Source organism: Bufo bufo, chromosome 1 (assembly GCF_905171765.1).
Source record: "Bufo bufo chromosome 1, aBufBuf1.1, whole genome shotgun sequence".
Taxonomy (NCBI): Eukaryota; Metazoa; Chordata; class Amphibia; order Anura; family Bufonidae; genus Bufo; species Bufo bufo.
The window spans coordinates 429,544,725-429,616,813 of NC_053389.1; the positions used below are offsets into that span (position 1 = coordinate 429,544,725).

The 72,089-nt window shown below is 42.6% G+C and overlaps 1 long non-coding RNA gene across 1 annotated transcript; it reads right to left on the reverse strand.

Moving 5' to 3' along the window:
• Nucleotides 1-20,792: 20,792 nt before the first annotated feature.
• Nucleotides 20,793-37,587, reverse strand: LOC120978468. Its single transcript, XR_005774100.1, has 3 exons — nt 37,577-37,587; nt 32,167-32,171; nt 20,793-20,914 (listed from the first exon to the last, which is right to left on the reverse strand). It is a non-coding gene; the product is annotated as an uncharacterized LOC120978468 (long non-coding RNA).
• Nucleotides 37,588-72,089: the final 34,502 nt, after the last annotated feature.

Here is a 72,089-nt window from a genome sequence, read left to right on the forward strand (position 1 = left end):
AATCGAGACTCATCAGACCAGGCAACATTTTTCCAGTCTTCAACAGTCCAATTTTGGTGAGCTCGTGCAAATTGTAGCCTCTTTTTCCTATTTGTAGTGGGGATGAGTGGTACCCGGTGGGGTCTTCTGCTGTTGTAGCCCATCCACCTCAAGGTTGTGCATGTTGTGGCTTCACAAATGCTTTGCTGCATACCTCGGTTGTAACGAGTGATTATTTCAGTCAACGTTGCTCTTCTATCAGCTTGAATCAGTCGGCCCATTCTCCTCTGACCTCTAGCATCCACAAGGCATTTTTGCCCACAGGACTGCCGCATACTGGATGTTTTTCCCTTTTCACACCATTCTTTGTAAACCCTAGAAATGGTTGTGCGTGAAAATCCCAGTAACTGAGCAGATTGTGAAATACTCAGACCGGCCCGTCTGGCACCAACAACCATGCCACGCTCAAAATTGCTTAAATCACCTTTCTTTCCCATTCTGACATTCAGTTTGGAGTTCAGGAGATTGTCTTGACCAGGACCACACCCCTAAATGCATTGAAGCAACTGCCATGTGATTGGTTGGCTAGATAATTGCATTAATGAGAAATAGAAAAGGTGTTCCTAATAATTCTTTAGGTGAGTGTATATAGGTATTTTTGTTTATACATACATAAACTGCAAACATTATTCAGTATTCCGGTCAAAGTCCCCGACCATTACATACATCCCCCACACAATTTGCATGGGATTCAAGATTTTATATATATATATATATATATATATATATATATATATATATACAGTATATACACTGCTCAAAAAAATAAAGGGAACACTTAAACAACACAATGTAACTCCAAGTCAATCACACTTCTGTGAAATCAAACTGTCCACTTAGGAAGCAACACTGAGTGACAATCAATTTCACATGCTGTTGTGCAAATGGGATAGACAACAGGTGGAAATTATAGGCAATTAGCAAGACACCCCCAATAAAGGAGTGGTTTTGCAGGTGGTGACCACCGACCACTTCTCAGTTCCTATGCTTCCTGGCTGATGTTTTGGTCACTTTTGAATGCTGGCGGTGCTTTCACTCTAGTGGTAGCATGAGACGGAGTCTACAACCCACACAAGTGGCTCAGGTAGTGCAGCTTATCCAGGATGGCACATCAATGCGAGCTGTGGCAAGAAGGTTTGCTGTGTCTGTCAGCGTAGTGTCCAGAGCATGGAGGCGCTACCAGGAGACAGGCCAGTACATCAGGAGACGTGGAGGAGGCCGTAGGAGGGCAACAACCCAGCAGGAGGACCGCTACCTCCGCCTTTGTGCAAGGAGGAACAGGAGGAGCACTGGCAGAGCCCTGCAAAATGACCTCCAGTAGGCCACAAATGTGCATGTGTCTGCTCAAACGGTCAGAAACAGACTCCATGAGGGTGATATGAGGGACCGACGTCCACAGGTGAGGGTTGTGCTTACAGCCCAACACCATGCAGGACGTTTGGCATTTGCCAGAGAACACCAAGATTGGCAAATTCGCCACTGGTGCCCTGTGCTCTTCACAGATGAAAGCAGGTTCACACTGAGCACATGTGACAGACGTGACATAGTCTGGAGACGCCGTGGAGAACGTTCTGCTGCCTGCAACATCCTCTAGCATGACCGGTTTGGCATTGGGTCAGTAATGGTGTGGGGTGGTATTTCTTTGACTGCCTGCACTGAGAAAATGGAACCTCCGTTCGGATTACGAAGCATGGCGCAGTGCTGTATCCTGGCTAAGTACAGCTTGATGGAGTTGTATGACAGCTTGAGGTTGCGATGACAGTGGGCTATGAACGCCAGGGTGTAGGAGATATCGTCCAAGCACTGATAGGATGGGACCTGGAGAAAACTTCATAAACCTTAAAGCCGGCATGGTAGTTCCTGATGGTATTGGAGGAGAGGGAATGTTGTACCAGGTTCCTGCGTGAGAAAGGAGAGACTCTAATCCATCACCAGGGAATGGAAGGCCGGGAGAGGAGACCCCGTGGGATCCGCTCCTGGCAGCACCTGAAAAAAGAGGGGGTTCACACTGTCCTTAATTGCCTCGTCTATAGAGGAATACTGCATGGAGAACTCCTCGGATGGGATAAGCGAGTTGAGGCTGGGAACGGCAGAGGCATGAGGCGCGGACAGGTAGTAGATTAACCGCTTTTTACTTGAAGTTTTTTTAGACACCAGGCCAATGGGGTTAATGCGCCAGGAAGATAATGGTATGGACTCAAGCGGGCCGATGAGGAAACCCTTGTCGACTTCGGATTGGAGCAACTCCTCAACTGCCGCCGGGTCCTCAGAAGCTATAGGCCGACCCAGCTTGTCAACCTGGAGGCGCCCAGTTGGAGACCTGAGGTACCCGGCAGGGACCTATCCTGGATGGGATTGACCAAGTTAGGATACCAGTCCGAGGAATGGAAAATGGACTGGCACCCTGAACAAAACGGGGCCCTGAGACCCGCAAAGTGGCGGCAAAACAGCTCCATATCAATGTTGGCCCAGTTGGTGACAAACTGGAATTGAACCAGGGCAGCAGCCGTCTTAGCCGACCACCGCTCCGGTGGTAGTCATAAAATGACGAGCCACCATACTTGTGCCCCAGGTCGGTGACCAAGTAGAGGTACGCATCTAATTCCTCCCTCCTTCTAGGCTGGGCCGAGTACACAATATTCCTGAACAGGCTAAACGCCAACACAAATTCCGGGATGGTGAGCTTCCTGTTAAGCCTTGCATCCTTGGCCTTCAGGACGAGGGAGACGTCACCACAGTTGATGACCCTGTTCTCAGGGAGATCTTGTGAGGCGATAAGGATGGATGCCAGGTTCACATCCTTCCCAGCCAGGATATCTTTTTTAATACCGTCCGGGATGAAATGGGCCGGGCCACCTGGGGAGTGAAAATACCTAGCGAGGACCCCTGAGGAACAACAGACTCAGCCGGACGGTGGGACGGCCTGGGGGGGGGGGCCGAGATTCCAGCACCGACACCCTGGACTGAGCGTCAGCCACCGCGCAGACCAGGGAGTCAATGGAGGCTTGTAGGTGTGTCAGCGACTTCTGAATGTCCGTGGTCCCTGGCTGGACACCTGACGGACCCGGGGTGGTCATCAATAGTTTGTATAGTTCTGCTTTGCGAGCAGAGGTCGGGTGAGGGATGCCTCTCCTATTAAGTTCAGTGATGAGCCTTGGAATCGTCCAGCTTCTCAGGGACACAGTGCCGGCCTGGCCTGAGACGGACGTTCCAGGGAGTGACATGGTGTCATCCACAACTAAATGGCTAATACCTGTGCTGATGTCTTGGGCCACCTGACCTCGGTCAAATGTCGGGTAAGTGAAACGGTCAAGAATACGTTCCTGGGAGAACAAAACCATAAGAGTCGGAAGGGAGAATAGCTGGGGAGGATGACAGGCCTGGGCGATCCAGGAGACAGAGGTAGGTGCGAGCCTGGGCGATCCAGGAGGCAGAGGCAGGTGCAAGCCTGGGCGATCAAGGAGGCAGAGGTAGGTGCGAGCCTGGGCGATCCAGGAGGCAGAGGCAGGTGCGAGCCTGGGCGATCCAGGAGGCAGAGGCAGGTGCGAGCCTGTGCGATCCAGGAGGCAGAGGCAGGTGCCAGCCTGGGCGATCCAGGAGACAGAGGCAGGTGTGAGCCTGGGCGATCCAGGAGGCAGAGGTAGGTGCGAGCCTGTGCGATCCAGGAGGCAGAGGCAGGTGCGAGCCTGGGCGATCCAGGAGGCAGAGGCAGGTGCGAGCCTGGGCGATCCAGGAGACAGAGGCAGGTGTGAGCCTGGGCGATCCAGGAGACAGAGGCAGGTGTGAGCCTGGGCGATCCAGTTTTATTTATTTTTTTACTTTTTTCTAATTTATTTATATTTTTAATTTATTTATTTTTTACTTTTTTATATATATATATATATATATATATATATTTAATTTTAATTTTTTATTTTTTTTATAAGCCTGGCCGCTTCAGGAGACAGAGGTAGGTATGAGCCCGGGCGAATTAGCGGAAACAGGGAAGCATAGCATACTAATAAATGAACATACACATACCGAACAGTCCTGCTACCACTACGTATCCGTACAGATGACGGCAGGCGAATGGTCAGAGTGCAGTGACCGCGCATGGAGTTTAGGCTGAGGATGTGTGTCTCCCACCCGGGTGAGTCGTACTTGTGGAAACACAGACCAGCGTGCGCCCCATCGTAAGCCTTTGGCATTGTATGACCGGCTCCTAGCAACACAACAAGGCACAGAGGAAGTTTGGGCAGCAATGACATAGTACCAAACCAAGACACCCTCTGTAATTCACAATACGCACGTCCGACTCGATGTTAACACCGATAGAGGTCAATTTCAAAAGGAAAACCGAGCCGAAATATGAGAGACCGTCTCAGCTACATCTAGACGTGTCCTCCAGAACTCATACCGCATGTCACACTACATGGACTCAATATCCTAGCCTACCTCTGCCCGTGTCCTCCTAATCTCCCCATGTCACGCCGCATGGAATCCCTGACATATAATACATCCGCCTGTGTCCCCCAGCCCAAATACTAATTGCCCTAGACTAGATCTACCCGTGTCCTCCAGATCGCATAAATCATGGGGCACATGACATGGGGCACAGTCAACAGTTTAACAGCTTAGTAATGAACCATAACATTAAGCCTTTGGTGGACTAAAGCATTAACCCTTTAGCAGTGGACCAGCGGGTCGCTGCACCGAAAACGCACATAACAATCAGCACCATTACCCTGCCAGACTGTCAGCAGTACACAGACCATCATTCATGGCTGTCTGGCTCATTGAGCTATACCACCGCTACATGTGACCTACAGGTCTTAACAAAACACCTTACATAGACACACATACTAGAGCTACCACAGTGTTTCCCGGCATGCGTTCCACGCTGGAACGCACGCCGACCCTGCAACCGGAAGCAGGGAAAAAACCCTGAGGGCGGATCGATGGGGTCCTGTGGGGGGGGTACCCTGAAGGACGGATCATGCTCGTCTCGAAGCAGCATGGGAGTGGTGGGACACACGGGCCGGGAGCGAGTATCGACGTGCGTTCCACGCTGGAACGCACGCCCACCCCGCGACCGGACGCACCAAAGCCCAGAGGATGGGTCGGGTGAGGCCCTGTGGAGGGGGTGACCTGCAGGCCGGATCTTACCCATCCTGACGCCGCATGAGAGTGGTGAGGCACTCGGATCCGGGAGCAAATATCGACGTGCGTTCCACACTGGAACGCACGCCGACCCCACGAGCCGGAAGCCGGAAGCATGCGACCGCTGCTCGGAGGAGCCCTGTTGAGCGGACGGAACAGCGTGCATTAGTTACCTGTCCTGGGGACGCGAACCAGCGATGTATGGGTGGCGAATGTAGTGGTTGTTTGCAGAGCTCACGACGTGCAAGGGTGTAGCACAAGAGCGAGGCGACTCCTTATCCAGATTATGAACAGAAGCGCCCTGAGGAGCTGAGGGCTGGAGCTTAACAAGGTCAGATGCCCCTCCCACAAATTCAGGCTGACTTTTCAGCCTTCCAACTTGGAAGAAATTAAACAAGAATATAAGAATGACAAGCTGGAAATGAAAAAGCTGCAGCATTGAGTAAATAGGAAGGTGAGTGATATGGAGCAAAAGCACCTTCTCCGATTTCAAAAAATGGACAAACTATTACCAGAGCTCAAAAAGTTGGCCTAGAGGCGTGTTTTATTATTATGTTTGTAATAAATACCTTTTTTCAGTTTGATAATGCGTGCTTTTGTTTTATATAATGTAATGTTAACAGTGTAATTTTATAACTTAGTTGTAAGGCCCCTTTATTCCAGGGTCAAACTCATCTTGATCAGGACAGACAGCAGAACAGACAGCAGTAGGTACATGGTAACACTGTAGTATATGGCCCACACATAACTCAGCAGTGTCAGGACCTACAACAACAAGTATTGGTAATGGTGGAGTATAAGGCCCACACATAAGTCATCAGGGTCAGGACAGACTCCAGCATCAGCAGCAGGTAGATGTTAAGGGTCCAGTAGAAGGCCTACACATAGCTCGGCCTAACTTAGCACGAAGCCAGCAGCAGGTTCGAAGTGTGCAGCAGGAATGTGTTCCCAGGAATGGGCCTCCACCAGATCAGGACAACACCAAAAATAAACAAAGACACCTCTGACAGTATCATGTTGTAAGTGTGCAGCAGGAATGGGCTAACATGAAAAAAAAAATACACTATTTGACTTTCTGAAATTTTTGTTTAAATAAATAATAATTTTTTTAAGCAACAAGAAAAAGAAGTACAAAATTAGCTACACACGACACGTCGTGTTCCTGTCACGCTGGAAAGGATACAAGATACCACAGAAAACCCCAAACAAGTGTCTAGGCCAGAAGCTGGGGATAAAAGGTCACCTCCTTACAAATCCCTACCATCTCTCCTTAAACTACTGTGCCCACGTTCAGACCCTGAAGGTGGGCATAAACGCGCCCCCGTTCCTAAGGCTGGAGATACCCTAAAATCCCTAAGATGGTGACAGGGGAAAAGAGACAGCCTGCTTCCTCAGGACCTGGAGGAGGCAGGCGTCTCCCTAACAGCCTAGACAGAACACCCAAAAGAAAACCAAAATCAACTTATCTTGTCACAGAGCAGAAATGGCAAATCCTTCCTTCCTTCCACAGAGCAAGACTGAAGCTATAACCGGCACGGAACACTGGGAAGAGGCGTGATTTAAACTCCTACAAATGACCCCACCCAGAGCACCTGAAGGGAGGCGGATACAGCTCAACTCCAAAACAAAAACAAAAAACTACACACGTGCTGATAACCTGGCAGACCTCCGCACATAATCTGAGCAGGGCATGATAGTTCCTCCAACTGCTAGAACTTTCAAGATCAGGCACATCGACTCTGTGGCAGATCAATATTTTAAAAAACATTTTAACAATAACAATTAACAACATTTTAATAATAACTGTCCTTTTGGGCTACTTTGTTAGTTTTTCATGGAAATCCACTATTTCCTTCATTATTTGACGGTTCCTCTTATCCATCTTCTGAACCTTCTTCAAAACCTTCCCACAGCAGCTTATGGAGAGCCAATAGCTCCTTTTGATGCTCCTTCTGGAACTTGGCCATTCGTTTATGGCATTTATTGATTACTGTATGTTTAAAATAAAATAAAATATTATTGCAATTTAGTTTAGCAGACAATTACATCAAAATCTAGAAGTTACACATGTTTATGGTCATTATAGTGTTTTTTGGATTAGCAATAGTTCAGATACAGTTTAATGTAATTTTTTTGGGGTAGTTTATATTTTTTAGCTACTTTAGACACTTACGCCACTTGCACATGACCATATGCCCTTCGAGACATATGGTCCATGAGCATACCATATGTCCCGGAGCGGCATACATCGTGCACATGGAAGCGCACAGCAGCAGAGGTTACTATGATACTATCCGCATCGGCCGCCTGTGGAACTATAGTCCTGTGTTCATATGAGTCCCGCGGGTGGCCGATGCGTACAGCATCAATAGTAACCTATGGTTAATATACATTATTGGCATAGTAACCTATGATGCTGCGCACTTCCGTGCGCACATTGTATGCCGCTCTGGGACATATGAATGCTAATGGACCGTATGTCTCAGAGGGCATACGATCGTGTGCAAGGGGTCTTTAGGCTACATGCACACAACCGTTGTGTGTTTTGTATGGCGCGTAAATGGTGTATCTGAAAAACCCGTAAGGCTTCACTGTGCGTTATGCAATTAGCGTAACTGCCCAGACAGCCATTTAAATAGCTGCATATTCTTGGCCGCAAAACGGGCAACAATTGGACAGGAAATACTTTTTCTAGGCACCACATAATTGAGCTACGGATGGGGACAGCACACGGATTTGAGACCGCATCTTTTTTGGCACCATGAAATTGAATGGGTCCATATCCAAGCTGTAAAAACTGCGGCTCGGATGCGGACCTAAACAACAGTCATGCGCCTAATGAAATGGTGAATTTCTGTTTCTGTATAGTAAGGTAGTTTATGTTGACCCCCTCATTGTAGGCACATATAAACAATTACCAACCGGCCAATTTACTAGTAAGCCTCAGAGGGAAGTTACTATTATGTAACAACAAACCCCTGGGCCCCAGGCGTAGTCGCTTGCTAACCGGGGTGCAAAGGCTGCTCAGGTAAACAGGCAGCCATGTTAACTAAGGTCGGCTATAGTTTAGATTTCTTACACATGTGCATTTTAGCTCCAGAGTTGAAGGGGGGTGGGGAGATCATGTGATGCAAGTGAACATCTTATGTATACAGAATTATTTTGATGTGTGCACATATTTACCCTCCTGGTGGGGGGTGTAGACCACCTCTCCCTCCTCCTCTTCTTCTTGACTTGGGTGGTTAGATTCTGGTGAATGAGAAGGTGTAGACCACCTCTCCCTCCTCCGCCTCGACTTCCACCATTGCGCATACATCGGGGGGGGGGGGGGACGGCAGACATCAGGGGGGGAACTGCAGACATCAGGGGGGAACTGCAGACATCAGGGGGGAAACTGCAGACATCAGGGGGGGAACTGCAGACATCAGGGGGTGAAGTGGCCAAGACATTTGCAGAGGGTCCGGCTTGCTCTCCCTCCGACTGCTCCTCCGACTCTTCGTCCATCGACACCTGCACCATGTTCAGAACAGGCTTTTTTGGTTTTCGTTGTTTTGTCGATGGAACGGGAAGCCCTGTAAATAATCACACAATGTTAAGAATTTAGACCAAAAACCCAGAATTTATAACAAAGTAATAGATCAAGAAATTCCGAGATGTATTGATCTGCTTGGGATTATGATTATCCACATTGTGTATTTTCCTCAATTCAGGGTTTTATAATATTCAAAAACAAGTGTTATAGATGGGTAGAACTAGTCGAAGTTACAAGGTACGATGAGGTAACAGGGGATTTGTTAGGAGGATGTGATATAGGGTATTGTGGCTGGGTTATTGACAGTTAGGGGAACTAAACAACAGTTCTGCAATTAGATACGGGGTTATTGGATGGTGTTATGTTGGGTAAGTTACTTTTGGTGGCTGCCAGCGTTATACTGTCTGCCAAGCCACATATTCATGATCTGCAGCCTGCCCGCCCTCCCTCCCTGTTGACTTAGTTGTCACAGTCACTTATTAGGAGGGGGGTTAAACTCGCTTGCCGATAGGTGGTGACTGGTGAGCGGACTTGATTGTTAAATTCTACTGTACATTAAGTAATTGCACTGAAAAATGTATCCCTTTAGGTAACAAGTATAAACGGCTAAAATTAAACCCCCCCCCCATGGCTTACAGCTACTGTAAAAAGAGCAATAAAAGACAAAAAGAGGGCATTTAAAAAATACAAATCTGAGGGGTCAGTTGTAGCGTTTGAAGATTGTAAAAGGGCTTAATAAAATCTGCAAAAAGGAGATAAAATTAGCAAAGATACAAAACGAACAGCAGGTAGCAAAAGAAAGCAAAACACTGTTTTTTAAATATATAAATGCTAAAAAAAAACTGGGTCTGAGCAGGTAGGGACCCTAAATAATGGTAAAGGGGGGTAGTCACTGAAGATAAGGAAAAGGCAGAGTTGTTAGCATAGCATTCATCTGTAGGGCGATTGTAGGGTCAGGTTTTTATCCATTCCCTGTACTCATTTGACCCCATACAAGTTCTGGTTTATGCCTGATGGACATCCTACCTACACACTGGATGTGGTAGGAACTATTGGTTATTTATTTATTTATTTCCACTGATTGGGTGTCGCTGTGTATCCTGTATACATCGCTCATAACTCTGGTTATCATAGGGGTTGAGTACATCTATGAAGTTAACTATTTTAAGTTATTGTGTTCTGAGTTCGTCTTATCATTATTTATTTATTATAGCAGTCACCCCGTGGCTTTTGATTTAGGTTTTACCATTGCCCTCACAGTCGCCTGATATGAACATCATTGAAAATCTGTGGATATACCTTAAAAGAACAGTGCATGCAAGATGGCACAGAAATATCACAGAACTGGAACACTTTTGCAAGAAAGAATGGCTGAAAATCCCTCAAACTAAAATTAAAAGACTTTTGGCTGGCTATAAAACGTGTTTGCAAGTTGTGATACTTGCCAAAGGGGTGCTACTAGGTACCAACCACACATGATGTCCAAAGTTTTGCGATGGGCCCTTTTCCTTTTTTTGTCATTTTGAAACTGTGAAAGATGAAAATGAAAAATTGCTCTTGCTTAAAATACAAAGGGAATGTGTAATCTTTAACTTTATGCCCTTTGTTCATCATTTCATCTTTAACGTGGTACATTGTTCACAGTAACAGTAATTTTGACCAGAGGTGCTTATATTTTTGCATGTCACTATAAATAAATAAATATATCTAAAGTATATACATACAGTACTGGGCAAACATTTTAGGCAGGTGTGGGAAAAATGCTACAAAGAAATAACAGGGGGCTTTAATCAAATTGGTGTAAAGTAGAACTGACTTAGTTGCCCATAGCAACCAATCAGAATCCACCTTTCATTTTTCACAGCTCATTTGGAAAGTGAAAGGTGCTATCTGATTGGTTGCTATGGGCAACTAAGCCAGCTCTACTTTATACCAGTTTGATAAATCTCCCCTAATGTTTTAAAAGATAGAAGTATTATTAATTTGTTTTTATCAATTAACAAAATGCAACGTGAATTAAATATATACAGTAGATAAATTCAATGTTTGGTGTGAACACCATTTACTAGGGATGAGCGAATTGCCTTCGGATGAAACATCCGACGTCGATTCGCATAAAACTTTGTTCTAATACTGTACGGAGCAGGAGCTCCATACAGTATTAGAATGTATTGGCTCCGATGAGCCAAAGTTATTACTTCGCAAAGTCTTGCGAGACTTCACATAATAACTTCATCAATCAATTTCTACTGTAAAAAACTATTTCCTGAACTCGGGTTCAGTTCCAAGTGATACCTGAAGTTATTATGCGAAGTCTTGCGAGACTTTGCGAAGTAATAACTTCGGCTCATCAGAGCCAATACATTTTAATACTGTACGGAGTTTCTGCTCCGTACGGTATTAGAACGAAGTTTTATGCGAATTGACTTCGGATGTTTCATCCGTAGTCGATTCGCTCCTCCATACCATTTACCTTCAAAACAGCATAATTTCTGCTACGTAGACTTGCACACAGTATTTGTAGGAACTCAGGGAGTGTAACAGAAAGTGTATATGGATCACTTAAGCAAATGGCCGGTGTGGCTTTGGGCTAGTTCTAAGGGGCATCATTCTGTTAGTTCTCTGATTTACACCCTTTAAACCCTACAGTATACAGGGGATCCATCAGGCTGCTACCTCTTGGAATAGTCCTGTAGGGATCAGAGACACCGGTACACATGGTCAGGAAGCAGGCAGCCTTCAGAGCAGGCAGAGTTTGGGTGTATCCACAAAACAATCTGAGGTCAGGGGCAGGTAGCATAGGGTTGATATGGTAAATAGGCAGGAGTCAGGGTAAGCAGCAGAGAGTCGGTAAACAGGTAAAGTACATGGGCAGACAAACAGAAAAGGACAACTTAACTAGTAAACTATGAATCTAGGAAACTAAAGCTCAGACACCCTCCCCTAGTTGAAGGTGCCCTAAATACCCCAAGGAGGACAGACATTGGCTGGCAGAGATTGGGGTAATTGAGTACTGACTTTTTAAGAGTACTGGCTTTTTAAGCAGAGAAGAGCTAGCAGGGACTTGCCACCATGATAATGAGTGATGTAGTGTCCATGCCTGACCCGTATAAAAGGGCGGTGGCAGGCACGGTGCTGTGCAATGAAAGGGAGGTTGTTCCAAACATCTTGCAGAACTAACCACAACTTCTGTGGATATTAACTTCCTTAAATCCTTCTGTTTCTTCAAGTAATCCCAGACAGACACATTTATGCTAAACCCAGAGCTCTGTGGAGCTATATGATCACTTCCAGGACTCATTGTTCTTCTTCACACTAGTGAAAATAGTTCTTAATGAGCTGGGCTGTATGTTTAGGGTTGTTGTCCTTTTGTAGAATAGAGATACATTTAAGCTGCTAACTAGAGATGGGAAACTAGAAATTGAGAATACTAGCAGACTCATCTGGTGTGTGCTGGAATCAAGTCCGTGGTTGAGCCCTGTTTGGTGGTGAATGAACGTGGATCTTCGCCGCGAAAAATCTAACCAGCTGCGGAGGATATCGCAGATGAGCTTTTTTTGGTGGAGTGCCGTGTAAGTACAATCTGTGCACTGCAGGGCAAAACAACCATACGGATTTACACTATTGTAATTTTTATTAGTTGCAGGATATCCACAAATAGGACATTTGCAGCCCTCAGTTTTTTTCTCTAAAAGGAGAAGGTGAAAGAAAAAAACTGTTTGTATACTGTCTTTTTATGACACGCGCGGTCCGAACCCCTATATATAATTGACTTAAATGTTTTTTAGAAGAAAAAAAAAGTTCAGTTGCTCAGCGCTTGCAGGGGTGTTTCAGCAAAAGGAGCTGCCTGCCCACTGATCTAGGCTGTCTGTCAGCCTCTCAGCCAATCTGGGCAAGTTCTTCCCTCACTTCATCCAAGTGTCATGTGATCCTCAATCTTCTTCCTCCCTTATGGTTTTCCCCGACAACATCTAGAATAAAATGGAGCTGGGTACCATTTTTAAGTGATTTGTCTGAAATAAATCACAAAACTTTCCAATTCGCTTGGTGGACAATTTTTTGGGGAATTTGTAACAAATTCAATTAGTTTAGAATTTATTTGCTCATCTCTTCTACTAACACTTCTATTTTTGAAACCATTCTTATTTAGCAGTATTTTTCCACACCTGCCTAAAACTTTTGCACAGTACTGTATATAAACTATGTATAAATAAATATATAATTTTTTTTGTTTTGTTTTTTGTTTTTTTCACTCCTTAACATTGAAATTGCAGCACAAGGAAAGCCATAAGGTTATGCAAATCGTGGAAGTAGTAGGTGTTGCTAATATCTGCAGTTGGTCCAATCTGCAGAATGTGGGAGAGGCATAAAAGCCATATTAAAAGCAGTTTTCTAACCGTAATCTGAAAGCTCAAAAATCTGAAAAAGTTGCAGAATGAGTGTATGATGCCTCCTGTCTGTTGACATGCCATTTGCTATTTGTTGCAAACTGAAAAGGACAGAATCCTAGAACTGAGAGACCTTGGTTTATCACTCTGGCGGGTTGCTATGCACTTAGGCTGAGATGTCAGCACTGTTCAACCATCGGATGACAGACAAGAGGTGCACAGAGGTAACCCTCTGTACAGATGGATTGTATAATTAGAAGAATGGTGCATAGCGATCCAATCTGTACTGAAAGTGAAATTAAACATCACTTCCCAAGCCTATAGCAGAAAACAGTGTCTACACAAACCATAATAAGGTGTTTACCTGAGATTAGACCACAAGCCAGATATCCAGCTACAGGTGTTCCATATACTTCACGCCACCACTCTCAAAAGCTATCATGGTGCATAGCTAGATGACAATAGAGGCTGGAATGGAGGTCTATCCTCTTCAATGATGAGTCCTGCTTTTGTCTCCAATGCAATAATAGTTGGAGATTGGTCTGGAGACCATGTGGGCAATGCCATAAAAATGCCTTCACAGGGGAATGTCACACAACTATACTCCGGGTATTAAGGGGTGGCATAATGTAAGATTTCCATACCCTTCTAGCCTTCATTTCAGGTACACTAACAACTCAGCATTATATTGATTTGGTCATGGAACCAGTAGTACAGCCATTTCACCAAAGTGTCACAGGAGCCGTTTTTTTTAAGAGAACAACGCCCGACCGCATGTTACTGGTACTACTGTAAGCAGCCTGTGTGACCTAAGTGTGCTACCATGACCTTCAGCATCTCCAGGCTTGTCTCCTATCGAGCACATCTGGGACTTCATTGGTTGGCAATTGCAAAGGGAGCAACCAGCAGCGAATCTTGATGATTTGCATGCTTCAGTGCATTCAGTGTGACAGCGCATTGCTCAGACAACTATTAATAACCGCATTGATGACATGCCATGGTAAGTGCATGTACTGTATTTCTGCACATGGTGCTCATACTCGATACTGAATAAATCAAGATGTTTTGTATATTTTGTTTCCATTTTTAAATAATTTGCATATCATTAACATGTCTATTGATCCTGTGATTTCTATAATTCCATGACTTTTCCTTCTTGGTGTTGCAGTTTCAATGTTGAGTAGTGTATATTATTTATTAAAGAGAAAAGCTAGATTTTGTGTTTATTATCTTTTTTAACAATTACATTTTTACCTTTATTTAACCTTCCACTAGGGAACTAGAATTGATCATATCATACACTGAAATACTTCTGTATTGCAGTGTATTATGCCCTGAGGCATTGGAGTTGGAGTCAATTTTAAAGTGCAGACATCCACTATACATTGCGGATCACTTGAAGGGGTTAAAAACCATGCAGCACACCAATTTCCAGCCTGATCCTGGGTTTGCCTTCTTTGGTTTTTTCAGGGAATATGAAATATGCACAAGAAGAAATCAAAAGGATGAAACCAAGGGTTAGTCTGGAATTTGCCTATGATTTAGTTTGTTATCCAGATTCCTGCGCTTGGGGCTACTCATTACAACTGCATTTGATCTACTGGTAATCTGACCGTGGCTAGTTTCTTAATTAAGCCCTTGTCTTCTGTTTTGGCACTATCTGACTCACCTGTTTCTGACCTTGCTTGTCTATTACTCTGTATATCCCAATTATGGATGAGCGAATCAACTTCGGATGAAACATTCGGGAAACGAGTTCAGGATTTATTTTTTACAGTAGAAATCAATTTATGAAGTTATTACGCAATCAATTTAGGAAGTAATAACTTTGGCTCATTGGAGCCAATACATTCTAATATTGTACAGAGCGCTAGCTCCGTACAGTATTGAAACTAAGTTTTATGCAAATCGACTTTGGATGTTCCATCCAAAGTCAATTTGCTCACCCTTAATCTCAATCATTCTGGAAAGTCTGTGCAGTGGTCAGGTTTGGGGTGGCCCCAACACTACACTGAGTCCCCTGAACACTGTTGAGGTGTCACCACGTGTTGCTGCTCTTTGGAAGGGATGGTAAGGCGTGGTGCACTCCAATGGGAAATAAGTCCAGAGAGTCAGGTTCTGCAGTAACCAGGGTGCTTCTTTACTGGAGGAATTCAGATGCAAAACAATACAGGCGAGCATGCTCGGCCGAGTACCGTTTCGGCTCGAACATCGCTATGCTCAGCACTTATTGGTACTCGGCCAAATACCACGTGTGCTCGTCGCATTGCTCGTAATTCCCTTCAGTGTAATGCCATAGCCATGTTAGCTATTAGCCTTACTTTGATTGGCTGGCCGGAACACGTGATACCAGTTTATATAGGAGTCGATGTCCCGCGCTCGGATCATTCAGCATCAGGGAGAGCAGACAGTAGGCAGGGACAGATAGTATTTTGCTGTAAATTCACAGATTTAACTCCAAAAAAACTATTGAAAGACCAAACAGTCCTCTTAAGGACTACAGTGTGTGTTTGACAGCAGTGCAGCACCATTTTTTTTTTACCAGGGGTTAAATTCAGCAGTATCAGGGACAGGCGTATTCAGGAACGGACAGATAGTGCAGGGCTGGAAAATCGCTTTTTTAAGTACCCAAAAGCTTTTGAAAGACAGAAAGATTTGATATTAGTTAGAAATACAGAATGCCATCAGATAGCAGTGTGTTTAGCAGAGATTATAAAAAGGGGCTTATTCACTAGAGTGGACAAACCTGATTGTGCATGCAATTAGGGGTGACATGGTGTCATGACACCTTTAAATGCATGTGCAAGTAATGATGCTTATATTTCTTACCTGGTAACAGATGCCTTTGCGATCTGGGTATTTGCTGGTAACAGATGCCTCGTGCGATCTGGACTTGAAGAAATACCTTCTTCTTGATTGGAGAATGGTTCAACTGTTCGCACGTGAGTACCTATAAAAGAAAGGATCGGACAGTTATTATTCAGTTGGTGAGCAGCAAGAGAAAAAACCGGACCTGTAAGAAGAAGTCTCCAGCATGGAAGAATTACTCAAGCAGTTAATTTCCAAAGTAGCATCTTCAGGAGGTGAAGAGTGGCTAAGAAAATGCTTACAAGAAGATGCAGCAGGATCGAACGTACATCCGGATAGGTCCTCTTCTGATTCGGTCAGCGCTGCCTTTTCCCTTAGGAGCGCAGAGCCGACAACGTTTGACGTCATTCCTATGCGACCTCAGAAAGAAGAAGAAGCTCTGCCTCATCCAGTTCCAGCTAAAAGACCCAGGAAAGAAAAGACAAGATATTCACCTTCAAATCAATCGCCAAAACGCAGGATTAAAGTATCAGCTGCGCAACAAGGCTCGAGAGCATCCGACAGACATCGCAAGCGTTTTCAACAGTCTCATCAGCCAACTGTTAAGTCCACTGCCAGATCATCAACGGTCAAGCCGGCGATAGCGACACTAGATTCATCAACTGGTGAGATGAATTACACACAAACACTTAATAGTGACTGTTTTTTACAGGGCACTATACAAGAACAGGGGAATAGCCATATATCAGATGTTATGTTTGATAGGAAAAAGATACAGTTGTTTAAAGACTTTATTTCTTTTCTATCAAAAAACGAATCACATACTAATGCAGAAACGGTATGGTCTATACAAGAAAATGATTCGGTAGTTGAAATGCCTAATTCTTTATCAAACATGGATAACTTTACAAAGGCCGAGGATAGGTTAGGACCTCAGTTAATTACCTATTTAGATAACTGTGCAGGTATTAAAGAAACTTCTTTAAAAGATACTATGCCTTGCCAAATGTCTCCTCTGGGCTTCCATCTATCCCAACAAATCAAAGAAAAAATATGGAGAAGAGAATACGTGGATTCATTCTCTTTACTCCCTTCATCAAAAGATGTAAAAAACGATAAGAAGGAAGAAGATAGGAAACGCAATATACAGAAATCCTTTTTAAATTGGGTACAAGCATTCTGTATTTACGCAGCAGTGTTAGGGGAAAAACAGCCTTTACATTGCTGCGATTTATTTTATTATTTGGATAGTATATTGGAGGCTTTCAGAAATTTTGGAGGCACTGCATGGATTAATTACGACGAATCCTATAGACAAAAATTAGCAGTATATCCTAATTTAGGTTGGGGGACGAAAGACGTGGGCTTATGGCTCAATTTAATGTTACCACAAAGGAATTTTCTTTTTCGTAACCAACAAAATAAAAAAGGATTGTGTTTCGCGTTTAACGAATCCGTATGTCGATGGCAAAGTAATTGCAAATATAAACACGAATGCAGCTTCTGTTCAGGAAATCATTCTGCATCCAAGTGTTTTAAAAAACATGGATTGCCGGGTAGTACCAAATAGAGCAGGTGACTCCTTTAATTCTGCCAAAGCTATTACATTATTTAAAACATTACCCAGACAAACAGAAGGCCCATCTTCTAATTAATGGTTTTTCTAAAGGATTTTATGTACCAACTTTTTTAGGTCCAGGTTGTACTGTAGTAAAAAATGCTAAATCCCTCAATTTAAATAAATTCATTGTTCAAGAAAAAATCGATAAAGAAATTTCAGATAATAGAATTGCTGGTCCTTTTTCTTTTCTCCCTTTTCATAATTTTAGAATTTCTCCACTTGTTCTGGTCCCGAAAAAAGAAAATAATTCTTATCGTCTGATTCACAATCTGTCTTTCCCCAAAGATGGATCTCTGAATGACACGATTAATAAGGAATGGTCTACAGTGCATTATGCATCCTTTGATATGGCTTTAGCTCTGTTACGTAAGGCAGGCAGAAATGCTCAGCTGGCTAAAACAGATATTAAGTCAGCATTTAGACTATTACCTATCAATCCAGATGGTTACAATTCCCTAGGTTTCCATTTTGATGGAAAATGTTATTTTGATAAAGCTCTCGCAATGGGGTTCTCTCTTTCCTGTAATTATTTTGAAGCCTTTTCTACCTTCTTACTATGGATGGTAGAAAAGCATTATAACTCTGGATATACAATTCATTATCTGGATGATTTTTTATTCATAGGCAAGGAAGGAACCGAAGAATGCATTAATCTGCTGAATACTTTCTGGGGAATTGCAGAATATTTTAATATTCCTTTAGCTAAGGAAAAAACTGTATTTCCAACTACTTTTTATTGATTCAGAAAAAATGGAATTTTAAATTCCAGAGGATAATTTATTCGCCACAAGGGTTCAGCTCATTAATATGATATCAGCTAAGAAAACTTCACTCAAGCGATTGCAATCAGTATTAGGTTCTTTGAATTTTATTTCCACAGTTATTCCTATGGGCAGAATTTTTTCTAAAAGACTATACGCTGCCACGGCTGGAGTTAAAAACCCATACGATCACATACGATTATCCTATCAATTGAAAGAGGATATTCGCATGTGGATAAGTTTTCTTGAAAATTCTAACGGTCGAACGGTTTGGCAAGAGGAATTCATGGACTCGGATTCTCTCCATTTATTTACTGACGCAGCTATGTCAGTAGGTTATGGAGCCTGTTATGGTACACATTGGTCTGCCAGTAGTTGGCCAATAGAATGGCAGGAAAAACCATTCATTAAAAATAGAAATTTTTTAGAGCTTGTCCCAGTTTGGATTGCTTTATCTATTTGGAGTGAACATTTTAAAAACAGACAAATATTATTATTTTCGGATAACAAAGGTGTAGTATTTGCCATCTGCACATTCTACTTTTGTTATCGGTTTACTTAGATTAATCGTTTTAACGTGTCTTCAAAATAATATATGGCTTAAAGCTAGATACATTGAAGGTAGGAATAATACTATAGCCGACGCTTTGTTCCGACAGAACATGACACTATTCAGGGACCTCAATCCAGATGCGGACAAAGAAGGAATAGCGTGTCCAACCCATCTATGGGACTTGATGGCGAATTTATAAGCAGGCTCCTACAAAATTCGGTAGCAAACACTACATGGGCTGCATATTCAGTTGCATGGGCTAATTAGCGGCAATTTTGCTCGGTCAATAGTTTGGAGGAAACTGATAATGATTATATGCACTTGTTATTATTTATTCAAAAATTATTTAAGGAAAAAAAAAAGGGGATTATATTCAAAAAATGATTTACGGCATTTCGTTCTTTCAAAAAGCTCTTAATATTCCTCCTTTTTCAAATAATTTTTTATCAAAACAGATCATAAAAGGAGCGAAACGAGTAAAAAGTACTACAATTAGAACAAAACCATTATCTTAAAAATTTTATATTATACTTACCAACAATTTGTTCTTCTCCTTATGAGAATGTTCTATTTAAAGCAGTATTCTTGCTGACTTTTTTCGGATCTTTCCGAATCAGTGAGATAACGGAAGCAAATAGAATTTCGGATGCCCCGCTGCTGCTCAAGGATATATGCCTATATGAAGATAAAATAAAAATATTTATTAAAAAATCTAAAACTGATCAGCTGGGTAAAGGTGATTGGTGCAATTTAAATAAATATCCTTTTCCAGAATTATGCCCTGTCAGAGCTATGAAGGATTGGTTACAAACTAGAAGGGTAATTCCTGGTCCATTATTTATTCACGTTGACAAATCTCCATTAACGAAATTTCAATTTAATTTTGTCTTATCAAAATGTAAGTCTCATTTACAATTAGAGCAAGAAAAAATTTCTGCTCATTCATTTCGTGTAGGGGCAGCCACTTATGCTCATTCTTTAGGACTGAAGGATAACGTAATAAAACGAATTGGAAGGTGGAAATCCAATAGATACCAACTATATATTAGACCTGAATTATTATTTTAATATTTTTCAGATTTAAAGATCGTATGGATCCTAGGAAACCAGCTTATATCTTTGGCACGTGATCGTTCAACGATGCGTTTTAAATCGGATAATTTAGGTTTTGGTAATAAAGTGGTTGTGTTTTGGAGAGGTATTTCTGGTATTAGAATTCAGGAAATTTATTCTTTATGTTGTTCTTTTTCTCTAACTTGGCCTACGCCTGATTTGATTATTCTTCATATAGGTACTGACAACTTGGGCAGAATAAGCACTCATTTATTATTAAAGGATATGCAGGATACATTTTGTAAAATTCAAATATTATTACCATACTCGCAAATAGCGTTCTCAGAAATTATACCCAATTGGGATTGGAATTCATCTCAACTATCCTTTATGGAAAAAATAAGAATCCGAATCAATAGGAATATAGATACATAAGTTGTCTTATAGACATATTGAATTAGAAGGGTTCACTGCAGGATTATATAATATAGAAAAGAATTCATTATCTGATTTAGGATTAGACATTTTTAATGTTGGATTGCAAAATTTGGTGGAGAAAGGCTGCGGTGTTAATTAGCCATCTAGCTCCGCTATTTGGCGGTGTGGGGTAATAGTCACTCTTTGAGTGGACTAGGTGGATTTAATTATTTATGGTGATTAACTGGTTTATCAGATTTAATTCAGTTTATATATTTATTTATTTAAGTAACGTAAGTAACACCGTGGCCAATTTTATCCAACAAATAAAAGAAAGTAAAATAAAATAAAGATGATTAATACTTTCTGAGTGTTGTATTTAATGAAAGTAGGTTGATAGATTGGTTACAATGGAGTTTATGACACCATGGACAAACCTGATCGAGCATGCAATTAGGGGTGACATGGCTTATATTTCTTACCTGGTAACAGATGCTTTTGCGATCTGGGTATTTGCTGGTAACAGATGCCTCGTGCGATCTGGACTTGAAGGAATATCTTCTTCTTGATTGGAGAATGGTTCAACTGTTCGCACGTGAGTACCTATAAAAGAAAGGATCGGACAGTTATTATTCAGTTGGTGAGCAGCAAGAGAAGAAACCACCTCCCCCCATTCCCCTTTTAAATTTATGTCACGGTGTTAGCTTTGGGGTAATAGTCACTCTTTGAGTGGACTAGGTGGATTTAATTATTTATGGTGATTCACTAGAGTTTGTCTGCAAGTGAGATCTACAGAACGCCATCAGAAAGCAGTGTGTTTAGCAGACATTATAAAAAGGGGCTTATTCACTAGAGTTTGTCTGCAAGTGAGATCTACAGTACGCCATCAAAAAGCAGTGTGTTTAGCAGACATTATAAAAAGGGGCTTATTCACTAGAGTTTGTCTGCAAGTGAGATCTACAGTACGCCATCAGAAAGCAGTGCGTTTAGCAGACATTATAAAAAGGGGCTTATTCACTAGAGTTTGTCTGCAAGTGAGATCTACAGAACGCCATCAGAAAGCAGTGTGTTTAGCAGACATTATAAAAAGGGGCTTATTCACTAGAGTTTGTCTGCAAGTGAGATCTACAGAACGTCATCAGAAAGCAGTGTGTTTAGCAGACATTATAAAAAGGGGCTTATTCACTAGAGTGTGCCTGCTAGTGAGATATACACCGCGCCATCAGAGAAAAAAAAATTCTGGGGAAATTAACCTAATTTGTGCCACATCTGTGTGTGTGCGTTCAATCCAATGTTATTTGTATTTGGGACAAATTTAACTTGTTTTGGGCACATCTGTGTGTGAGTTCAATCCACAAACGTTATATACAGTATTCCAGCAGAGAATTATTTGTATTTGGGACAAATTTAACTAGTTTTGGGCACATCTGTGTGTGCGTTCAATCCACATACGTTATATATAGTATCCCAGCAGAGTATTATTTGTATTTGGGACAAATTTAACTAGTTTTGGGCACATCTGTGTGTGCGTTCAATCCACAAACGTTATATACAGTATTCCAGCAGAGAATTATTTGTATTTGGGACAAATTGAACTGTTTTGTACCAAACATACTGTCCATATAGTGTAGCTTTTTGTGACAAATACACTACCACATTTGAAAAGAGTGTCTGTTGCGCCAATCTAAATAATCTGTGCATAATCTAGTGTCCATATTCTGTTCATTACTGGGGCATATTCTGACTCAAATTTTAAATCTGTGTGTCTTACGACAATCTAAATAATCTGGTCCAAATCTAGTGTACATAGCGCGTGGCTCTGTTTCAAATACAGAACCACATGTGAAAACAGTGAATTTTGGCGAAAAGGTAAATATTTGTGCCACATCTACTGTGTGTGCATTTCATACATATCACTAACATATACTGTACTTCATCTGCAGATGGTGTATGGTAGTCTGTGACATTATCTGAGCTACATCCCCTGTGTAAAGTGTGCGCATCCAAAATACCTGTTTTAATTTATTGGCGCGTACACGTACATATCCTACGATACTGTACGTGTGACTTACTTTTAAGCATATATAATATTTAATATTAAGAAGGCTGCCAGTACGAGACGTGGAAGTGGCCGTGATGCTGAGGGTTCACGCAGAGGCTGTGGCCCTGGGCTCAATGAAACTGAGTAAAATAATGTATCTGAGGGCCTTCAGGTGTGCTAACCCTCTAAAACAGTGAAGGCGATGATGAACCTTTTAGAGACTGATTGCCCAAACTGCAACCATAAACACACTTATTTATCGCAAAGTGCCCACACAATCATTTACCCTGAATACTACAGTCCAATATAGTATATCTTCCATGTTCCTTATTATTTAGCTATAATAGCCTGCCTACAGTCAATGTGCTGCCTAAAAAGCATGTTGATATGATGGAGGAGGAGGAGAAGGACGAGAAAAGGAAGATTGAACCATATAACCTTTTTGGTGGTGGCAGAGGTGTATGTGCAGTACATTACAAACAACACATTTAAAGTCCCTTTACATTCAGCTGCTTTGATCTGGTGGAGTAGAGAAGTCAGGGACAATCCATGCCCGGTTCATTTTTATAATAGTCCACCTGTCAGCATTTTCAGTTGACAGGTGCATGCGCTTATCTGTTATTATGGCCCCAGCATCACTAAATACCCGCTGTGACAAAAAGCTGGCGGCAGGGCAGGCCAGCACCTCTGAGGCATAAAGAAGACAAACTGAGGGTGGTCTGGCTATCACCCTGTGTAATGTCTTCCCCCTAGTTCCACCTCTTCCACATGTGAAGCGTCCGCTTTCATCGTTAGCAGTCAGCGTTTCACTAGACACAGAAGTGGTATGGTTAGGCTGATAATAGCGGCATCGCCACTCACCATCTGTGTTTATCCCTCAAAGTTGCGTAAAACCTTACAGAGGTCAGACATACAAGAGCATGTTGCAGCTGGTATTCCACTACTGCCCTCTGCTGCTCACAAAGCCTGGACAACATGTAGAACGTAGAGTTCCTGCGCGTGCTCACGTCACACAATAGTCTGTTAGCTGGCAAATGCAAGCGCTGCAGCAGTGTTGCCAAACCGACATATTGTTATGGTTTGAGTTTGAGTTTCTGACTAGGCTGTAAAATAAAATATGTTATGGTTATTTGGTTATTTATGAGTTCTTAAAAAGTTCATGCCATTGGTTTACCTCCACTCTTGTGTGTTAGGTTTTTAGTTATATTAATGTATTAAGTTTGGGATGTTTATTGTGCATGGTAAATATCTGCTGTATGATTGCCATGTGTGTGAGCTTGCTGAGCTACAAAGCTGCCAACAAGTTATGGCCATTATCAGACACAACCAACCTGGTCCCTTATACCCTGCCACAGCTCTGCGGCGGTGTGCTGTGTCACCCAAGCAAATGAATTTCAGCGAGGCCTGTTGCCGCTTCCCCATGAGAATTCAGAGTTTGCAGTGGAGGAGAAGGTGGAGGCAGAGGAGAAGAAGGGTGGGTTGCAGAAATCCTGATGGAAGTAGTGCCCCGCAATCCTTGGCGTCGGTGGCACCTGTGCCACCCCAGGGTACGACTCGCTACTGGTCTTCACAAGGTTCACCCAGTGTACCGTCACGGAAATGTAGCATCCCTGTCCAAAAGCACTTGTCCGTGTGTCTGTCGTCGTTAAGTGGACCTTCCCATTAATTTCATTGGTCAGGGCACGGGTGGTGTTATGGGACATAATTGAGTTTTTATTGTTTGGTTTGAGTTAGTTTATTAATAGGATGTAAAATATGTTATCGTTATTGTTATTTATGAAATGTTGAGTTCTTATTTTGGTATGGCACAGTTTGCTAATTAAAAATCATTTTTCGTCCTCACTTTCCTCAAAAAAGCCCCAGACAGTGGAACACCTACCCCTTGGAGATTTGCCCAAGGGGGAATAGTTGCGGGCCTGTTTGTTGTGGACCTCTAACCCAAAAAAAAATTTGGGGAAATTGAAAATGGTCATTCTTTCTTGGTAGCCTGTGCTAACTTCTTAGAGGGTCAGATCAGCAGGCCCTTGCTCCGAATATTTTGGAGGGTCACCAGCAGGCCATCAAGAAAGGGTGTAAGAAAGGGTGTAAGAAAGGGTGTATTGGAGTGCCGGTTCGTTGTAATATTTGGCAGCCCTTTCACTTAGTGCATAGGCGTAGGAGTCCCACTATCTGAACTATTGTACCACAATGTGAATGAGCCCCTCCTTTATGTTAAATACAGGCTGTATTGGAGTGCTTCTTCCTTGTAATTTTTGGCAGCACTTGCACTGTATATACAATTGAATATACTGGAAAGAATGTTTCCTAACAATTTTTCTAGTAAAATAGATTTTTTTTTTGGGGGGGGGGGGTTTGTGCGTATTTTTGTCAGTCTGTAAAAGTGGCGTACAACTCGGACAACATAGTTCACAACAGCGACATTGGAGTCCAAGATGCATCCAGACATGTGCAGCGTCCCACTCGGGACACGTGGAACTGCAAATGTATTGCTTCATTGTCATTGCTGTATGGCATGTCATTTTGCATTGCTATATCTGTTGTATCCCTGTTCATAGGCTGGTCAAGTGTGCTTTATACATCCCACCACTAGATGGGGATAGCACCACTCTGGGATATCTAGCCCAACTCAAGTCTAATCTGTGTTCAGTTTTTTGCCAGTTAGTGAGTGTGCAGATCAAGCACAAGTCTGCTCAGAAGTGAAGTCTAGTCCAAGAAGGGAGAGAGTAGAAAAAGGACTTAAACCAAAGGATAATAGCCACTACCCAGGCATCAAAGACCTTTGGGAGTCTAGGTGAAGGATTCTCTAGCCACGGGCAATATCACCAAACTACACTGGATATAAAAGGGACTGGAAGCAAAGTCACTTACCAGTAAGAATTATACTGAACCACAGCCTGAGTCAGGACCTAGCCAAAACCTATTAACAGTGAATCAACAGAATTCCTCTATATACCCAGAGACTGTATTCTGTCTGGATGTTTATGCTGCAACTAAAACCAGCTACAGTAAAAGTTGGGAGATGTATCCTACCACTGTCTACCTCATTCTTCAATACTACCACTACAACTGGTTGTACCACCATAAACGGTACTGGCATCATGACAAATACCACCAAGGGACCCAGACGCCACAAGCACCCTAAACACCGCCATCATCAAGTGCATCTCAACCTCCATCTAGGCTGGTGCTCCCCTACCACAGAGTGTGCCCCGGAAGGTTTCGTGCTGTCTTCCTCATCACTGTGCTGCCGGCCCAGGGAGGCTTTCTGCTAACCGTGAGTAAACCGATAAACTGTATTACTACTCCCCCTCATCGGCCCACCGCGCACCTCACGTGTCACCCCTGTGGTTCTGGCATGTCGTACATGGTCCCCCTGCTGTTCCTGATCGATTTTAGAGGTGTTTCTTTCACTTTCAGACCTTTTCCCATGAAGCAGGCACCATCCCCTCATCAAAGCAGGGGGTGCCTGGTTGTCTCCTATTGACTTCCATTATACTCGGGTGCTCGGCCGAGCGCACGAATATCGCTATGTGTTCAGACTGAGCACTTTGGTGCTTGCTCATCACTAATAGGGCTGGCTTCTGCAGTCTGATCCCTGGCAGAAGAAGGTTTTGATGCTGAGGAAAGGCCTGAGCTATCTGTCCCTCTCTATCTCAGATGGCTGACAGTCACAAGGTCAGTCTGTCTGTTTTTTGTGGTAAACAACATCTGGATTTTTCCCTCCAAAACATGTTCTTCTTCAAATTCCATGGCAGCTGTGGAAAATTACTAGTTTCTTATGACCAGGATATATATCACAACATACATATAAAATGCAGCTACAGTATACAGTTTTAAAAAGTGCAAGTGAAATTAAGTAAGAAGTTTATAACTTTGCATAGGGGAAATAGACAAATGTCTATAAATGTCCAGACTTCAAAGTACCCCCTGCTCCAGGGCACTTATCGTGCTCACACCAGTTTTTTGCTACCTTATACTCCATAACCTGGGTCCCTAGCAGTGAAGTCCATTCTACACTTTTTGGCAGGCTCTTGGCATTACCTAGTGGTAGCCTTAGCTTCCCACTAACTGGAGTGGTTAAGGAAGACTGTTAGTAGTTTCTGAGTTTTCTGTCTGTGGTTCCAGACGGTGACCATATTATTTCCTTACATAATGGTTCTGAAGGACAAAATTGCCTGGTCCTGCTAAATGCATAACTTGGCAACTTTATAATGCTGAATGCCTAACTTGGCATAGCTAGTATTTAAGTACAGTAATAATCCCTTTGGATGTAGTACTTCTATTATAATCCATAATAGGTGCCTATTAAATATTTGACTATAAGAACATTCATAAACAATATATGAAATTTGATTCTTTGACTCTTTTGCCAACAAAACATGTGCTTTTATGTACTTAGAACAGATAATTTGGGAGACACTGAAATGCCAAATTTATTAGAAATGGAAACATTTCATAACCTTCATTGATGAATAGGTCATGTTTAATGTCAGTGGGTGAAGATAAAGGCACATTCTAAGGTATAAATACAATAAGTCTTAGATGTTGCTCAAAACTATCCAAGAAGACTTTGTAAAGTCCTTCTGAACCAACTAAATTGACATCTTCCATCATGAAGGTTGCATTTGCCTTTCTCTTTGTAGCTCTAAGCTGCTACTTTGGTAAGTTATTTTCATAAACTCTAATCAGCGTTCATTCTAACATTGTAAAGTTGAACAACTAATGTGAGCCATGCTTAGTTAAATTTAAACAAAAAAAAGTAAAATCTGATCTGCAATTATAGATAATGTTATGTAATGAAATATAGTTACATCTTTCTCAGATTCCAAAGTTTTACTACTCTAACTATAAAGAACCCTTTCCTGAATTGATGTCAAAAATGTTTTTCCTCCACATTATAATTAAGATGATATATTCAGATATTATGAAAAAAAATTGAAGAAACTAAATTAAACATTTTTTACCATCACTTGAATAGGTTCAGGAGATACAGGCTACACTGCTCATAAGAAAGGTAAGTAGTCTACGGTTTTAAGCAGGCTTATTTAGACCTAATTTACATTCACAATTATGTTGTATTTTTATAAATTTTGTGCCTAAAGCAGGAAAGAAGCCTGAAGAAAGATAGATCATTGATTGCTCTATTTTACATCCATTCTCAAAATACCATATCAAATACATACCGTAAACTAAACCTTTAGACAAGTTGGGCTCAATAGCCTTTAAACTATACTGCTCACTGTGATTGTTAGAACATTTTTAGGCAGGATTTACCGGTAGAGGTTGTTCAATACATTTCCAAGAAGTCTTTGGATATTTCTTCTGAATAACCTAAACTGAACATTTTCCCTCATGAATGTTACCATTACCATACACTTTATACCTCTAAACTGTTACTTTGATAAGTTATTTTCAAAAACTCTTGACAGCATGTTCAATCTAACACTCCTAGTTAAACTTGAATAAAAAAAAGATCTGCACAATTCCGTTAAATGTTATATAATGCAATATAATAAAGTTTATAGAACCAGATATACAAAAATATAGACAACTTGCGTGAACCTTAACCTTTTTATGTTTCACAAGTTCAGGAAATTTAGGCTACGTTGCTTATGAGCAACGGGACGATTATCATTTTTATTTATCCCTCCTGCCTTCCAAGAGACATAATTACTTTTTTTTTCTTTCTAGCCAAATGAGTGCACATTTTTTATGGAACAAGCTGTTAATGGAACCATTTTATTTACCATATCTTCGTGTCAAAATAGTTTTTTCTCCACATTAATAATTAAGATTATATATTCAGATATTATGTAAAAAAATTGAAGAAACTGAATTAAACGTTTTTTACCATCACTTGAATAGGTTCAGGAGATACAGGCTACACTGCTCATAAGAAAGGTAAGTAGTCTACGGTATTAAGCAGGCCTATTTAGATCCAATTTACATTTGCAATTTTGTTGTATTTTTTATAAATTTAGGGCCTAAAGCAGGAAAGAAGCCTGAAGAGAGATCATTGATTGCTCTATTGTACATCCATTCTCAAAATACCATATCAAATACATACTGTAAACTAAACCTTTAGACAAGTTGGGCTCAATAGCCTTTAAAATATACTGCTCACTATGATTGTTAGAAAATTTTTATGCAGGATTTACCGGTAGAGGTTGTTCAATACATTTCCAAGAAGTCTTTGAATATTTCTTCTGAATAACCTAAACTGAACATCTTCCCTCATGAATGTTACCATTACCCTACACTTTATACCTCTAAACTGTTACTTTGATAAGTTATTTTCATAAACTCTTGACAGCATGTTCAATCTAACACTCCTAGTTAAACTTGAATAAAAAAAAGATCTGCACAATTCCGTTAAATGTTATATAATGCAATATACTAAAGTTTATTGAACCAGTTATTATCCAAAAATATAGACAACTTGCGTGAACCCTAGCCTTTTTATATGTTTTACAAGTTCAGGAAATTCAGGCTATGTTGCTTATGAGCAACTGGACGATTATCATTTTTGTTTATCCCTCCTGCCTTCCCAGAGACATAACTACTTTCCTTTTATTTCTAGCCAAATAAGTGCAAATTTTTTATGGAACAAGTTTTTAATGGCACCATTTTATTTACCATATCTTGCATTGCATTTCATCAATGTGGGGTGAAATTGAAAAATAAACATTTAAATTCTGCCATTGGGTTTGTTCTTACAGGGTTCACTGTGCACTAAAAATGACATGCTGACCTTATTCTGAGGGTCAATGTGATCAGTTCTTATTCAATTTTTGGAGGGCAGGGTGATAAAAAAAAAAGGTAAAATTGGTCATATTTTTTGTTACGGCATATTTTTTGTTGACTGTGCATGATAAATATTGTTATATTTTAAAAGTTTGGACATTTTAGGTCATAACTATACCAATTATGTTTATTTTGATTTGAAATTTTAATATTCTTGTGTTTTTTTTTATATCTATATTTGTTAATTTGTAATCCACATTTAGAAGTTCAACATGCGATCCTTTGCTTATATCACTGACGGCTACAGTAATGTATTGGTACTCCATGATTTTGCCAAAGGGAGTCTGACCGGAGTACAGGGGAAGCCCTCTTCCTTTGTTTATCCCCTCAGATGCCATGGTCAGTCATCTCCGATGTTGATTACTATGACTGGATGTCAGCTGTATTACACAGCCAGCAACTTCTGTGTATAAAGCAAGCTCAGTTTTTGGACCCTAGATATATCTTTGAAAGCTCTTTTTTTTAAGAGCAAGCATGAAATCTGAACCATGACCTGTGCCTTTCTCCTAGAATTTATTTATAACAAGTGCACCTTTAACTAAGTGGGACTTAGTAGCTATACTAGATGCAAATATACCACTGTGTGATATATTTTAATTACCTAGTTTCACTCCTAAGCCCTGTTTTAAATTTGGGATGTCAACATTCCAAAAATTTCTTCATTATGGTTTTCTAAATTGTCCGTTAAAAAAAAAAATGTAATTGACCGTAATTTTAGGATAAGTTGTCCAGAGACAAAAAAAATCCAAGTAAGAAACGAATGCATGTTTTGAAGGTCCAAGTATTCTATACTATAGCTATAACTATTTTAAGTGTGAACTGAGCCTCCACTTTAAGTTAAACACTTTTAGAAACTTACTTGGTTTTATATATCAGAAAAGAACATATTTTATGTCCCTTCATGTTAACCATAGGGATTTGTTTTCCCTTCATTTTAATCTAAATAGCAAGGTAATAGATTGAATTATATGCATTTAGATACTTTTGACAAGTGATTTAGTAAGTAGCCTTGGCAATATAAATCCCAGGAACATTAAGGTATGCTAACATTAATATATATATAACATTTTATATTTTTGCAGTTGTACCCACGATCCCAAAAGACTGTCTTCAAAAATTAATTAAGGTAACAATTTAACAGTTAAATGGTCATTGTAGTTTTACACAACTTTGCATAAATTAATAGAACAGGTGAATATAAAAAAAACTTTGTAATATATTATCAGTGAAAAATGCCTTGTTCTCCAGTTTTAGGCTTTCCCCCACCTTTCCAAAACAAACATTACTTTTAAATTCTGTGATAAATTCATCTTGCCCACTCACTTCAGAATCAGATGACAAACTCCCATAGAAGTCTATAGAGATGGAGGGGGTAGGAGGAGTGATCTGCAGAAAGTGATAAACTCACTGCAGCAGCTACAGAACAAATTGGAAATTGTGTAAACTGAAATATGGTATTCAATGGACAACATATACACAGATAGGGCAATTTTTATTACATGGTGAACTTTATATATAAGATTATTTTTACACATACTAAACTACAGAAGTGACTATACTACTATATACTACTTAATTGAAAACATGAGCTTATGTATCGTTTTCCTAGCTGAGCTTTTTAAAATATTTTTAGGTTTCCCCTAATAAGGTTAAAGAACATATAAAAATAGATGTCAAATATAACATAGATAATGCTAGTCTCCCATCAAGCTGAGAAATGTATCGATTTCAGTTTAAAGGGGTATTCCGTTCATAGGAAGTCATGGCATGCTATAGATATGCCATCACATCATGATCTATGAGAGTCCAACCTAATGCTAATCACCTGAAAGAAGGGGCAGAATACCTTTTCCTACACAGAGGTCCCTAAGCTTGACCTCAGCAGCTAATTGTATATCCTAGAGACAGTCACTTCCATTAATGCTGAAATCCTTTTATACCCTGATTCAGACAATTGATGTCCGAATGGCATATTTTTTTGGGCAACTATACATTTAAGCAAATGATTCTGAGACCAGAATAGTGCACTCTGCAAGTTTCCTGGCATAGACAGATGAATTCAACCACTGAATACTTTTATGGGTCCATGTGCTGTCCAAATTGTACCACAGAATGCAGTTAACCAAATTGTGTCATAACGTTGTTCTATGGATAATTTTTGATTAGATTTGGCACAACTAGCTCACCAAGGGGGAGTGGCTTAATGTGAAAGTGCAATCGCTTAGTAGGATATGGGAATGGTCTAAGATTTTGATCCAAAATTGAGCCAAGATTTTGCACATAATTCTGTTGCAAAGTAAGCCAACCCATAGGTAATATATAGTTACAAAAAATTGTCTAGCCATGCACCAATTCTAAATGTTACACATCTTTAGAATACCTGTCAAAGCCGTGTACAGGATTAACAAATCTCCCCTAGTGTAGGCATAGCCAACTATAAAATGTACACACTGAGAACTTCAGTCCTTAACATATTATAATTTGTACATTACAGAATATTTCTTTTATTATTCTAAGATATTAACTGCCACTACTTTTAATAGGTTGATGTCCCAGAAACTCTTTTCAGACTCCAAGAAATGCTTTGCTTGTACATGAAGGCAAAGGTATGTGATATCAACTTCATCTGTTACATATGCAGGCATAGAGTAGGTAACATGTAAAAAAACATTATTATTAATTATTAGTTGGTTGCCTAATAGGCAATGCTTGACAATAAATGCATCAAAAGTGCATTGCTATATTACACAGTTTGATACAAAGATATATGCAAGAACAGCATGACGTTGCTGAGCCTCAGCGAAATCATGTACCATTCTTGCTCATGTGAATGCCAAGATCTTTTGGCTGCAGCAGTGTAATGGCCAAGAGCAGGAGCTACACCAGCTGATTAAAACCATATCTGGCTTCCCCGATCCATTATGACATTTAGGACAGATCAGCGTTTGAATAAATATGCAAATTAGGGTTTGCTTGCACTGAAGGCAGGCACTTCCCACTTGGTGCATACCTTAGCTCCTCCTTAGTGTCTCCACCAGGTAAGATACCAATGAAGTGGAGGCCGAGTGTCTTAAAAAATAGAGTGGAGAAGTTTAAGGGATTGGCCCATCTCACACATTAATGACATATCAGTAGGATATGTCACCAATGTTTGATATGTGTGGGCACCACCTCTGGAACCCACATCTGTCTCTAAAACGGAGTGCATTGGACTGCCAAAAATAGCCAAATGCCAGGTCCTATAGGAGTGAATGGAGCTTTGGCGGCGCTTCCACAGTGTGCTTCCCATTCATTTCTATGGGTCTACCAAAAATAGCTGAGTGCACCCTTCAGCTACTTAAGCCATAATTTGCACATTTCTCATAAATGGGGTAGGAAATGTATGGTTTTATTCAGCCAGGGCAGCCGTATCAGTCATTATACTTGGTTTGGTAGCGTTGATCCTGCTCACAGATGATTTTTATTTGTATATGATGTAAATAGTTAATTTATTTAGAATTATAATGCTTGTTATGGCAAAAAAAAAATTATGAGGAACAATGAAAGTTATATGAATAATGTCATATATGATAATATAGTTTGATATGTTATACAGAATTGTCAAATCTATATTATCCTTATCATTATTTATAATCATTATATTATGACAGTATTATTTTTAACAAAATATTGTTTCTCAATTTTTTTAGAAAACTCACAATGAGGAATTGTACAAGCAGTTCCTGAAGCAAGTACACATATCTCTGGTAAGGTTTTACTGAAAGTTTTTCCTCTTTACTTCATAATGGTTATTATTTTTCACAATAAACCACATTGGATACAATTATGTAACACCTCTCTTTATCTACACTTTTCCAGAAAGATACTACTTGTTCAATTAACCACATCCTGGGCACTCCTGATTTCCTGGTACTTAAACAACAAACAATGTTCATATTTATTTTTAATATTATACTATTAGTAGTATTATTTTTACTAGTGTTTGTTTAAATAAATCTTCAAGTAAGGCTCCATTCACACGTCCACAATTCTGTTCCACATTTTGTAGAACGGAATTGTGGACCCATTCATTTCTATGGGGTCGCACGATGTGCTGCCCGGATCCGGAATTGCGGATCCGCACTTCCGGGTCTGTAATTGCGGACAAGAATAGGCATATTCTATTAGTGCCGGTGATGTGCGGTCCGCAAAATGCCGGTGTCCGTGTTTTGCGGATCCGCGGATTAATGGATCCACAAAACGCACTACGGACATGTGAATGGAGCCTTAATCAGTTCTACCATGTTTTTAGAATATTTATTATAGTACGCTCTATATATATTAACCTTTTACCTACCAGGCCTGAATATTTAAATTCACACTTCCAAAGAAGCCCCAGTTATAGGGGAATAAAGCCTCTGGGTGACATTTTACACTGGCAGAGCTGTTGTGGGTCAGACTCAGTAGCTCTGCTGTGCTTAGAAAATACCTAGTGATAAGCAATCACAAAATCCAATAGAGACCTCTTCCTCTATGCACTGCTTAGCGCTTATTGAGCATTATGTAGCCTGGAAAAGAGAAGGCAAAAGCAGTTAAAATCTTTGTCACAGACTGAAGCAGGAGCCTTAAGGTGACCATCCTTTTGGTGAGGGCTTATCTCCAAGGAGAAAAATTTGATTGGACAAAAAATTAAATTTGCTTAATCTTCCTCTCCCTGACATCATCTGTTAAAGGGGTTCTCTGGGGATTAAGAAAATTAAAATACTTAAATATTACTTTATTATAAATATATTCTCAAATACCTTTCATTAGTTATAATGGTTTGTTTTGTCTAGGGAGCAATCATTAGGAGAAACAAAATGGCCACTGTCCTATTAGTACACACAAAACCTGTCCTAATCACACAGCAGGACAAGTTACTGCACAAAACTGAGGTAAAGAGCTGCCTCATCCTCCTCTCCTACTTGTCAGGGATTATGATCCTGAATACAGTTTAATATGATATTTAGCTGAATGTTTGTGGGAATAGAGTTCATAATGAGACATAAAGTACAGAGAGGACAGACAGGACAGACTGTGGTAATGTGGGGCTGTGGTAATGAGACTGCAAACAAGTGCAGCTACTCATTAGCCACATCTGCTCATGAACTCCATTCCTACAGAGATTCAGCTAAAGATCCTATCAGCTGTATTCAGGGTCATAATCCATGATAAGTAGAGCAGAGCGGAGGATGAGGCAGATTTTTATCTCAGTGTTGTGAGGTAACTTGTCCTGCTGTGTGATTAGACAAAACTAGCCATTATAACTAATGTAAGATATATGGGAATATATTTATAATGAAGTAATATTTAAGTATTTTCATTTTCTTAATTACCGGTATAGTCGGTAGCTGTACATACACATTAGATTGTTGGCCGAACCCACTGTTCTTGATGTGTTCACACAACAATAAAACTAATAAGTCTTGGGGCCTTTGCTTCTGCCATGGCAAATAACATTGCTGCAGATTCGGGAGCTGCACTGCACTATCCACCATCAAAAGATTTTGAGAGGATGTTAGGTATTTAATTATCCCTGCCTTCACAATAACTAAAACAATATTTATTAGCCAACTTTTGTACTATTGTTACTATTGTATGTTTTTTTCAACAGGAACAGCTTGGTGATCAAGTTGGAAAAGTAGCAGAACATTGTGGGATGGAAATTTTGAAGGCAGTGGTAAGATTTTCCTTTAATAGTTTGGTTTACAGATTAAAGTTTATATATATATATATATATATATATATATGGAGAGAGAGAGAGAGAGAGAGAGAGTGAGAAAATAGAGCTAGCATATGGTTAATTATATACTTATTATATATGTATATTAAATGTCATATTTCTCTAAATTGAGACATGTTTTTTGGCAACATAATACATGCAGCATTTAAATTATTATTATTATTATTATTATTATTATTATTATTATTATTATTATTGTCACAGAACAAATCAAAAATAGGCTCAGTAGTGGTGGTCGGCATGTATATTAATAAGAAACCAAATTCCCCTCAGGCAAAATACTACCCCAAATTCACACTTATAAAGTTTACATTTTATTTATTGCTATTTAAAATATTAACGGTCTAGTAAAAAGGAAAAGGAAATCCCCCCAAGAAAACACAGAATTTAAAACTGCTGGTGTGCAGTCACAGAACCTTATGAGTAGTGATGAGTGACGTTTTCAAAAATTTGAGTTTGCAACTTTGCCTAACTTTGTCAAGAAATTCCATTCGTAATTTGTCGCGAATAGCTTTCCATAGCATGGAGCGAGTGTAATTACAGGAAATAGCAATTGCGTTGCCCCTGTCATTTAACCTCTCAGACGCCGCATTCAATGCTGATCGTGGCATCTGAGACTCACGTTCAGGTGCTCAGCGGGTTAATCCAGGGTTAAAAAAAAAATGTATATTCCTCTCATCCACTTGATAGCAGAGAGGCTATCCGCTCATGTCTTGATTGAAGAAAACCCGCCAAAGGACCTGCAGCGAGCATGATGACGTCACCACATGATCACACAGGCCATGCGTGGTGACGTTATCCATTTAAGAATGTATTTGTATATATGGTATGTGATAAAGTCTTTATAGCAGCATATAGAGGTTCAGCAGCAGTAAGGACGCACATAACCTTTATGCACTGTCTTACAGACACCATACACATGGCCTCCGCTGTGAACATGAATGTCTTCCTCTAGAAATGCTTCTTGGGGTGAAAACTTGATGATTTGGCATCCAACACTGCATGTCACATTTTGGTATGCCTAAGGCCTCATGCACGCAACAGTTTTTCGGGTCATTTTGGCATTTTGGCGGCTCGGATGCGGACCCATTCACTTCACATGGAGTGCTGTCCGCATCCGTTGCTCCGTTCCATGGCCCCACTAAAAAAATATAACATGTCCTATTCTTGTCCACGCTTTGCGGACAAGAATAGGCATTTATATTGAAGGCTGTCTGCGCAAGGACGCCAAACGTGTTTTGTGGATCTGCGATTTGTGGACCGCAAAACACACCACGGTCGTGTGTATGAGGCCTATGTATGAAGACATGCACAGGTTTAGTAGGGTCCCATAGATTTCTTTGAATGCTCTAATATGACCCCCTACAATTTATATGCTGTATAGAGACAGTTGTGTACATGAACTTTTTGACATGTATATCAGGACCCATTTGTATAATATAGTATAGTGCTCTTTATAAGGAGGCAGCTATTGTATACTGTACTGCACTATAGTTTATAGTAGACTTCATCATAAAGTAAGAATGTCTCATTCAGATACTATACTATAAATCTAAAATGTTTCCATTGGCTTCCAGGAGGGTCTTAATTTAAGCGATGTTGTGATGGACTTTTTTTGCGATGCGTTGGTAAGTTGTTATTAAATAAATTGCTTTGTGGTGTAAAAAATAAATGACTATATAATATTTTCTTTGCAATCAGGTTCAATATTGTATGTTCTAATTGGCATATATTTTCATAGGGGGAAACACTTAAATCATTGAGCCAAACTCTGGTAAGACATCCATTTATCTCTCTTAAAGGCTGTGGATACATTCTGGGAAATTTTTTATGATTGCATTTTACACATTTCGGGCTAAAAATCTTTTTTTCAATTGGTCTTTAATAAATAACTGCAGTTTTTGTGATATATGCGGTTAAAAAAAATTGTCTAATTAGATGAGTTCCTTCAGTATGCAGCTCATGTTAAGCCTTATTTCTCATCTCCTGCCCCCATAGACACTAATTTGAGCCATATTCTTATTCGTTTGATAAGGGTTTAGCTATAATTAGCGTTTATAAGGTCAGGAAATAAGAGATAGGGCTGTTACACGAGATTTTTGATACAATAATTACCAAATATATTCTGCTTTATGTGATTTTCTTCCAGTAACTTACACTTCAGCTGTCCTAAATATCTTAACAAAATCCCTACTAATTAATATTAATTAGGAGCTCCACCTTTGTCAATGCATTATTTAGCAGTCAACTTCATTCAGAGTGTCAATCTAATGAGCTGAGGATTATATATGTATATATATATATATATATATATATATATATATATATACTAGCAGAAGGACCCTGCTTTGCATGGGTATATTTCATCTATTTAATTTAATGTTTCTGTGTGTCGTTAAAAGATATCCACAGTACCCCCCATAACAGTGACCTCTACAGTACCCGCCCCCTTAACAGTGAACTCCACAGCCCCTCACCCCTTAACACTGACCACTCATAGTGCCCCGCCTCCTTAAAATGGGACCTCCACAGCAGCCCATCCACTTAACTTTGATCTTCACATCAGCCTGCCCCTTTAACAGTGAGTTTCACAGCACCCTACTCCCTTGACATTGACCTCCTCAGGGGCCAGCACCCTTAACAGTGACCTATACAGCACCTTGTTCCTTAACACTGACCTCCATAGGGGACCATCCCCTTATCTGTGACCTCCCCTGTTCCCTGCCCCCTTAACAGAGAGCTCCACAGCACCCGTCCCTTTAACAGTGACTGCCACAGTACCCCTTTCCTGCTCCCTTAACAGTGACCTCACAGTACCCTGCTGCCCCTTTAATAGTGGCCCTGCTGCATTAACAGTGACCTCCACAGTGGCCTGCACCCTTAACAGTAACATCCACAGTGAACGCCCCTTTAACAGTGACCTCCAAAGCAGCTGCCCCTTTAATAGTGGCCCCTTCCCCCTTAACAGTGACCTTCACAGCAATTGCCCCTTTAATAGTGGCACCTGCCCCCTTAACAGTGACCTCCACAGCGCCCTGCCCCTTTAAGGCTAGGGCTACATGACGACATGCGACACAACAGTCGCAAAAAATCCATCCAAGATAGATGCATGTAGCAGTGTAGTTGTGCCATATGTGTTGTGTGACCTATTGTCGTCGTGTAGCCCTAGCCTAAAGCTGACCTACAGCAGTGAAGAAAAATGGCTAGGTTGTTATGGAAACCCAGAGTAAAACTGTGTGCATGTGGAGACTAAGGGCCTAAAAGCTTTTATTGGCTGATAAGGGACATGTGACGGCGTGTATGGCAATTGGGATATGAGTGGAAGACTTGCAGGATTGTATTGGCTAATGCAGCTCATTTTTTGGGAATATCTCAGGAACGGTACGTCCTAGAGAGCTGAGACACGGTCTAAAACCTTCCCGGACACCTGATGTACCTGTGTGCCAAATTTGGTGAAGATCAGTCCAGTCGTTTGGTCGCACATAAAGAACAGACAGACAGACAAACAGACAGGCATTTAGACAGACATAAAGTCATTTTTCTAAATATAAGAGATATATGCCACTGAAAAGTGAGGAATTTGGTTAATATTTGAGAATATTTGATATTATAACTGATGTTAGGACAAACCATTACTAAATCATATTCTTTTTTTCTCTAATCATTCATCATACTGTATGTTATTATGTTTTTAGGCTGGTTTGAATTTGAATGTTGGAGGTGGTGTTGGAGGTATTGTTGGAGGTGGTGTTGGAGGTATTGTTGGAGGTGGTGTTGGAGGACTACCACTAGTAGGATAAGGAGAAAAATCTGAAATGTGAGTTCTAAGAAATGTTTTGTAAGCTTACATTAACCTGTATACCCTGTATGTATTGAACTGGTTAAACAAATGAAGCAGGAATTAGGTGATGCTTTTAAATGTTTATTTATGGAATAGTGCCCCCTACTGTAAATTATATGAATCTTATCAGTCACCTCTGGATGCAATGATCTTATGAAGGCATAACAGGTTGCACAACTCCAAGGTGACTTCTGATATACTTTATAATAGGGAGCCTATCCTTCCTCATAAGGCAAACCTCAACTGCTGCAGAACCTTCTTTTAAGGAGTAAGTTACAGTAGGTATTTTATTGATTGGAATGATTTCAAAGGGAAAGTCTGTAGCATTTGATGTGTTAGGTTATGTAGTTCTGTATCAGTTAAACACATCAAATAATGCACATGACTTCTTTCTAAAGAGATATAGAAAGCACTCCACTTAAGGAAATAATTGGTATCGGGTGAGTGACAGACTGCCCCTTCAGAAAGGAATATATAGCCTATGTAGAGCCACTCATCTCTGTATGTCAGAATTCAAGTTTATGCTACCATTAGTTACTGAAATGTCAATGAAAACTTCTATTATATAATAGAAAGACTATATTTTGTACTCCTTAAAGTGGTATTTCTTTCTTAGCTCCTTGTGCTAAACTGTATCTGTAGCTCCTATTCACTTCTGTGGGCGTTACAAGAACAGCACGTTTCCATAACCACAGTCACCTCTGGCTTCCGCATTGGACTAGTATCCCAATCCCTGCCATTCATTTTTTTATTGTTCCATGACATGAATGTACATTATAGAGCGCATTACATTTATGTTACAATAACCACATGGGATAATTATGTGATTAAGCACACCAAGGTTAGAGCAGCCTATAATACTAGCCATATAACCCAATAAATGTTATGGTCAATAGTACAGCAGCATCTAAGGAGCTTGATAGAGCATATTGTCTCATGCTATTATAACAAGGGAGAAGAAGTTGATGAGTCATCATAGCAGTCCAGGCCCAAAGCTGGCCATACACATTAAAAGTATGTTGGCTGAATGTACTGATTTTGGGCAAGTTGGATTTCAACTGCCAAGTTCTTTTGTTCTCAGGGAATCAGAGATTTCCAGCATAGGTGTAAATAAAGTTCAGCTCTGATTCTTGTGCAACATTTTAGCAGCATCACTAGGTATCTTAAGTGACCCATGGAAGCAGCACTAACATTTTATTGCTAGGATCTTAAAAAAAATCAGGGGCACAAATTCAAAGACATATGTTTTGATACCCCTCCACTTTCCAACAGCAAACCTATAGGGCAACTTTTCTTACATGGCCGGGTTAGATACAGCAGCTCAGCTATATGCATGGTAGTGTAGCTCTATAATGCAGCAACAAATATTGGTCAGGTACCAGATCTACACAATGAAAAGTGATTACAGTAAAGTTTCTTCTATGATTTCAGTTGTTGCCTGTCCAATACTATATAAGGTGTTTGACAGAGCAGAGAGGGTTCTCCAAACGTCATTGTGCTTATTGTACAGTTCTATACATACACTAACTTCCACCAAGGGGATGAAAAGCTTCAATCTACTTGAGCTGTATGTCCTATTATGGACCTCACGTTAGTTATTGTAAGTAGGGGTGGTGATGAAAGTTAATGAACTCCTTTCTGACAGTGGGGGATATCTGGCAGCCTGTGCATTCATAAATCTTTCACTGTCTTCTCAACATCAGCATCTCTTCGCAACAAAAGAGTTCTGTTAGCAGGCTAGCAAACATCAAAGGAAATTAAAAAGGAGATTAAAAAAGTACAATCAGCCTTAATGTTGTTAGGGAGACCTGCAAAGCCCCCTGGGTTATGGGCCAGTTTGCAACTTCAACTGCTAAAGTGCAGCATGTAATCTTTTAGCTTAACGAAGCAGGCACAGGCAGGCGCACACTCCGCTCGGCAAATAGCACATTGTTACAGAGTACCCATGTGTTATGCCACCAGCTATTAAACCCCAGGGGGCACAGGCAGGAGCAGCGATGTATGCTCTTGCCTGTACACAATTCTTTGCGGCCCATTGATACAATGCAGAGTCTGTTCTCTGTACACTGCTGACATAAGTGATGTGATGTGCAAGAATAGTGAATTTAAAAGCTATTTATACCTTTGGAGGCAATTTTTGTTTATGATTGCATTTTATTCATTTTTTGGCTAAAAATCATATTTTCAATTGGCCTATATTAAAAATATTGAGCCGTTCTGTCGCAAAGGGCTAACTGTTTTTCTAGCTGTGTGCATCCCACTTTCACTTTTACTTTGTGCTGGTCATCTAATAACCCTTATCTCTAAACTACAAAGAGTCATAAACACTTATTTAAGCCACATTCTTATCAGTAAGATAAGGATTGAGCTTTAATGAGTGTTTGTAAGGTCAGAGAGCAGAGAAAAGGAGCCCATCAGTTCCCCAAATGACAAAAAAAACTTGCTGTTGCTAGAGCATCTCAGATATGTACACAAAAAAGAATCCCATATTTTTAATAAAGACCAAATGAAAAAATTATTTTTAGCACAAAATAAGTACAATGCAATAATAACAAAACAAAAAAATGCCCCCAAAGGTGTACATAGCTTTTAAAGCGCGGTTGAAATCAAGGCTTTAGGTGGACATTTCTTTAGTAAAAAGTCAAAATCAATTATTAAAGTATATTAGAAAAGTGTTTTTTTAGGGCATTTGGGATTTTCTTTTTTTGTTGTTGAATAAAAGTTTAATTACTCTTAACATAATTCTTACATTGCGCAGCACATATAATGAAAGAAATGCTTAAAACTGTGACAGATTTGATGTTTTTTCTCATTACTCCACATAGAAATATGTAAAAGTTAATCAATAAAATATATATACCCCAATTTAGTAGCAATAAGCAATAAGGATTACAACTCTTCCTGCAAAAAACAAGCCCTCATATGGCTACATTAATGGGGAAATAAGAAAAGTATGGATCTTGGGATGCTGGAACTAAAATAAATCTATATATATATATATATATATATACAGGGTGGGCCATTTATTTGGATACACCTTAATAAAATGGGAATGGTTGGTGATATTAACTTCCTGTTTGTGGCACATTAGTATATGTGAGGGGGGAAACTTTTCAAGATGGGTGGTGACTATGGCGGCCATTTTGAAGTCGGCCATTTTGAATCCAACTTTTGTTTTTTCAATAGGAAGAGAGTCATGTGACACATCAAACTTATTGGGAATTTCACAAGAAAAACAATGGTGTGCTTGGTTTTAACGTACCTTTATTCTTTCATGAGTTATTTACAAGTTTCTCACCACTTATAAAATGTTTTCAATGTGCTGCCCATTGTGTTGGATTGTCAATGCAACCCTCTTCTCCCACTCTTCACACACTGATAGCAACACCGCAGGAGAAATGCTAGCACAGGCTTCCAGTATCCGTAGTTTCAGGTGCTGCACATCTCGTATCATCTGAAGGCAATCGTCTATGCTGTGAAGATACGAGATGTGCAGCACCTGAAACTACGGATACTGGAAGCCTGTGCTAGCATTTCTCCTGCGGTGTTGCTATCAGTGTGTGAGTGGGAGAAGAGGGTTGCATTGACAATCCAAAACAATGGGCAGCACATTGAACACATTTTATAAGTGGTCAGAAACTTGTAAATAACTCATGAAAGAATAAAGTTACGTTAAAACCAAGCACACCATTGTTTTTCTTGTGAAATTCCCAATAAGTTTGATGTGTCACATGACTCTCTTCCTATTGAAAAAACAAAAGTTGGATTCAAAATGGCCGACTTCAAAATGGCCGCCATGGTCACCACCCATCTTGAAAAGTTTCCCCCCTCACATATACTAATGTGCCACAAACAGGAAGTTCATATCACCAACCATTCCCATTTTATTAAGGTGTATCCATATAAATGGCCCACCCTGTATAATAAATCTACATGTTTTGCAAAAATATAAAAACATAAAAACCGATACATATTTGGCATTGCCACAATTGTTCCAGAATGTTGTGTTATTTATACTGCACAACAAATAGTGGATATAAGCAGTTTTTACCCATCTAACCTTCTCTTTTACTTTTTTTTTTTATAGATGCCAGATTTCATCTCAATAATGAAAGAAGAATCAAGAAATCAAATGACATTACATCACTTATAAAGCAAAATTAATTAGTGATTTTGATCTTAATAAATTTAGTATTCATCATAATGTGTCTGACTCCTGCTCTGTATGTTATTTATGGTTTTATCTTATTAGCTGTATAACTAGTACTTTTTAACAGTAAAAGATCTAGTGCCCCAAAAAACATATTTATCAAACTGGTGTAAAGTAGAACTGGCCTAGTTGCCCATAGCAACCGATTAGATTCCACCTTTCAGGAATCTGATTGGTTGCTAGAGGCAACTAAGCCAGTACCACTTTATGCCAGTTTGATAAATCTCCCCCTTTATTCTAATCATACGTAAGAGTTTTCTCTGATTTGGCGGGTGGGCTTGCTCATAACGCCTCAGCCAAAAGGAAGGATGAATCATAGGCACTAGAGATTAAATTGAAATTTCTAATGAATTGGATGGAAAATTGAAATTGAGGTAAAAAAAATTAGACCTGATTCGAAAATTGGCCTGGAAATTGGTATATTACAATCTGAGGTGTCCTTGGACTTTTTTTACTATATCTCTCTCCCTCTCTCTCCCATTTCAACATTCTTTAATGCAAAGACGGGAAATACTGTCAGAGTGACACTGACATATATAGCTATGGGAAAATGCATGGTTGATGTTGTTAACAAACAACCTGTTTAAAAACTCACCACGTTGTCAGATTTATTATGCTTTTTAAAATTAAAAAGTTCTAAGAATTGTCCCTTATTGGGGGCAGAGGTCTACTGGTGTTTAAACACAAACAGTGGTATAAGAAGAAGCAGTGGCTTGTTCTGAAAAAGCAACTAGTCCAAAAATTATGCTTTAATAAGGGCAAAATGTCTGCCCATCTTTTTACACATGATAGTACTGGAAGAAAAAGTGGCTTGTTTTGAACAAGCGGTGCAAAATTGATGTGCTAACAGAGGCAGATTCCTTTCATGTTTATACACATATACAGTAGCACCAGAAGAAGCAGTGGCTTGTTCTAAACAAGTGTCCAAAAATTCTCCCTTTTTTGAGAGCAGCAGAACTACAGTGTAGTTATAGAACCTCATGGACAAAGCAGGAGATGTGCCGCTGTGTAGGGGTCATAGTAATAGCACTTTATTAATGCTGACAGAGAATGTAGGCAATATGTGGCTGTGTAGGGGTAGTAGTAGTAGCTGCAATAGCCATGGAGGCAGCAGCAATACAGTATGGAACCTGATGGATAGGAGATATGCAGCTGTGTATGTGTAAATATGCAGCAGCAATAGAAGCAGTAAAGAATGGAACATAATGGATAGGCGGACAGTGGAAGTGATTGGGTCAGCAATAAATAATCACTGCAAAGGCAGATCTATTTGCCTCAGCCAGAGGTGTGTGAAAATCCTCACTGATACATGCCTTATGCATTTTGACAAATGTGATGTTTTCGATGCTTGAGGAGAACAATTTTCTCTGCCAGAGTTTGACAATTTCACCTGACAGTAAACTGAATGCTGAACAAGACAGTACACTGAGAGAAAACTGGGCCAGTTCTAGCCACTGTTTCACCCTGCCTGCCCAGTGCCCAGATGTCCACTGTGTCAGGAACAGGGCAAGTGCTGGAGAAAGGGCACAGTCCAGGTAGGACTGAACATGGTTATTCAGGTGGTACATATCTCTATGTTGATAACCATCAGCATGGAATGGAACTTGCAAACAGTGCTCCATCATGTTCATCAGACTGAATTGGCCCTATCAGTGCTGCTGTAGCTTCTGCTACTTGTCAGAGCAGAGATAGCGGCAGGTAGATGACTCCGTTGGAGTGGAGAAGGACCTCCTGGTCAGACATGAGGGCGGCAGGCATCTGGCAGATGAAAGCTGTGTACAGATCTTATCCTGATAATTAGAGATGAGCGAATTGAAGTTGACGAAGTGGAATTCGATCCAAATTTCAGGAAAAATTCGATTCGCACTGAATCAAAATTTCCTCACATTTCGTGGTAACTGTAACGGGGTTCCGAAGGTGCACTCGGTCCCCCATTAGCCGCAGACCTGCTGCTTAGCTTCGGGAGCGAGGATCTGTGTTTGACCTCGTTCCCAGGGGGGCTTTACTAGCTGGATGGCTCCCTGCTCCTAAGTCTGCCTTGAGCGCCGAGCTGATCACTCGGTGCTCGACTGGTTGGTCTGTCGGTCATGTGACGCTGGCCACGTCACATGACCCTCACTCCCCAATATAAATACAGGCAGCCTGCTGGCCACAGGTTGCCTGTTAATTTAGGTTCCATCTGTGGTTTTGTCTGACGATCCTCTGCCTGCTCCTTGTGTACTTTGCTGCTCTCCTGGTATTCTGACCCCGGCCTCCTCCTGACGATCCTCTGCTGACTCCTTTGGTACTACACGACTCTCCTGGTATTTATGACCCCGGCTTCTCCTGACAATTCTCTGCTTGCTCCCTTTGTACTTTGTAGCTTTCCTGGTATTGACTCGGTCCGTTCACATTCTGTTGTTTGTCTGTCTGTCTTCCCTGCACTTAGTCCAAGCTAGGGATTGCCGTCCAGTTGTCCCCTGTCATTAGGACTCGCAAGGCCAGTAGGCAGGGCCAGGGGTAAGGGTGGAGTGCAGTGGTCACTTCCCTCCCCCCTGTGTGTATGTGTACGCGACCGTTACAGATTAACAGGCCCAATAACCACTGTATAATGAATCCTCTGGTGACCCTGACATGTCTCTAATCTGACGCATATGGTGCAGGAGTTAGGGGAAAAACTCAGTTCTTTTGAGTTAGGGCAAGGTTCATTCACTCCTCAGGCCTCCAGTCCGCATTTTGAGCCCCAGATTAAGCTCCCAGAACCCTTTTCTGGAGACCGGAAGAAGTTTCTCTCTTTTAAGGAGAATTGCAAACTTTACTTCCGTTTGCGCCTCGTGTCTTCTGGCCCCGAGAGTCAACGCGTGGGCATTATCATTTCCCGACTACAGGGTGATCCCCAGGACTGGGCGTTCTCTTTACCTGCTGGCGCCAAATGTTTATCTTCTGTGGAGGGGTTCTTTCAGGCCCTAGGTACCCTCTATGATGAACCAGACAGGGCTCTAGTAGCTGAGACGGCTCTAAAGGCACTGGTTCAGGGCAATCTACCTGCGGAGGATTATTGCACCCAATTCAGAAGGTGGTGTGTCCCCTCAGGATGGAACGAACCAGCCCTGAAGAGTCAGTTTAGGTCAGGTCTGTCTGATAATTTAAAGGATCTTCTGGTCAGTTATCAACTTCCAGAGACCTTAGAGGAGATGACGACCCTTGTTGTCCGACTTGACCGACGAGTTAGAGAGAGACGACAGAGGCCTATCCCAGAGACAATGCTGAGGTCTCCACCGAGGAACCCATGCAGGTTGGCATGACCCGAGGGAATCTTCGCCGCAGACGTGGAGAATGCTTTTACTGTGGAGATCCTGACCATTGGATCAACCAGTGTCCCAAGAAGGTCCTCTCTGTCAAGGCTCCTAAGGCAAGGCAACCTAAAGACCAGGTACACCCTGAATTTTCTAAATGTAAGCTTTTGGTACCCATTACGATTTCTCTGGGAGTAGATAAATGGCCGGGTAAGGCCTTTATTGATTCTGGCTCAGCGGCTAGCTTTATTGACTCTGAGTATGCTGTAAGATTGGGTATTCCTATGTTTGCCTTACCAACTCCTATCCATGTCATGGCTATTGATGCTACTCCTTTTATTGGTGGTACGGTGAGCTCATGTACCTCGGAGATTTCTCTAACGTGGGTGTGTGCCACTCAGAGAGATGTTCCCTTTTAGTCCTGGAGAACCTACCGGCTGAGGTGGTACTAGGGTTGCCTTGGCTCCGACTACATAACCCCACTATAGATTGGTCCAGTGGGGAGTTGGTGAGATGGGGGCCTAAGTGTGACTCGTGCTTGTCCGTAGTACAGGCTGGGGTCTCTGTAAAGTCTGATACCTTACCCACTGTTGTTAGGGAATATTCTGATGCATTCTCGTCACCAACCCCGGAGGTTATACCCCCCCATAGACCTTATGATTGTACCATATTGTGCCAAGTTTCCTAAGGGGCGAATTTATAATCTTTCTAAGCCCGAACGCAAGGCCATGGAAGATTATATTAAGGAGAGCCTTGGTAAAGGGCATATTAGACCTTCTGTCTCTCCTATGGGGGCGGGGTTTTTCTTCGTTAAGAAAAAAGATGGTGGTCTTAGGCCATGTATCGATTACCGGAGATTAAATAAAATCACTGTCCAGAATAGATACTCCCTCCCATTGATTCCGGATTTATTTAACCAGATTCTGGGGGCAACCTGGTTTTCCAAAATTGACCTGAAAGGGGCATACAATCTGATCCGAATCAAGGAGGGAGACGAATGGAAGACGGCGTTCAATACTCCGGTAGAACACTTTGAATATCAGTTGATGCCTTTTGGACTCAGCAATGCCCCAGCTGTGTTCCAAAACTTCATGAATGACATTCTTAGGGAGTTCTTAGGTAAATTTGTTATTGTCTATCTTGACGACATTTTGATATTCTCTCCTGACTTCGAATTCCATGTGTCTCTTGTTAAAGAAGTATTAGAGGTGTTGAGGGAGAATCAGCTATCCGCTAAGCAAGAGAAATGTGTCTAGGTTTTGCCAATTACCATCGTAAATTTATTATGAATTTTTCCGTAATTGCTAAGAAAGGGGCGGATTTGGAGAATTGGTCTACTGAGGACATTTCTTCATTTGAAAAATTAAAAAAGCCATTCAGTAGTGCTCCCATTCTGATCCAGCCTGATCAGGAGAAACCTTTTATTGTGGAGGTGGATGCGTCCGAGGACGGCGCAGGAGCAGTCCTTTCACTAGGTCCTTCTACCCTCACTAACCTGAGACCATGTGCCTTTTTCTCCTGGAAATTCTCTCCCACGGAGAGAAACTATGACATAGGGAATAGGGAGCTGCTAGTCATTAAATGGGCATTTGAGGAGTCGAGGCATTTTCTGGAGGGGGCAAGGCATTGTGTAACTGTTGTCACTGACCATAAAAACCTTACGTTTCTCTAGTCTGCCAAGAGGTTGAATCCCCGTCAAGCCAGATGGGCTCTGTTTTTTACTCGTTTTGATTTTTCCATTACGTTCAGGCCGGGAAGTAAAAATGTGAAGGCGGACGCATTATTTTGGAGCTTCCATGCTTTTCAACCTACTGAGGTACCACCTGAATCCATCCTACCAGCAAAAATCTTCATAGCAGCTCTTACCCAGGATATCTCGGCTCGCATTAGGTCTGAACAACATCTGGCACCGGTATCCACCAAAACAGATAAGTTGTTTGTTCCCATACAATTTCGTCTCCAGCTGTTGGGTGAGTGTCACGATTCTGCCTTTTGTGGATATCCGGGTGTTGAGGGCACTAAGGATCTGGTTTCTAGATCTTATTGGTGGCCCACTCTAACTAGGGATGTCAAGTCCTATGTGTCAGCCTGTGAGGTTTGTGCCAGGTCCAAGACACCTAGGACTCGCCCTGCTGGTAACTTACGACCCCTACCCATTCCCAGTAGACCCTGGTCCCATATCTCGATGGACTTTATAACTGACCTACCGCCGTCGGAGGGTAAGACTGTAGTTTGGGTAGTGGTCGATAGGTTTAGCAAGATGGTCCATTTCATTCCCCTGTCTAAACTCCCAAATGCCAAAACTCTGGCGTCTATTTTTGTGAAATAAATTGTTCGATTGCATGGTATCCCGGAAAATATTGTTTCTGACAGGGGTGTGCAGTTTGTGTCCAAATTCTGGAGGGCCTTCTGTCAAAAATGTAAAATTTCATTGTCTTTTTCCTCTGCCTACCACCCTGAGAGTAATGGGCAGACGGAACACCTTAATCAGTCTGTGGAACAATTCTTGAGGTTGTATGTTGCTGATGACCAGCAATTATGGGTGAAATTTCTTCCATTGGCTGAATTTGCTTTGAGTAACCATGGTTTCCATCCCCGTTTTCATTCTGGGTCATCCGTCTCCTCCTCTAACCCTGAGGCGGATAGGCTCTCCTCTGAACTGTGCACAGTTTGGGCCTGGGTTCAATTGAACTTAGAAAAGGCTCAAAGTTCTCAGAAACTCAAGGCCAATAGGAGACATTCAAGGGGGGTGAATTTTCAGTTTGGGGATAAGGTATGGTTGTCCTCCAAGAATCTCTCTTTTAAGGTAGATTATAAAAAGTTTGCTCCTCGTTTTATTGGACCATATAAGATCACGGAGGTGATTAACCCGGTATCATTTAGGTTGGAGCTGCCCGAGTCATTCCACATTCATAATGTGTTCCATAAATCTCTACTTGAAAAATATTTTGAACCGGTAGTAACGAATCACATTTTTTCCTAAAATGGCTGCTGCATGTGTGAGGACATGGAGCAAGGAACTCTAGGAAGGCGGGATCACCCATAATGCCATGCATGCAGCCAATCAGCAGCCAGCCAGCCCTGTGATGTCACATCCCTATAAATAGCCTCAGCCATCTTGGATCCTGCCAAGATGGCAGGGAGAGACGTCAGAAGGTGCTAGGGACAGTGCTATTAAAAAATGTATTGTGCTAAAAAAAAAAAAGATTTATAAGTGCAGGGAAAGATTATTCAAGATGTAGGGAAATGATAGGGAGGAATCATTCCACAGTATTTATGTAGAACAGGGTTTAGTAGGGGAGGTTACAGCCTGGGTAATAGGAACAATCCTATTACACTTTGCTGCACTGACTGTGGATCCAAATTGCCATTATACTGCTCTGTAATTCCAGCAAACCGTTCATGTTATTGGGGTGTAAGTGCTGTTTGATACAGCCATTAAAAGGGTTTATTACAAGGAAAAATGTCTATGTCTTATTTGCCCTTGTGTGGTGCAGTTATATGTTCTAAAGCATTTTTTGTCGTGTATTAGTGGCAAAAGAAAAATATAATTGCCGTTCAGTGGTGCAGTTATATGTTTTAAAGCCCTTTTTGTTGTGCATTAGAGGCAAAAGTAAAATATATTTGCCTTTCAGCGGTGCAATTATATGTTCTAAAGCCCTTTTAGTCGTGTATTAGTGGCAAAAGAAAAATATATTTGCCTCTCAGCGGTGCAGTTATATGTTCTAAAGCCTTCTGTGGCGTGTATAAGTGGATAAAAATAATGGACCATTTGCCGTTTCGCGGTGCAGTTACATTCTATATAAAAAGTCTACACACCCCTGTTAAAATGTCAGGTTTCTGTGATGTAAAAAAAAATTAGACAAAGATAAATCATTTCAGAACTTTTTCCATCTTTTTTTTTTCGTTAATAATTTTTTATTATGTAAATCGGCATACATATAAATAAGTAGGGCGCAACCTCCCTATGAAGTAGTCAATAAACATAAACGTCACAATGGAAAGAAAGTCACAAAGCAGGACTAAAATATATCCTAATATAAATTGTCAAAAGGTGCAAGATCTGATTTGAGGCAGGTTGGTTGGAAAAGCTCTGGAGATGTTCCTTGGAAATGAAAAGATAGTCCAGACACTGGTAAGAGCCGTGGACTGATGAATAAAATGTGTAGTCCTTAGTGTCAGGGTGCATAGTTCGCCATACGTCAATGAGATAGGCCTTCCACAACTTGGAGGTCAAAGATCGTAGGGCAGATTGGGAATGAGCAGATTTTTCAGAGGAGGAATCTAGAAGAGGGTTTAAAACAAGATTGAAGTCACCCCCAATATTAATGTGCCTTCTCTGAAGGAGCTAGCTTTATCTAAGACATTTTTTTACCATGGAATTTGCCTACTATTTGGGGCATACACGTTCACGAATGTATAAAGGTGCTGATGTATCTCCTTCTTTAACATTATATACCTTCCCTCAGAATCAGTAAGCTGATCTAACAACTGAAATTGAACTTTCTTTTGGAAGCCTATTCTAACACCTCTGGAGTTTGATGAATGGGAGCCACTATGATACCATTGTGAAAAATATGAGTACGTGAGATTTGGATAGTGGTTTGTTTTCAGGTGTGTTTACTGCAGAAATAACACTGTGGCTCCGTCTCTCCTTAACGTCCCGAATACCTGTCTTCTTTTGGAAGGAGAAATAAAACCTCGCACATTGTAGGAGGCAATTCGTATGTCAGCCATCCGGGTCATCAGGAGAGACAGAGCCAGCTGCAAAAAGTGTGTATAAAGAGAAGACAAATTTATTTTGATAAAGTAGATCTGACCTTAGGACTTTCCTGATAACATAACAAAAACAAAGAGAGGTGCACTCTGCAGTCTTACTAACCCTCGTACTGGTGTAAAATTGAGAATTAGCCAACATAACCTGTTTGGAGGACATGTCTGAGCCCGAGCACCGCGCCAAGGTTTCTCAAGTAGCTCGGCAACCTAACGCTAAACCTAGGTTTAGCGTTAGGTTCCCGAGCTACTTGAGAAACCTTGGCGCGGTGCTCGGGCTCAGACATGTCCTCCAAGCAGGTTATGTTGGCTAATTCTCAATTTTACACCAGTACGAGGGTTAGTAAGACCGCAGAGTGCACCTGTCTTTGTTTTTGTTATGTTATTTTGACTGCTTATCACATCCACACAATTGCTATCCTGTGTAGGATGTCCATTGTGGTACTTGTCCGCTGCAGGCATCCTCCATTATATGCATTTTTGCTGGGGATTGCCATTAGCAACGGGCCACAAGTGCAGGATCTGCCCCCCCCCCCCCCCGGTATAGATGCACCACTGCATATGGGGTTGAGCACTTCCTGCTTTTTAATACCACGCCAATTTGTAGTTTGTATTTAGAATTTTTGGAGGTGTACAAGATCCTAGTCTGAATGTGCCTTCATTTCCATCCACAGGCAGCATTCTGGTGCACATGTGAGGCCCGGGCTATATCAGCCAGTCTTGGGTGGGGCTCAGAGCTCTCTGCCTCCTCCCATTCCATGCATGGTCACATGCTGGAGGTTACTGGGAGATTGCTTTGAGTCGGACCTTGCGCACCTGTAATTCGCCCACTGGCTCCTGGTATTGCCCATACGGCCCAGGTAGGTTTAGCATTAGGTTCCCGAGCTACTTGAGAAACCTTGGCGCGGTGCTCGGGCTCAGACATGTCCTCCAAGTAGGTTATGTTGGCTAATTCTCAATTTTACACCAGTACGAGGGTTAGTAAGACCGCAGAGTGCACCTGTCTTTGTTTTTGTTATGTTATTTTAACTGCTTATCACATCCACACAATTGCTATCCTGTGTAGGATGTCCATTGTGGTACTTGTGGTCCGCTGCAGGCATCCTCCATTGTATGCATTTTTGCTGGGGATTGCCATTAGCAACGGGCCACAAGTGCAGGATCTGCCCCCCGGTATAGATGCACTACTGAATATGGGGTTGAGCACTTCCTGCTTTTTAATACCACGCCAATTTGTAGTTTGTATTTTGAATTTTTGAGGTGTAGAAACTCCTAGTCTGAATGTGCCTTCATTTCCATCCACAGGCAGCATTCTGGTGCACATGTGAGGCCCGGGCTATATCAGCCAGTCTTGGGTGGGGCTCAGAGCTCTCTGCCTCCTCCCATTGTATGCATGGTCACATGCTGGAGGTTACTGGGAGATTGCTTTGAGTCGGACCTTGCGCACCTGTAATTCGCCCACTGGCTCCTGGTATTGCCCATACGGCCCAGGTAGGTTTAGCGTTAGGTTCCCAAGCTACTTGAGAAACCTTGGCGCGGTGCTCGGGCTCAGACATGTCCTCCAAGCAGGTTATGTTGGCTAATTCTCAATTTTACACCAGTACGAGGGTTAGTAAGACCGCAGAGTGCACCTGTCTTTGTTTTTGTTATGTTATTTTGACTGCTTATCACATCCACACAATTGTTATCCTGTGTAGGATGTCTATTGTGGTACTTGTGGTCCGCTGCAGGCATCCTCCATTGTATGCATTTTTGCTGGGGATTGCCATTAGCAACGGGCTACAAGTGCAGGATATGATATAGGATATAGATGCACCACTGCATATGGGGTTGAGCACTTCCTGCTTTTTAATGCCACGCCAATTTGTAGTTTGTACTTAGGACTTTCCTGCAATCCAATACCCGCCTCAGAAGACGTGTTGGTGACATAAATTCACAAAGAGCAACATAACTAAGATGAAAAAACAAATAAAGTAAGCAGTATAACTGCAACAGCATTAATGGGGGAAAAATTGGGCAGTATACCCTAATTCGACTATAACTTTACTGTTAGATGCAGACAAAAGTTGGACCCAGAATTAGGGGGACAGGCCAAAGGTAGCCCACTCCCAACTCTGGGTCCCCGGCAATCTAAAGAGCAGAGTGTGAACCAGAAGGAGGAGTTCCGGTGATCCCAAAACAGCCCCAAAGCATGATGCTGCCACCACCATGCTTCTCTGTGGGTATGGTGTTCTTTTGGTGATGTGCAGTGTTGTTTTTGCGCCAAACATATCATTTGGAATTATGGCCAAAAAGTTCAACCTTGGTTTCATCAAACCATAACACATTTTCCCACATGCTTTTGGGAGACTTAAGATGTGTTTTTGCAAAATGTAGCCTGGCTTGGATGTTTTTCTTCGTAAGAAAAGGCTTTCGTCTTACCACTCTACCCCATAGCTCAGACATATGAAGAATACGGGAGATTGTTGTCACATATACCACACAGCCAGTACTTGCCAGATATTCCTACAGCTTCTTTTAATGTTGCTATAGGCCTCTTGGTAGCCTCCCAGACCAGTTTTCTTCTCGTCTTTTCATCAATTTTGGAGGGATGTCCAATTCTTGGTAATGTCACTGTTGTGCCATATTTTCTCCACTTGATGATGACTGTCTTCACTGTGTTCCATGGTATATCTAATGCCTTTGAAATTCTTTTGAACCCTTCTTCTGACTGATACCATTTAACAATGAGATCCCTTTGATGCTTTGGAAGCTCTCTGTGGCCCATGGCTTTTGCGTGGGATGCGACTAAGAAAATTTCAGGAAAGACCAACTAGAGTAGCTGAACTTTATTTGGGGTTAATCAGAGGCACTTTAAATGATGGCAGGTGTATGCTGACTCCTATTTAACATGATTTTGAATGTGATTGCTTAATTCTGAACACAGCTACATCCCCAGTTATAAGAGGGTGTGCACACTTATGCAACCACATTTTTGTTTTTGTTTTCTTCCCTCTGCCTAAAAGATTTCAGTTTGTTTTTCAATTGAGTGGTACAGTTTATAGGTCACATTAAAGGTGGAAAAAGTTCTGAAATGATTTATCTTTGTCTCATTTTTTTTACAGCACAGAAACCTGACATTTAAACAGGGGTGTGTAGACTTTTTATATCCACTGTATATGTTCTAAATCCCTTTTTGTCGTGTAATAGTGGCAAAATAAAAATGTATTTTCTGTTCAGCGGTGCAGTTATATGTTCTAAAGCCCTTTTTGTTGTGTATTAGTAGCAAGAGAAAAATATATTTGCCGTATATGTTGTAAAGTCCTTTTTGCCATGTATTAGTGGCAATAGTAAAATATATTTGCCATTCAGTGGTGCAGTTATATGTTCTAAAGCCCTTTTTTCCATGTATTAATGGCAAAAGTAAAATATATTTGCCATTCAGCGGAGACGATGAACACATGCGATCTGCCATCTTCACTCTCAAGCCCGGCGATGCAGAGGTAAGTCCTTACCTGTGCCTGCACCGCGAGACGCTCTGAAACACATGCGGTCACCGGGAGCAGGCAGTTCCGAGAACAGCCCGATAAAGACTTCTGTGGCATGCATAAGTGGAAAAACATAAGGGCCTATTTGCCGTTCAGCGGTGCAATTATATGTTCTAAAGCCCTTTTTGCCGTGTATTAGTGGCAAAAGTAAAATATATTTGCCGTTCAGTGATGCACTTATATGTTCTAAAGCCCTTTTTGTTGTGTATTAGTGGCAAAAGTTAAATATATTTGCCGTTCAGCGGTGCAGTTATATATTCTAAAGCCCTTTTTGCTGTGTATTAGTGGCAAAAATAAAATATATTTGCCGTTCAGCGGTGCAGTTATATGTTCTAAAGCCATTTTTGTTGTGTATTAGCGGCAGAAGTATAAAATATTTGTTGCTCAGCGGTTCAATTATATGTTCTAAAGCCTTTTGTAGGGTGTATAAGTGGCAAAAAAGTAAGGGCCTATTTATAGTGATGAGCGAGCATGCACCGGCCCATAAGACGCACCTAGGTTTTTGGGGAGGAAAATAAGAAAAAAATATTTTTAACCAAAAGGTGTGCTTTTGGTGGGTTTGGAACTAATGGTGGTCTGTGGATGGCACTATTACTGGGGATCTGTGGATGGCACTGTTATGGGGGGATCTGGGGATGGCACTGTTATGGGGGATCTGTGAATAACGCACTGTTATGGGGGGATCTGTGGATGACGCATTGTTATGGGGGGGATCTGTGGATGACGCACTGTTATGGGGGATCTGTGACGGACACTGTTATGGGGGGATCTGTGGCTGACACTGTTACAGGGGGGATCTGTGGCTGGCACTGTTACAGGGGGATCTGTGGCTGGCACTGTTACAGGGGGATCTGTGGCTGGCACTGTTACAGGGGGGATCTGTGTATGGCACTGTTACAGGGGGGATCTGTGGATGGCACTGTTACAGGGTAATCTGTGGGTGGCACTGTTACAGGGGGGATCTGTAGGTGGCACTGTTATGGAGGATCTGTGGGTGGCACTGTTGTGGGGGATCTGTGGGTGGCACTGTTATATATGTGCCATCCACAGACCCCCCACCCCATAACAGTGCCATCCACAGACCCCCCAGCCCATAACAGTGCATCCACAGATGTTTCCCTTAAAACTGTCATCCACAGATCCCCCGCCGCTCCAGTGCTGCAGTATACAAATATAAAATGTCTCATTCAATTAAAAGTGATTACACATGCCCCCTCACTCCTAATATTACCGTACATCCTAACAGCTTCTGTACAACGCAGGCAGGCCGGCGCATCACTCACTAACGTCACTTGCCTGCGCCGCCTGCTTCATTCATAAAGTAGGCAGTGCAGGCACGTGACATCAGGGATTTACGCTGCCGCCCGCCCGGCCTGCCTGCATTCTACAGAAGGGGTTAGGATGTACGGTAATATTAGGAGTGGGGGGGCATGTGTAATCACTTTTAATTGAATGAAACATTTTATATTTGTATACTGCAGCACTGGAGCGGCGGGGCCGGACTACAGTGACTGCACTGCCCCGCCGCGATTGCCGGCCCCCAGCTCCTCCTCCCAGTTCCTCCCCGCTCTTGCATACATCGCAGCCAGCGATGTAAAAAGGTCAGCATTCGCCCCATAAGACGCAGGGGAATTTTCCCCCCATTTTAGGGGGGGGGGGGAGTGTGTCTTATGGGGCGAAAAATACGGTACTTGTTTGGCTCGAGCATCGCTATGCTCGGCACATGGCGGTACTTAGGCGAGTACCACATGTACTCGAGCGCCATGCTCGAATCTCCTCCCCGCACGTTTCGCGGCTGCTAAGCAGCCAAAAAACGTGCAGGTTAGTACTTCCACCACTGTAACGTCAGTAGCCATGTTGGCTGCTGGTATTACAGTGATTGGCTGGCCGGAACGCGTCATCGGGTGCTATATACCACTCGATGACGTGGGTTCGGCTCATTGCGAGTCAGGGAGGAGCTGCACTTAGGAAGGGACAGATAGTGTAAGGAGTTTGTGATCGTATTTTATTCTAGTGAATAATGTTTCAAAGACCCATAAGTTCTTTTAAGGACTATTGTGTGTGGTTGGCAGCAATTTATTTTAGCAAAGTAGTACTCAATTTTTTTTATATACTGTGCAAAATAGCGATTCTTTTTCTATATAGAGGGTGTCTGCAGTGACTTGTGACATCTGTGCAATACCTTCTGTGTGTCAGGGGCAGAGATAGTAAGAATATTAGTGAAAACAATAATTTTTTCCCATAATCTTTACACATTTTTGCTGTAAACGGTGTCATCCGTGAGTTGTCAGATCTGCGCTGCAATACCTTGTGTGGTTGTCAGGGCTAGATATATGGAAAAAATTAGAATACAGAAAAAACAATTTTTTTTCCCAGAATCTATTCACATTTTTGCTGTCAACGGTGCAATCCGTGAATTGTGTGATCTGCGTTTCAATACATTGTGTGGTTGTCAGGGCCAGATATAGGGAAAAATATTGAATATAGAAAACACTATTTTTTCCCCATAATTAGGGTTGAGCGAACCCGAACTGTAAAGAGCATCATGTGACCCAGGCTCTATATAAGCTTGAGTCACGTAGAGCTGCACGTCACTCTGCTGTTACAAGTGTAGGGAGAGGATGCTGCTGGACTTGTGATTTCAGGGAGAGCATAGGAGAGAATCTAACTCAGCGATCTACAGACAAACAGTTGTGTGGGTGCAGGGCACTATCGTTTTACCCTGCCCTGAGCTCATTGACCAAAAAATACTAACTTTTAGAATTTTGTTAGTTAGGTGGGTGGCGGCGGTGGCCATTTTATGCATGCTCAGTGCACCAGCACTGCATCTGAGCTTTTGGGACATTGCAAATCACCATTTTTTGGGGCAAACTACAACATCTGTATTAGTCAGTGTGCAATTTAAGGTAGAAATACACCCATCATTTTCTGGGGTTTTAAAAACACACAATTTTTTTCAAAAAACAGTATTTTCCAGATCTGCAAGTGTTAAATTCAAGTTTAAGATATACAGCTTTCATATTCTGTTAGCAAAAAAAGACTTTTTTGGCAATCTACAACATCTGTATTAGTCAGTGCGCATTTTAAGGTAGAAATACACCCATCATTTTCTGGGGTTTTAAAAACACACTATTTTTTTAAAAAAAACAGTATTTTCCAGATCTGCAAGTGTTAAATTCAAGTTTAATATATAGAGCTTTCATATTCTGTTAGCAAAAAAAGACTTTTTTGGCAATCTACAACATCTGTATTAGTCAGTGCGCATTTTAAGGTAGAAATACACCCATCATTTTCTGGGGTTTTAAAAACACACTATTTTTTTCAAAAAAAAGTATTTTCCAGATCTGCAAGTGTTAAATTCAAGTTTAATATATAGAGCTTTCATATTCTGTTAGCAAAAAAAGACTTTTTTGGCAATCTACAACATCTGTATTAGTCAGTGCGCATTTTAAGGTAGAAATACACCCATCATTTTCTGGGGTTTTAAAAACACACTATTTTTTTCAAAAAAAAGTATTTTCCAGATCTGCAAGTGTTAAATTCAAGTTTAATATATACAGTTTTCATGATCTGTTAGCAAAAAAATACTTTTTTTGTCAATCTACAACATCTGTATTAGTCAGTGTGCAAAAAAAGTTTTATAGGTTTACGTGTTTAGTGTAATTTTTTCTGTCCTACGTAAAAAAAAAAAAGGCTTTTAGTCTCTGTGTGTGTGTCAGTTAGTGTCTGTGTCTGGTTAAAAAAAAAAAAAAAAGTCTATAGGTTTAAGTGTTTAGTGTAGTTTTTTCTGTCCTACGTAAAAAAAAAGTCTTTTAATCTCTGTGTGTCAGTTAGTGTCTGTGTCTGGTTAAAAAAAAAAAAGTTTTATAGCTTTACGTGATTAGTGTTTAGTGTAGTTTTTTCTGTCCTACGTTTAAAAAAAAATGTCTTTTAGTGTCTGTGTGTCAGTTAGTGTCTGTGTCTGGTTAAAAAAAAAAAAAAGTTTATAGCTTTACGTGATTAGTGTTTAGTGTAGTGTGTTACTGTTTACGTCTTTTTAATTTTTCACCCATCGTCCCCACCCCAATAAAGTTTTCCCCCAATTCCCAGCAGCATGAGTTTACCAGGCCATGCAGGTAGCTGCGGTCGTGGTCGGGGTAACAGGGGAGTTGGTTCCCGCACTGGACCGGTGCCAGCACGGGGCCGCTCCTCAAGCCACGGACAGGCGCGCGCAGGTGGCAGGGGCGTCCGCCTGATCCGTGACTTTTTCATTAGTGGCAGCCGGGCCATTACTTCACAGGATGCAGAGGCTGTCTTGGCTCTTGTGGCCGATTCTAGTGCCACAGAGTCCTCTGCCCCGGATCGCAGCAGCAGCAACTGCAGCACTCCGCCTCCTGTAGGAACAACCCCTAGCCCCCAAGAATTGTCCCCTCTCCTGTTCGAAGACTTGGACAATGAGAGGGACATCTTGGGGGAGGCAATGCAGGAGGCGGAATTACTGTTCAGCCCTGAGGATGGGCAGGACCTGTTGGAAGGGATGGGGGATGATGAGGAGGGGCCTATAAATACCCCTGTGAAATCCCTTCTAACTGGTGTGGGTGGTGTTAGCCACACAACCCCTGCACCTAGTCAGACCCAGGCAACAGTGATGGGACAGCAGAGCCCGTTCAGGGGCTCCATGTCAGCTGTTCCCGTCAGTCCAACACAGGTTGGCCCTGGGTCTGACATATCAGGGGGCGAAGAGGAGGGTGACCCAGAATGGGTGCCACCTCCTTTGTCAGGTGACAGCAGCACCGATAAAGGTAGGCACCCGAGGCATGGGTGCGCCAGGTCACCAGGGAGCCCAGTGTCAGGGGCTTCACTGGTAATGGCAGCAGGAGTAGGCAGCAGCAGCCAGCTCCACCTGTGTGAACCGAGGCCAAACAGGTACAAGCCAGCACCACCCCATCTGACAGAAGGTCGGTGCGGAAGTCGCCTGTTTGGGCTTACTTCACCCTGGTAGCAGATGATGTCACAGTTGGCATTTGTAAGCTGTGCCATGCCAGGGTGAGGAGAGGGAGATCTTTGGCTCAGATGGGTACCACTGCCCTCACCCAGCACATGTGAGTCAACCACTGGCGGGAGTAGGAACAGATGCGGGGTGGTCACAGCAGCAGCGCCACCAGCAGTGTGCAGGGGACAGCAGATCCTGCAACTGTAGTGCAGCCACTCCAACCCTTTCCACCAACTCATTCCCACTCCCCCGCTCCCTCTACTAGAGGTACTGGTACCTCCTCTGCCGTCCGGCGTCAGCCATCTGTTGCAGATGCATTTGAACGCACCGCGTCCTACGCCCCCGGGGACCGTCGCGTGCATTCACTCAATGGGCTCCTGGCAAGGGTTATCGCCCAACATCTGCTGCCTTACAATCTAGTGGATAGCAATCCATTTAGGCAGATGTTGGAGCAGGCTCCACCCAGATGGCATGTCCCCAGCCTCTATTACTTTGCCAGGACCGGCGTCCCTGCCCTACACCAGCACCTTGTGCAGAATGTATCCCTGTCGCTGGATCACGCTGTCAGCGACAGGGTGCATCTCACAAAGGATGCCTGGACCAGCAGGTATGGGCAGCGACGCTATATAAGCTTCACAGCCCATTGGGTGTCCCTCCAAGGTGCCGGGGAGGGATCGGCGGCATCTGATTTTGTGGTGCCGCCCCGGGGTGTCCAGGGGAGAACACCTGCTCTCCTGTAAGCCACTGTCTCCATGGCTGATGAGCCCCCCAGCAAGCGTCCCAGTTGCTACGCAAGTGTGGGGCACGTCCACTGCCAGGCCGTGCTCCAGCTTGTGAGCTTAGGGGACCGGAGACACACTGGACCTGAGGTTCTGGCTGCAATACAGGCTCAGGTTCAGGAGTGGCTGACACCCCGCAGGTTAGAGGCAGGTATGGTTGTCTGTGACAACGGCAGCAACCTACTCGCCTCCATCCATGCTGGCAGTCTCACCCATGTACCCTGCATGGCACATGTCCTCAACCTTGTGGTACAGAAGTTCATACGCACATACCCAAGGTTGAGTGACATTGTGCAAAGGGTACGGAGGATTGCCAGCCACTTCCGCCGCTCCCCAACCACCGCCGCGTCCCTGTCCAAACTGCAGCAGAACCACAGCCTGCCTCCTCACAGGCTGATTGTGGACAGTGTGACGCGGTGGAACTCCACCCTCAACATTCTGGAGAGGTTGTGGGAGCAGCGACGGGCGGTGAGGGAGTACCTGCTGGAACTAGGCACTCCAGGGCCATCACACCCACTCCCCTACATCACTAATGCGGAGTGGGGGCAGATACAGCAGGTCTGCCACGTGTTGGCCCCATTTGAGCAGGCAACAAAGATGGTCAGCGGGGAGCATGTCGGCCTCAATGACGTGCTCCCCCTAGTGTTCCTGCTGGACAGGACACTAGATCGCCTGCTCGAGGCTGGGGAGAGTGCCTTGGTGGAGCAAGAGGAGGCAATGCTTCACCAGGACCAGGATAAGGAGGAGGAGGAGGATGAATTTATGAATGTCCAGGAGTCTGGGCCTGGTCAGGAGGGAGAGCCGGTGTTGGGAGCACCGTTAGTCCGGGGGTGGGGCAGCTCCGACCGGGAGCAGCAGCAACAGCAGCAGGAGGACCAAGAGGTCATGGTCCAGGGCAGCCATGAAGAGTCACAGCGGGCTGTCCTCTTCCCCATGGCTGCTCATATGCTGCGATGCCTCAGAAAGGACCTCGGATCAGGAAAATCAAGGGGAGGGATGAATATTGGTTGGCCACCCTTTTAGACCCACACTGCAAGGGGAAACTGGAGCAGTTTATCCCAGCCAGCCGCAGGCAGGCCAGTATGGATCAATTGCGGGACTGACTGATCAGCCGTCTGGAGCAGGCAAACCCTCAGCCTCACGCTCCAGTTTCCCTCGCCCATCTCACCCAGCAGGTGGCTGGCCCCAGCAGCACCAGCCGAGCAGGTGACCTTATGGGTGAGATGAGGCTGTTCTACCAGTCTGCGTGACCCAGTACCAGCAGCAGCATCAGTCACCACAAGCGGCTGGCCCGCATGGTGGCTGACTACATGGGTACCGACGACCCCATGGAGTACTGGGTTGCCAGGCTGGACACCTGCCGTGAGCTCGCTCAGTATGCGCTGGAGGTACTATCTTGCCCGCCCTCCAGTGTACTATCTGAGCGGACAATCAGCGCGGCAGGTGGGGTGGTCACCGACAAGCGGACCCGTCTGTCCACAGACTCCGTGGACAGACTTACATTTATAAAAATGAATGAGTCCTGGATCGGCGGTGACTTCTTGGCCCCCGCCGTCGGTTCAGGGCGTTAAAGGGTCCCTTGTGAATCCCTCTCCTTGGCTCTCCCTCCGAAAATCCGTTGTTTTTTAATTTTTTCAATGTTTGTAACATACTTATTGAGCTTTTTAATTATTTATGTATATTTTTATATTTTTATTATATTATGAATTTCTTAATTTATTTATGTTTTTAATTATTCATTGTTTTATTTATATTTTTAATATATTATGAATTTCTTAATTTATTCACTCATGTTTTTAATTATTTATGTATTTATTTATATTTTTATTATATTATGAATTTCCTAATTTATTCATGTTTTTAATTATTTATGTATTTATTTATTTATATTTTTATTATATTATGAATTTCTTAATTTATACTTTTTTTAATTATTAATGTTTTTAATTAGATTTTTAATATATTCAAAATTTCTTAATTAATTCATTCATGTTTTTATTATTTTGGTATTTATTTATAGTTTTAATATATTATGAATTACCTAATTTATTATCGCATGTTTGTAATTATTTATGTATTTCTTTATATTTTCATGACATTATGAAATTGTTTATTTATAAGTATTTTTTATTATTTATGAATTTATTTATTTTCATAATTACTTATGAATTTGAGTAATAATGTCTATGTAGATTTATCATTGTATATGTAAGCCATACTGTAAAATAGATATCTCATAAACCAATTCGTACACAGCACTCCACACGCCGCCCGCACCAGTCTGCTCTCAGTTTTCATATCGGGCACATGGAGCCTGGAGCAAAACACTGAGGTAACGCATTTCTTTTGATTGGACCGCGCTGCCTCGGAAGTCACAGAAAATCCACAATCGAAGTCAGCAAGATAATCACGGACATGGGGAAGCAAACAGGCCAGTCAAAGCCTTACCTCCTCTCCTTTCCAGGCTTCTATGGAACACCAAAATTGCATCCAATAGTGAAATACCGTCATGCAAATTGGAGTAAAAAATGGTTTTATTATACTCACAATGTACAAGTATATACAGGCAGTATACAATGGATCAATCACCCGACCCGGGTTTCGCTCAGTCGAGCTTAATCGGGGGTATTCATCCCACCCACTCCAGGGCGGTCTTATAACGGGTCAGGTTGGTTTGCACCCGCCTACCCACTCACACATGATCCAATCAATTATAAATTTAGACATCAAATCACACAAATACATGTCCAATAAAACAATGTAAAATACATAAAATAGCAAATACATAAAAGACATAAAACAGGGACATTTCAAATACATCTATCATACATCGGTATATAACCTCCTGTAGCGATCTATGACTACTCCTTTACTGTCAATTTCATTCATACTACTCCCTCTTTACTCTAATATAGTGTATACTGCCTGTATATACTTGTACATTGTGAGTATAATAAAACCATTTTTTACTCCAATTTGCATGACGGTACTTCACTATTGGATGCAATTTTGGTGTTCCATAGAAGCCTGGAAAGGAGAGGAGGAGAGGCTTTGACTGGCCTGCTTGCATCCCCATGTCCGTGATTATCTTGCTGGCTTCGATTGTGGATTTTCTGTGACTTCTGAGGCAGCGCGGTCCAATCAAAAGAAACGCTTTCACCTGTGTAAACTGTACCCACTTCACCATTGGGACCTGCGATGCCACTAAGCAACGTACTTTTTTGAGGCTTATTTATTATTTATAAACTGAGGTAACGCAGCATGCCTCATCGTGTGCTGTTTCCTCCGAGCCAGAGGGCAGGAGGAGCGGCAGGGTTTAGCAACGGCTCTGTCATCCTCCTTTTGTCTGTGAGGATGCATGTGTACCGCCGCTCTCCCCACCCATTCACGATCAGCACCGCACACACGCTGTCCTCCAGCCAACGGCAGGACATATCCAGTGCACGTCTGAGCACAGAAGCCAGTGATGAGCCAGTTTCCCTCGGCCCGGGTCTGGGAGTGTCCCCGAATCTCCCTCCGGGATCATTTCCCCTTCCCGACTGTGATGACTCGTGCCACGGTCTACAGTTTCTGGCCGGGTGCTCGGCGGCTGACTCCAGTGCGCAGCCTGCATTCAGCGATCGCAGGTCAGACTGCAGAATAAACCTTAAGCTTGGATACGTGACTACACATGGGAGTTTGTGACACACAGCCCGGGCCAGACGTCACTACAGGGGCTGACAGGCACCGAGGAACGCCGACACTTTCATCCAGCAGAGCGGAGTTTGTAATCTGTTCTAAAGCCACCATGTACAGAGCTGCCCATAATAATTCATACCCCTGGCAAATTTTGACTTAGTTACTTTTATTCAACCAGCGAGTAATTTTTTTACGGGAAATGACATAGGTGTCTCCCAAAAGATAATAAGACGATGTATAAGAGGCATTATTGTGGAAAAAAGCATTTCTCAGCTTTTATTTACATTTGAGCAAAAAGTGTCCAGATGAGCTTTTGAAAAGGCCAAGCAAGCTTTTGTGTGCCTGGTCTGCATCCGTGGAACCCAGCAGTGTGCAGTGTCCATTGGATTGTCTCCCTTGAGACATTGCCCCAGATTCACCAGGATGGCCTTGGTGGTGATCCTTGGATTCTTTTTCCCCTCTGTAACTATCCTCCTGGCAAGCACAGGTGTCACTTTTGGCTTCCGACCACGTCCTCTGAGATTTTCCACAGTGCGGAACATCTTCTATTTTTTGCTCAAATGTAAATAAAAGCTGAGAAATGTTTTTTTTCCACAATAATGCCTCTTGTACATCGTCTTATTATCTTTTGGAAGACACCTATGTCATTTCCCGTCAAAAAATTACTTGCTGGTTGAATAAAAGTAACTTTAAGTCAAAACTTGCCAGGGGTATGAATAATTATGGGCAGCACTGTATTCTACAAGACATCCAACTGGAGGTAAACTTAATTCCACAAATCAATGCTGATCTGCTTCATCTCTGTCGACCTGACATTGAAAATTAGATCCTGGAGGTTCATTAGAAACGTATAGTATTGGACCTGATTGCTGAACATTTCTAATGAACCTACAGGATCAAATTTTCAATGTCAGGTCGACAGAGATGAAGCAGAGCAGCATTGATTTGTGGAATTAAGTTTACCTCCAGTTAGATGTCTTGTAGAATACATGGTGGCTTTAGAACAGATTACAAACTCCGCTCTGCTGGATGAGTGTCGGCGTTCCTTGGTGCCTGTCAGCGCCTGTAGTGACGTCTGGCCCGGGCTGTGTGTCACAAACTCCCATGGGTAGTCACGCATCTCAGCTAAAGGCTTATTCTGCAGCCTGACCTGCGATCGCTGAATGCAGGCTGCGCACTGGAGTCAGCCGCCGAGCACCCAGCCAGAAACTGTGGACCGTGGCACGAGTCATCACAGTCGGGAAGGGGAAATGATCCCGGAGGGAGATCCGGGGACACTCCCAGACCCGGGCCGAGGGAAGCTGGCTCATCACTGGCTTCTGTGCTCAGACGTGCACTGGATATGTCCTGCCGTTAGCTGGAAGACAGCGTGTGTGCGGTGCTGATTGTGAATGGGTGGGGAGAGCGACGGTACACATGCATCCTCACAGACAAAAGGAGGATGACAGAGCTGCTGCTAAACCCCACCACTCCTCCTGTCCTCTGGCTCAGAGGAAACAGCACATGGTGAGGCATGGTGTGTTACCGCAGTTTTCTGCTCCAGACTCCATGTGCCCGATATGAAAACTGAGAGAAGACTGGTGCGGGCGTCGTGTATAGCTAAATTTGTACTAATTATTGCTGTGCTTCCAAAACTTACAATACCTTAGTTAAATAAATGACAACGTAAAAGATAGCATTTTTTATTCATGTTAACCACATTCCTGCTGCTACCGTAGAAGCTGCTGCTGTTAGAGGTGTCTTGGTTTACTTTTAGTGTTGCCCTGGTCTGGTGGGGGCACATTCCAGGGAACACATTGCTGCTGCTACCCTAGAACCTGCTGCTGTTAGAGGTGTCTTGGTTTATTTTTAGTGTTGCCCTGGTCTGGTGGGGGCCCATTCCAGGGAACACATTCCTGCTGGTGAGTGAGGCCGAGCTATGTTTAGATACCGCTTGAGCTATGTGTAGGCCTTAAACTCGACCATTACCATGTTGCTGCTGCTGCTGTCTGTCCTGATTCTGCTGAGTTAGGCCGAACTATGTGTAGGGCTTAAACTCAACCATTACAATGTTGATGCTGCTGCCTGTCCTTATCCTGCTGAGTTAGGCCGAGCTATGTGTAGGGCTTAAACTCAACCATTACCATGTTGCTGCTGCTGCCTGTTCTGATCCTGCTGAGTTAGGGAAAGCTATGTGTAGGGCTTAAACTCAACCATTACCATGTTGCTGCTGCTGCCTGTCCTGATCCTGCTGAGTGAGGCCGAGCTATGTGTAGTCCTTATATACCAACCCGTTACTATTTACGTGCTGATGCCTATCCTGATCCCACTGAGTTTTGTAGAGCTATGTGTAGGCCTTATATACCAACCCGTTACCATTTACGTGCTGCTGCCTATCCTGATCCCACTGAGTTTTGTAGAGCTATGTGTAGGCCTTATATACCAACCCGTTACCACTTACGTGCTGCTGCCTATCCTGACGCTGCTGAGAACAACCAGCATGGACCACATATTCTCCATAGGAGTTTTTCTCAACTTTTGAGTATTTGAATTCTCGTGAAGTGGTTGGCATGCTTCAGTTTGGCGCATGTGCTCTTGTCAATATTTAAATATATTATAATAATCTTTTTAATAAAATACAATCATGCTGTGTTACGCTCCATTCAACCAAATATCTTTATTTTTATTTATTTGATTTGTTATAATTTTTATTTTGTTTGTTTCTTTGCGGGCCCTGTTGTGGTTCTTCCTAAAACTAGGTGGTGACCACAGGTGGCTTTCCATTCTCAAAAGGTCTTGTGCAGTTAACATTGTACAAAACTTACTGAGGAACCAAATTCAATTTTATTATTTTATTATTTTCTTTTAATAAGGATTTCGGGATGGACATGGTGTTGTCTGTCGTCCTGGAAAGGATGGCTGACTTCCATGTTCACCTCTCTACATGGTTGGGTGTGACTGGCGTTATACTCATCCGTGTGGTAATCCGGTTTTGAGAATGGAGCGTTATTGCCACATGTAGATATAAATATATACATTTATTTTTAATGTTACTTCTTGACAATAATGTAACGAACATTGATAATTTGCACATGCTACTTTCAAGTAAAAACACAGCTTTAAAATTTGCATTATAAACTGCGGACTATATAATGTTCTTGAAGCCATGTCACCTATTTGAGAGTGATTCTACTCGTTGAATGACATGTTTCTGTCTGTTTGCCGGAAGCTATGTTCTGACATGCACACTTAACCAAACGGTACGCTATATTGGACCCATGCTGTCTAGTTCTTAGCCCACTCCAAATAATTTTTGGTATTTCAAATTTATTTTTTTTTGCATTGAATTTTTGGGTTTTCAAAAAAAAGTTAATAGTGTCAATCACATGATTTAAGCAAATGTCATTAATCAACATTGTCTTAGTGGGGTTAGTAACCTGTTCACTATATGGATACTTTTATTTTTTATATATATATATATATATATATATATATATATATATATATATATATATATGAAGAAGAAGTAGGACTGCACTCCGGAAAAGTGATGAAAAACAAATAGTAGTTTATTCACCCATGTTATGGCAAATCTTGCGACGTTTCGGCTCACAAGAGCCTTCCTCAAGCATAGAAACAGTGAAAGTGAAAGCATATAAAGGCATTTACAAAGTGTCCAACCCATCAGGGTGTGGTTACAATTAGAGTTGAGCGAACACCTGGATGTTCGGGTTCGAGAAGTTCGGCCGAACTTCCCGAAAATGTTCGGGTTCAGGATCCGAACCCGACCCGAGCTTCGTCCCGAACCCGAACCCCATTGAAGTCAATGAGGACCCGAACTTTTCGGCACTAAAAAGGCTGTAAAACAGCCCAGGAAAGAGCTAGAGGACTGCAAAAGGAAGCAACATGTAGGTAAATCCCCTGCAAACAAATGTGGATAGGGAAATAAATTAAAATAAAAATAAAATATATAAAAATAAACCAATATCAATTGGAGAGAGGTCCCATAGCAGAGAATCTGGCTTCACGTCAGCAGAGAATCAGTCTTCATGCCATAGCAGAGAATCTGGCTTCACATCACCCACCACTGTAACAGTCCATTGTCATATATTTAGGCCCCGGCACCCAGGCAGAGGAGAGAGGTCCCGTAACAGAAAATCTGGCTTCATGTCAGCAGAGAATCAGTCTGCATGTCATAGCAGAGAATCAGGCTTCACGTCACCCAACACTGGAACAGTCCATTGTCAGATATTTAGGCCCAGGCACCCAGGCAGAGGAGAGAGGTCCCGTGACAGAGAATCTGGCTTCATGTCAGCAGAGAATCAGTCTGCGTGTCATAGCAGAGAATCATGCTTTACGTCACCCAACACTGGAACAGTCCACTGTCACATATTTAGGCCCAGGCACCCAGGCAGAGGAGAGAGGTCCCATAACAGAGATTCAGGCTTCATGTCAGCAAAGAATCAGTCTTCATGTCATAGCAGAGAATCAGGCTTCACGTCACCCACCACTGGAACAGGCCACTGTCACATATTTAGGCCCAGGCACCCAGGCAGAGGAGAGAGGTCCAATAACAGAGATTCAGGCTTCATGTCAGCAGAGAATCAGTCTTCATGTCATAGCAGAGAATCAGGCTTCACGTCACCCACCACTGGAACAGGCCACTGTCACATATTTAGGCCCAGGCACCCAGGCAGAGGAGAGAGGTCCCATAACAGAGATTCAGGCTTCATGTCAGCAGAGAATCAGTCTTCATGTCATAGCAGAGAATCAGGCTTCATGTCACCCACCACTGGAACAGGCCACTGTCAGAAATTTTTAGGCCCCGACACCCAGACAGAGGAGAGAGGTCCGATAACAGAGATTCAGGCTTCATGTCAGCAGAGAACCAGTCTTCATGTCATAGCAGAGAATCAGGCTTCACGTCACCCACCACTGGAACAGGCCACTGTCAGATATTTAGGCCCAGGCACCCAGGCAGAGGAGAGAGGTCCCATAACAGAGATTCAGGCTTCATGTCAGCAGAGAATCAGTCTTCATGTCATAGCAGAGAATCAGGCTTCACGTCACCCACCACTGGAACAGGCCACTGTCAGATATTTTTAGGCCCCGACACCCAGACAGAGGAGAAAGGTCCCATAACAGAGATTCAGGCTTCATGTCAGCAGAGAATCAGTCTTCATGTCACCCACCACTGGAACAGGCCACTGTCACATATTTAGGCCCAGGCACCCAGGCAGAGGAGAGAGATCCCATAACAGAGATTCAGGCTTTATGTCAGCAGAGAATCAGTCTTCATGTCATAGCAGAGAATCAGGCTTCATGTCACCCACCACTGGAACAGGCCACTGTCACATATATAGGCCTAGGCACACAGGCAGAGGAGAGAGGTCTCATAACAGAGATTCAGGCTTCATGTCAGCAGAGAATCAGTCTTCATGTCATAGCAGAGAATCAGGCTTCACGTCACCCACCACTGGAACAGGCCACTGTCACATATTTAGGCCCAGGCACCCAGGCAGAGGAGAGAGGTCCCATAACAGAGATTCAGGCTTCATGTCAGCAGAGAATCAGTCTTCATATCATAGCAGAGAATCAGTCTTCATGTCACCCACCACTGGAACAGGCCACTGTCAGATATTTTTAGGCCCCGGCACCCAGACAGAGGAGAGAGGTCCCATAACAGAGATTCAGGCTTCATGTCAGCAGAGAACCAGTCTTCATGTCATAGCAGAGAATCAGGCTTCACGTCACCCACCACTGGAACAGACCACTGTCACATATTTAGGCCCAGGCACCCAGGCAGAGGAGAGAGGTCCAATAACAGAGATTCAGGCTTCATGTCAGCAGAGAATCAGTCTTCATGTCATAGCAGAGAATCAGGCTTCACGTCACCCACCACTGGAACAGGCCACTGTCACATATTTAGGCGCAGGCACCCAGGCAGAGGAGAGAGGTCCCATAACAGAGATTCAGGCTTCATGTCAGCAGAGAATCAGTCTTCATGTCATAGCAGAGAATCAGGCTTCACGTCACCCACCACTGGAACAGGCCACTGTCAGATATTTTTAGGCCCCGGCACCCAGACAGAGGAGAGGTTCATTCAACTTTGGGTTGCCCCGCAATATAATGGTGAAATGAAAATAAAAATAGTATTGAATGAGGAAGTGCCCTGGAGTACAATAATATATTGTTAAGGGGAGGTAGTTAATGTCTAATCTGCACAAGGGATGGACAGGTCCTGTGGGATCCATGCCTGGTTCATTTTTATGAACGTCAGCTTGTCCACATTGGCTGTAGACAGGCGGCTGCGTTTGTCTGTAATGACGCCCCCTGCCGTGCTGAATACACGTTCAGACAAAACGCTGGCCGCCAGGCAGGCCAGCACCTCCAAGGCATAAAAGGCTAGCTCTGGCCACGTGGACAATTTGGAGACCCAGAAATTGAATGGGGCCGAACCATCAGTCAGTACGTGAAGGGGTGTGCACAGGTACTGTTCCACCATCTTATTGAAATGTTGCCTCCTGCTAACACGTTCCGTATCAGGTGGTGGTGCAGTTAGCTGTGGCGTGGTGACAAAACTTTTCCACATCTCTGCCATGCTAACCCTGCCCTCAGAGGAGCTGGCCGTGACACAGCTGCGTTGGCGACCTCTTGCTCCTCCTCTGCCTTCTCCTTGGGCTTCCACTTGTTCCCCTGTGACATTTGGGAATGCTCTCAGTAGCGCGTCTACCAACGCGCGCTTGTACTCGCGCATCTTACTATCACGCTCCAGTGCATGAAGTAAGGTGGGCACATTGTCTTTGTACCGTGGATCCAGCAGGGTGGCAACCCAGTAGTCCGCACACGTTAAAATGTGGACAACTCTGCTGTCGTTGCGCAGGCACTCCAGCATGTAGTCGCTCATGTGTGCCAGGCTGCCCAGAGGTAAAGACAAGCTGTCCTCTGTGGGAGGCGTATCGTCATCGTCCTGCGTTTCCCCCCAGCCACGCACCAGTGATGGGCCCGAGCTGCGTTGGGTGCCACCCCGCTGTGAACATGCTTCATCCTCATCCTCCTCCACCTCCTCCTCATCCTCGTCCTCCTCGTCCTCCAGTAGTGGGCCCTGTCTGGCCACATTTGTACCTGGCCTCTGCTGTTGCAAAAAACCTCCCTCTGAGTCACTTCGAAGAGACTGGCCTGAAAGTGCTAAAAATGACCCCTCTTCCTCATCCTCCTCCTGGGCCACCTGCTCTTCCATCATCACCCTAAGTGTTTTCTCAAGGAGACATAGAAGTGGTATTGTAACGCTGATAGCGGCGTCATCGCCACTGGCCATGTTGGTGGAGTACAGCGCAACAGGGCACACAGGTCTCGCATGGAGGCCCAGTCATTGGTGGTGAAGTGGTGCTGTTCCGCACTGCGACTGACCCGTGCATGGTGCAGCTGAAACTCCACTATGGCCTGCTGCTGCTCGCACAGTCTGTCCAGCATGTGCAAGGTGGAGTTCCACCTGGTGGGCACGTCGCATATGAGGCGGTGAGCGTGAAGGCCGAAGTTACGCTGTAGCGCAGACAGGCGAGCAGCGGCAGGATGTGAACGCCGGAAGCGCGAACAGACGGCCCGCACTTTATGCAGCAGCTCTGACATGTCGGGGTAGTTGCGAATGAACTTATGCACCACCAAATTCAGCACACGTGCGCCAAACAGCTCTCCGCCTGGGGCCCAGCCGCCGCTACATTTACCCAGTGTGCAGTTAGGGAGATAAAGCGTCCCTGGCTGTGGTTAGGTGGACCTTGCCACAGATGGCGTTGCGCAGTGCACACTTGATTTTATCGGATACTTGGTTGTGCAGGGAAGGCACGGCTCTCTTGGAGAAGTAGTGCCGGTTGGGAACAACATACTGTGGGACAGCAAGCGACATGAGCTGTTTGAAGCTGTCTGTGTCCACCAGCCTAAATGACAGCATTTCATAGGCCAGTAGTTTAGAAATGCTGGCATTCAGGGCCAGGGATCAAGGGTGGCAATTTACGCTTTCTCTCAAATGTTTGTGAGATGGAGAGCTGAACGCTGCCGTGTGACATGGTTGAGATGCTTGGTGACGCAGGTGGTGGTGTTGGTGGTACATCCCATGTTTGCTGGGCGGCAGGTGCCAACGT